The sequence below is a fragment of the Protopterus annectens genome, chromosome 7.part1, assembly GCF_019279795.1.
Source record: "Protopterus annectens isolate FY-2018-M chromosome 7.part1, PAN1.0, whole genome shotgun sequence".
Taxonomy (NCBI): Eukaryota; Metazoa; Chordata; order Ceratodontiformes; family Protopteridae; genus Protopterus; species Protopterus annectens.
In genome coordinates this window covers 520,800,864-520,872,952 of record NC_056740.1, presented here as the reverse complement: position 1 = coordinate 520,872,952, position 72,089 = coordinate 520,800,864, and positions in this window count along the sequence as shown.

The following is a 72,089-nucleotide window of genomic DNA, read 5'->3' as shown; positions in this document are numbered from 1 at the left end:
TACTCCATCTACTAGTGAGGTTTGAAAGCATGGTGAGGGTGCCTGTGGAGTCATGAGGTATGTGGCAGGTAGGTACAGGTCATGGAGAGGTGGTCACAATACTGTGGTTCACAATCACTGCTGTTCACTGCAAATGGGTGTTGTGGAAATACCATACCACTAAAGCAATACAACCATGACTGGGAACATTCACAGTCTGCATCCTTCCCACTTGAATCTCCACAACCTATGTCATACACTCATGCACACAGTGCAGCCACATCTGCAGGAACTCTGTCCCCTGGTACACATTTTGAACACATACACAGTGCTGTGTATACCAACCACTCTCAGGAAGTACCATAACTTCCCTTCTTTGTATACTCAGCTCCCCAATCCCCTGGCCATATCACACATGCACATCCTTTCACATTTTTAACAACCCCCACACCTCACCTCTATGCCAAGCTGTTGATTCCTGTTAACATGCCCCTCCCCATGCTGATTCCTGTCTCAGTGTCTCTACCCATGCTGATTCTTGTCATAGCACCCCTCCCCACCTATGCATATGTTGACTACTGTGTCTTGCCCCCATGGCTGTGTTATATGAATAGGTAATGTATGATGCTCAGCAATGCCAATTAATTCACTGCAGAGTATAGTCTGGGTGATCCACTGCAGAATCATTACTTATAATCTTTGTTGCATCTAACCTAGCACATATTTGTAGATAAAATGTTACCTTTGTACCTCTGTCACAGTGTATTGCACTCACCTCTGACTTCCATGGTCTTCCCTCCAATGACTCCACAACTGGCATCACCTTTGGTCTGTCTGGCTCCCTGAAGGTAATCCCCTTCTTCAGCTGTCACGTTGCAATCATGTTGTACAGAGCTGCACATACAGCAAATATCTTGCTTCAGGTCTTGGGAGTATACTGCAGTGTGCCTCCCAGGGGAATTTAGGCAGAAGAAACAGGCCTTCATTAGTTAAAGACATGCTTGATAATTTTGAGGTCAGTGACAATGCAGAATTATATGTTGTCTTAGCTATGCTCTGTGTGTTTCATATGGATGTCATGAACCATTGCTTCAGGGTATGTCTGACATTACCAAAAATAAGTCACCCTACACAAATCACTAGTGTAGGTTAGACGGTTCCCCTTGACTTGATCGACACGCCAAAACACCGATGCTCAGAAGACCGACTCCAGAAGACCGATGAGACAGATGATCGACAAGGTGAAATCCCGACAGCTGAAACACCAACATGGGAAACGTGTGAGCGCGACTTGGTAAGTGTGCAATAGTGAGGGATTTAGCGTTAGGGAGTGGACAGGTAAGTGTGAAATAGTGAGGGATTTAGGGTTAGGGTGTGGGAAAGGTGAGTGTGCGGTAGTGTCAGACTTAGGCTGCGGGTAAGGTAAGTGTGCAATAGTGACGGAGTTTAGGTTTAAGGGCAGGTTAAGTGAGTTAGGGTTAGGGTGCGGGTAGGGTAAGTGTGCGATAGTGACGGACTTTAGGTTTAGTGGCGGGTTAAGTGAGTTAGGGTTAGGGTGCGGGTAGGGTAAGTGTGCGATAGTGACGGACTTTAGGTTTAGTGGCAGGTTAAGTGAGTTAGGGTTAGGGTGTGGGTAGGGTAAGTGTGCGATAATGACAGACTGTAGGTTTAGTGGCAGGTTAAGTGAGTTAGGGTTAGGGTGCGGGTAGGGTAAGTGTGCGGTAGTGTCGGACCTTAGGGTTAGGGTTTGGGTTACGGTTAGTGCATGTATAGTTGTGTGTAATGTGTAGTTTACGTTTTGTGTGTTGGTGTTTTGGGTGTCGGTGTTATGGTGTTCAGTTTTGTGAGTTGTAGGTTTTGTGCGTTTTCGGTCTTTTGGTGTCGGTGTTTTGGGTGTCGGCATTGTGGCGTGTCGGTGTTGTGATAGGGATCCAGGTTAGACATATGCCAGATGTGGGAGTTGTGGGAACTGCCCGGATGGTGCTCCATGTTGTATGTGATACCCTGTGGATTGTACATGGAGTGACAGTTGATGGAATGGACCGTCTTGAGGTTGATATAATGTTGCTCATGTGGAACAAAAAAATCACAGCAGTGTGTAAATCCCAAGACACAAACTTTAATAAAAATAAGCGCTTTATTCAGGTACAAGAACCAAACTTCTTCAAGAAGATTTTATTTTCATTAAAGTTTGTATCTTGGGATTCTACACACTGCTGTGCTTTTTTTGTTTTACTAGTTTTGGCTGTTAATTTTTGTTGTCCATATAGACCTTGTTGCAGGACTTTGATAGTGATGTGGGTGCTGTCAATGGCCCCTAGAAAGCTATTTTATAGAGCATCACATATTGGCGTTTCTCTACTCTGAGTACATTGGGAACCATACATGCTCCCCCACATGCTGCAGCATCACATTCAGGAACTGGTATCATATTGTCACTGCAGATACCTGGGATACAGCCACCATGTACCCTAGTGGTCACTGAAATATCCCCGTGGTAAGAATAGTCAAAGCTACCTATACCTTAGTGTCCACAGGGATAATATGCTAAGGCAACTACAACACCTGACACTGTAGGGCAGTCTCTCTCCCTGATCATGAAGAAACCTTAGTGTACAAACTCACTGTAGCCATGGCTGCACGTGCAGTTTTTATGTTTCTTACTCACACTGCCATATTGTTTACCCTTATATGCATTCCCATTGTGGCTTATTAGCATAATGTTTCTCATTTATCTATACAGTCATGAGCATATGATAGCTGTGCAGTTTGATCTGCTTGCATGGCGGTGCTCCTTGTTTTTCTGAATTGGCCTCAACATCTGCACTGCCACTCACTGTGCAATTTTTCCTAAAGCAATGCACTGTTTGTTTCTGAATCCTGGTCCAAGTGTATTATATGGTGGAAACTGATTTTGATAAAAAGTTGACCTGTTGATGCAGTATGGTGCATTACTATGCTGTATTGCCTACTGCATATCGTATTACAAACCACACACAGCACTGTATGCAGGTTTGTTACTGTACATGTAAGTTTTTCATGTACTCATACTTAAAAGTGTTGCATTTTGCAGCAGTCAGTGACAACTCTTACAGGCACACCTGAGCACTTTAATACCATAGTAGTATTGTTATTGAGTGACAACTCACGCAGGTACATCTGAGTACTTTAATATAGTGCCAGTATTATTACCGAGTGACTTTGTAGCTAGTACACTGCACAGGTTGTAGCATAGTGCAATAACTGCCCTGTAAGTGTAGCTGCAGGTCTGTGCATAATGCTGAGTTTGTATGTTAGCTCAGTGGTTCTGTCTGCATATACAGCTACCAGTGCTGTGAATATTGTGGTTTTGTTAGTGCAAATACAGTTCTATGTAAAGGGAGTATGTAGTATGGGATGATGGGCATAATTATGTGTTGCACTGGCATTCATGAAATATTATAAATGGTCCAAATTTTGCTGTGTCAAGTCTTTTTGTTGTATTTTTTTTCTTCCATGCAGATGAAAACTCATATAAGGTGGGAACATCGAAGTTTGCCCAATGCACACTTTGTGCTTTTATTAAGAGATCATAATGAGAGGGCAGTAGAGTGGACAGAAGGCCTATAAGATTATGCAGTCATGGAAGAGTGGGAGGTGCAGTATGAGTTTCACCCTGGTACAGAGGCAGTTGCAACAGTAGTGCAAGAACTGTCCACAATGATATGAAGGCCATTTCTGTGGTTTGTCATCAAGAGTGACCTGCAGAGTTGGTGGTTCACATGGCCTATAGAGCCATCAGAGGTGGCTGCTAGCAAGTACCACTGTGGCAACTTCATTCTCTGTGGCTAGCTCTGTGGAGACTGAGTCTGTGTACCTTCACCTCATCCATACCTCATCCACCATATTCTCTTCCTGTCCAGCATTGAACCTCTTTCTGTGGTGGACACTTTTGTATCATCATTTGCTAATGCTCTGGACATATTTATTTACTTTACATTTGTTAACTGGGTAGAGATACACTGATTTGAGAGCCATTTTCAGGAATGTCCCGGTTCTTGAGGCAACAAAAAACAGCAAATACAAATAAATGGCAACATAAAGAATTAACTACAAATAAGCAAGAGAGACAGACATCTTACAGCTGCATTTACTAACAAGAAATAATGAGCAATGGCAGTTGGTGCAGATCAAGGCTATGAGATATTGACTAGCTACTTCCTGTGGTGCAGGGTTTGATTCCCTCAGCTTTTATTTGCCTACTGCATGACCTTGAGCACATCACTTAACCAGATGGTGCTTTGGAGCAATTGGAAATTGCAAATTCAGCTCTGGTCTGACCCCTGTGCCTCTGATGGACAGAGGTCAACAGTAAGTAAATTAATCTCCAACTAACATACCCCTACCACATAACACTTAGCTGCCTTCTTACTAACATACCCCACCATATAGGTGTCCAGTAAACTCTGGGAAAAAACTGGGTTGGTTTGCATGGCTAGGCTTATAAAGATCCTGGTGGTCATTACCTAGTATAAATCTATGAACCTATGAACCTATAATGGCCACCTGAACTGCATGCCTAGGGACTGTCTATGACCCTATAGGCAAAATATGTAAATATCAACAGTATTAATATGTAGGATCATAGGATCCTAGGAGGTTACTAGGTTAATGGCTTTGGGGCCCTTACAAGCCTAGCCAAGAGTTTATCCACAAAAAGAAACCTCAGTCAGCACCTGTCGCCTCTGTCAGTGAGGGTCACAGGTGGAATCCCTGGGACAAACTTGTGGTTTCCCATCCACTCATCAAATTTGCGCTTGAAGAGGGTCAGCGAGTTGCTCTGTTTGACATGTATGGGAAGTCTATTCTAGAGACAGGGCAGCCTCTGGAAGACAAACCTGTCTCTTCAGCAGGTTTTGTTGATGTCGCATATTAGACTCAGGCCTTTTGAATGGGTAGTGCATGAGGAGTTAGACTTATGGATATGGAACATTTCTAGTAGGGCAGGGTCTTAGATTTCCTTATAGGTGAGACACAGATCACCTCTGAGCAATCTGTATGATACCGAGCAGAGTGATAGTGATTTGAGCCTGTCTGCATAGGACAGGTGTTGGAGGCCATGGATTCTCTTTGTGAGGTATTTCAGTGGCCTTTCCAGTTGGTGCAGATGTTTGGAGAGGTACACCCCCAATGGAGCATTATACTCAATTATTGGTCTAATGAGGGAGGGGTATAGAGAGGTAATAGCCCCCTTTTGTTTGGTGAGAATCAAACCTTTACTTTTTGTCTGTGAGGTAAACACATTTAACATTATGCCATCCCCATCCCCTTTGCATTTTCTGGATGCAATCCCTTTACTTATGAAATGAACCAAGTAAAAGGCTTTTCTGACCACTGCCACTATGTGATGGTTGAATGTGAGGTTGTTATCAACCTGAGTGCCCAGGTTTCTCACCACAGGTTGTGTTTTTAGGGGGTTACCATTGATGTGGTAATAAGTAAGGGTCGTGTTTTTGCTGAATAATATGATGATGCACATTTTTAAATTTAGCTTGAGGCATTGAGAGAGACATTGTGTTGGAATACAATTAATACATTTTTACAAGTGATATACGGTGAGCTGAAGGGAGAATTTACAAGCAGCAGTAGTGGAAGTAATAAAAGTGACAATAGGAATGATATGTAATATTACTATCATCTAACATTACATACTATGTCACCTGACCTATTCTGTTTTTGCTATCATATAATTATGCTACTATGATGATTTTTTTTGTACCTTCGCTTTCATCCATTCATATACTATTGCTTATAAGATACTCCCAGTACCTCTGTTTGCCATTATAAATAGAAAAAATGTCCTTTAGAAGACAACATGTTCCGCGCCATGCACTGCAAAATGTCTGCATTCTTTCCTTATATATAGAACCCTGTGGGTATGCTTGTGTGTGTGTGTGTGTGTGTGTGTGTGTGTGTGTGTGTGTGTGTGTGTGTGTGTGTGTGTGTGTGCATGCTTGCATGTGTGTGTGTGTGTGTGTGTGTGTGTGTGTGTGTGTGTGTGTGTGTGTGCACGTGTGTGCATATACATCTCACCTGTATGCTTTATGTTCATCCTTAACACACTGTCATATCTATTTCCTCTTTCACTTCTGATTATTCAGCATGCTTATGTTTCTCTCAAAACATTATTAAACTCATTTAGATTAGTGTGGGATGTTGATGTTGTGGCATTTGCATTTGGCCATATTTTATTTAGCAGTCCTATCATACACTTTTATGCACTCATTATTTATGCACCTTGCATCCTGTGCTACAACATCACATTGGTTATACAGTACAGCACCATATAGTTATGGATGTGACATGGTACTTGGCTTATGGACCTTGTATCCTGTGCTGCAGAATCACATTCATAACTCATCTGCAGGAGACATGTAGGTGTTCACATGACGTGGTACTTGGCTTATTCACCTTGAATCCTGTGATACAGTATCACATTGGTAGCACAGCACAGTACTCTGTAGAAGACATGTAATTGCCCACATGACATGATACTTGGCTTATGCACCTTGCATATTGAACTATAGTATCACATTGGTAACACATCACAGTATTCTGCAGGAGACATGTTGTTGTGCATGTAACATTGTACTTTGGCTGCACAACCATTATTCTGTGCTGCTGTATCACATTGATAATGGTGCACTTGGTTTCAAATCATCCATTAGTGGCAGTCCCATGTGTGTTCACATATGTTATATTTACAATACTGTTGTTCTTGTACATGCATAGAATATGTTTGTCCATTGCAAATTTGCACATACATTGGGTACTTGGTGTCTGCAGCCTAGACCAAAATACACTCCTACAACATTTGCTCAGAAGAAAGATGATGAATTTTATAAAGGCCTGTTGTGTACATTATAATGTTTATGTTTGCATTACTTTGTTATCTACATTGCTGCATGTTTGGGAGTATGTCTTCAACCTGACAGATGTCTTGTCATGGTGTCTATACTGTGACTGTGCAGTTATGCAATGTGTGTTTATCTGTACATCTATTACTAAATATTTTATCATGCATCAGGGGTACAGGCATGGTAGCATTGTTACTGGGTGTCTTTACATCTATACATTGATGACAGCATTGCTTGGGCATATTATAGCTATCATATACAGATATGTTGTGTCATGTACCACAGTCCACAGTTCTTCATTATGAGAGATACTTTTCCACATTTTGGAGATGGAAGGCTGAGAGGTGTGGTTTGATATATGTGTATTACCATGTTGAATTGCTGCACATTCAGTAGCTGGATATAATGCAACCATTATACTATGCAGATACTGTGACGACTGGGGAGAGATGGGCAAAGGCTGCCAGCCTAGGCAAATAGAATTTGATATATAATTCTATCATTTCTATAAATAAATGTACAATACAGGCTTGTGTTTTTAAAAGAAAAAAAACACTGTAAAATGTGAACTTCAAGATGGTTGCAACATTGCCATCTGCTGTAAGGAAAACCAAGCCAAGCATTTCAAATGTCTTTGAAAGTACAATTATCTAAAAAATGGTGCCAGAGCGGCTAGATGAACACATTCTTCCTATCGTCTTAACTTAAGGAATAATTGTTAGAGTGTACATGCGGAAGGTGCTTTATTGCTTTGGTTTCTGCTAGAGTGTATATGTGAAATGCCTTTTATTGTTGTATTCTCCTATGCGGGGTGTTAGCTGCCTAAATAATATAAATGGAGTTCCTATTAGCCTGGGTACTCAGAGCAGGTGTCAAGATGATGCAATATGAATACTGGGAAAACCTAACTGTCAAACATGATGCAATCTGGGGATGACCCAGAGACATGTTTGTTAGTGATGTTTTATAAACTGTGTCTCAGAGAGAGATAGCATTTTGATCTTGATATCCGACTTACCAGCACTCTGCTTATGCTCACATGTAAGTATCTAGCACTGTGAGTTCTTGTAGGAATAGTTAAAGCTAGTAAAGATTAATTAGCTATTTTTCTTTTAAATCAGACCTGTCCTACTGTATTATTTTAAGTTTCTGTGTGATCTCAGAACACTTAGATATCTTTTTTGTGTAGTAGTTTTGTCTTATGTTTTAATTATTTATTATTAGATATTTTTAAACCTTCTACCTGTGGCTGCTTTGTGTAGAGATAAGCTCTAGAATACATTGCATATTTATATAGAGTTTATTGTAATAGGCCACTCTGATAAGCCTTAGACTGTATAGTCACATTACCATTGGATAATAATATTGGACAGTAATAATTGGACTCCCTTTTAAGGGCCTTTTAGTAGCTGATATTATTAACTGGGTGGTGGCAGTAATTACTACCGTGCAGTCTGGGTAAAGGGGCACAGCTGGAGAATCTGTGTCAGCCTTTCCCAGGAGAGTCTGTGAAGTTGTATAAATACTTATCTCAAAGTGTGTGTGTGTTGTGTTCGCTACTGTGGCAGAGACACGAAGCACTGATTGGACAGAGAGGGCACTGGAGGTTCTAGCTTGCCCAGTTAGGCTGAGATCTAGACCCTATAGCTGTGCCAGTGGGAAGTCTTATTGGGGACCTGGTGAGCAAGGGAGCAGCCAGCCCCAGAATGACTGTGATCTCTGTGTGCACTTAAGGGACATTGTACTTTACTGTGTGTATTAGTTATCCTTTCCTCTTCTCAGAGACAACCTCCGTGGTGTTAGTGGTGAGGATTGAGGCTCCTTGATTGCTGGGCCAGGGTACGGTTGTCACAAGTGTTTGGCAGTGGTGGGATCTACTTCACATACTAATTGGCTTGTATTAGTGTGGGTAGAGCGAATTCCTGTAGCTTATGTACAGTGATCTCTAAAAGTGTTTTGTCCTCTAAAACAGTCACACAGTGTATACTCAGAGTTCAGATCAGAATTTTTTTTTCTTTTGTTAGCTTAGTGTTAGTCAGGGAGAGCATGCAGCATGTTAGCAGAAGAGTATGGAAAGCTGACAAGGAGCTAGCTGGCGGAGATGTGCCAGGCTAGGGGACTGGTGCATGGAAACCTGACTAACGGAGACCTGATTGCAGCCTTGGTTACAGCTGCATCAGAAAACAGCAGCCTGGAGGACAATCAGACTGACAGTGGAGATACAATATCCTCGGAGAATGGACAGCTCAACCTTTCTGCAGTGGACTTAAAAATCCAGCTGGGAGACTTGAGTTGGAGGCCAGGCATATGGAACTAGAAGCAGCCAAGAAAATGAGGAGACTACAAGCTGAAGAACAGGAACAGCAGAGAAAGCATGAGAGGGAAATGCTGACTCTTCGCCAGAGTCATTGAGGTAATGGGGAAGGGAGTAACTGGACCCCAGAAGCACAAAAGGTCAGTAAATTTCTTCCACAGTTTCAAGAGGGGGATAATTTTGATAGCTTCATTCATATGTTTGAGCGGGTATGTGAACAGTATGACATTGACCAAGGGCTTTGGGTACGGTTCCTGACCCCTTTACTTCATGGTAAAGCTATAACTTCTTTAGCAAAAATGCATGACACTGACTGTTTTGATTATACTGCTGTAAAAAGACATTTATTAGAATGTTTTAAGCTAACACCTGAAATGTATAGGAAAAAGTGTTGTGAGCATAGACGCAAGGCAGATGAAAATGTATGTGAATATGTTGTTGAACTGAGCACTTATTTTCATAGCTGGGTGAGTGGATGTCAGGTCACCACTTTTGAAGGGCTGGTAGACCTTTTGGTAGATAGACAATAGACAATGTGCTACTTCAGAGGAGTTGGGGAAGAAGGGAGACCTATACCTAGCAAGCAGGGCAGCCCTGCACAGGAAAGGGACCCCCCAGTACTGCTCATGTGTCTAAAGGAACTCATGGTGGGCAGCACAGACTGCCCCAACAGAATCTGCCATTAGCATGGGGAAGCCACTAGTCCAGGTACACGTCCAGGAGCTAGGGTTAAATGTTTTGAATGCAACCAGTGGGGCCATGGGGCATATAGATGTCCATGGAGGCAAGGTGGGGAACCAAAGTTTAGAGAGCCAGTAAGTGGGAAAGACAAAATGCCAACAGTGTGTTGTCTTGAGACAACAGGGGTATGGAATTACCATCCTGTAGATGTCCTGAGAGGGAATGATTTGGATGAGGCAGTACTATGTACTTATACAGTTACATGCAGTGAGGCCAGGAGACAAGCATGTCAGTCTGGTAGCCTGGGGAGACCCAGACAGACTGCATACTTGCTGCCAAGACTGCTGATGTGGTTACTTCAGGGAGTGAGCTACGCTGTAGCAGTAAGACTGAATGTGAGCCACAGCTACTTGTGGGTACCGATGTTCCCTTGGACAGGGTAACTGCAAAGGAAGAGGTGTGTAGTAATACCCAGGCTGACAGTGAGACACCGCTGTCAGAGGATGCCAGACTTCCTGTGGAAGGGAGCTGGGAAGGGTTGCAAGGAAAGACTTGAGACAGGCTCAGCTCTCAGACCCTACATTGTAAAGCCTGAGGCAGGTAGCTAGGGAGGCACCTGATCCTCAAGGGAAGGGGAAATCTGTATACTGGAACAAAGGGTTACTGTACAGAGAGTGGACTCCTGAGGGAGGGCTAGAAGGTGAGAGAGTACAGCAGTTGGTAGTGCCTAGAGCTTACCATCCGGTGCTTCTAGCCATAGCCCATGATATTCCCTTTGCAGGTCATATGGGCATAAATTGTACAAAGAGGCGTGTTATGCAAAACGTCTACTGGCCTGGAATTTCCAGAGATGTAACAGGGTACTGCAGGACCTGTGAGCAGTGCCAAAAGGTAGGCAAGGCAGGAGACAAGGTGAGAGCTCCTTTGATGCCTTAGCCTGTGATTGAGGAGCCATTTCAGAGGGTAGCTATGGATATTGTTGGTCCTCTGAGTACCCCAAGTTCCACAGGGAAAAGGTATATCCTAGTGATTGTAGATTATGCTACATGATACTCTGAGGCAGTGGCTTTGTCCTCCATTGAGGCAGAGAAGGTGGCAAATGCTTTGCTAGAGATTTTCAGCAGGGTAGGTTTCCCAAGGAAATGCTTTCTGACAGAGGTGCCAGTTTTATGTCGGACCTGCTGGCTTGTCTGTGGAAGTCCTGTGGCGTGAATCACATGAAGACCACCCCTGCCATCCCCAGACTAATGGTCTTGTTGAGAGTCCATGTTACAGGCATTTGCAGATCAGTTTAAGAGGGAGTGGGACAAATATTTGCCCCATCTGTTGTTTGCTTACAGACAGGTTTCCCAAGAATCCACAGTTTTTTCACCTATTGAGTTGCTGTATGGGCATAGGGTGAGGGGACCTCTAGATTTAATTCAAGATGAGTGGGAAGGTGAGTGTGAGACTCACAAGGAGTCTGTTGTGGCATATGTCCTGAACCTCAGCTTGGCCCAGGAGAACCTGGCAGAAGCCCAACAACAGAAAAAGTTGTGGTATGACAGGAATGCTCGAGCTAGAGAGTATGCTGTAGGGCAACAGGTGATGGTTCTCATTCCTGTCAGACACAACAAGTTGCAAGCAGCTTGGGAGGGACCTTACATGGTGGTATGTGATGTCAACTACATGGTGGAAGTGCTAGGCAGACAGCAGGGGCACAAATTGTACCATGTTATCATGATGAAACCTTACCATGATAGGGAGGCCCTTGTGCTGAGCATTTTCAGTGGATTGCAGGAGGAGTCTGAGAGAGATCTTGCGACTGATCTCTTCAGTAAGGCTCGGGCTGACAGCTCCATGGAAGGGGTAGCAATTTCCCAGCAGCTATCCCCTACCCAGTTTTGAGAAGTCCGAGCAGTGTTTCAGGAGTGTTGGGGCATGTTCATCGGGAAACCAGGTAGCACCCACCTTGTGCAGCACCAGATGGATACAGGACCCCAAAGGCCTATCACGCAGGTCCCTTATAGGGTGCCTGAGAGAGTCAAACAGACTCTGAGGGAAGAGGTAGAGGAGATGTTGGAACTAGGGGTGATTCAAGAGTCCAACAGTCCCTGGGCCTCACCAGTGGTGTTGGTGCCAAAGAAGGATGGCAGCACCAGGTTCTGTGTGGATTACAAGAAAATTAAATAGTCACACAGAGGCAGATGCTTACCCCATGCCTAGGACAAATGAGGCCCTAGAACAGCTGGCTTAGGCTAAGTATCTTACAACCACTGATCTTACCAAGGGTTACTGGCAGGTGCCCTTGACTCCCAGTGCTAGAGAGAAGTCAGCCTTTGTGACTCCTTTTGGCTTGTATGAGTTCACAAAGATGCCCTTTGGGATGAAGAATGCCCCAGCAAATTTCCAGAGGCTGGCAGATCATATCTTAGCAGGAGCAGGAGGGCTTGCCCTTGCTTACATGGATGATATTGCTATCTAGAGCCCTTCCTGGCAAGAGCACCTTCAGCATGTCAGGGAGGGGCTGGGCAGACTACAGAGGGCAGGGTTTACCATTAAGCTGAGCAAATGTCAGGTGGGTATGCCAGAGGTCTCATACCTAGGACATAGACTGGGGAGTGGTAAGATAAGGCCAGAACCTGTCTAAGTGGAAGCTATTCAAGCATGGCCTGCACCTGTCACCAAAATGCAGGTTAGGGCATTCTTAGGGACAGCAGGGTACTACAGAAGGTTTGCTCCCAATTATAGTACCATAGCTGCTCCCCCCACAGACCTGACAAGGAGAATAGGCCAGATAAGGTAGTGTGGACCCCAGCATGTGAGCAGACCACAACCCTCTAACATGGTTAAATAGAGACAGTCAGCAAAATGCCAAGTTACTAAGATGGAGTCTGGGGTTGCAAGCATATGACATGTCAGTGCAGCACTGCAGTGGGTGTAGCAATGCCAATGCAGATGGGCTCTCAAGACAGGAAATGGGGTGAGGTACACCCAGATAGACCTGACACTCTCAAGCAATGTTTCTCAAAGGGCACTTGAAAAACTTGCTTGAGTTCTCCGGGGGGGGGGGGGGGTGACGACTGGGGAGAGATAGGTGAAGGCTGCCAGCCTAGGCAAATATAATTTGATATATAATTCTATCATTTGTATAAATAAATGTAAAATCCAGGCTTGTGTTTTTAAATGAAAGAACACACTGTAAAATGTGAACTTCAAGATGGTTGCAACATTGCCATCTGCTGTAAGGAAAACCAAGCCAAGCATTTCAAATGTCTTTGAAAGTACAATTATCTAAAAAATGGTGCCTGAGCGGCTAGCTGAACACATTCTTCCTATTGTCTTAACTTAAGGAATAATTGTTAGAGTGTACATTTGGAATGTGCTTTATTGCTTTGGTTTCTGCTAAAGTGTATATGTGAAATGCCTTTTATTTTTTTATTCTCATGTGCAGGTGTTAGCTTGCTAAATAATGTAAATGGAGTTTCTATTAGCCTGGGAACTCAGAGCAGGTGTCAAGATGATGCAATATGAATAGTAGGAAAACTTGTGTCAAAAATGATGTAATCTGGGGATGACCCAGAGACATGTTTGTTAGTGATGTTTTATAAACTGCATCTCAGAGAGAGAGATAGCATTTTGATCTTGATATCTGACTTACCAGCACTCTGCTTATGCTCACATGTAAGTTTCTAGCACTGTGATTTCTTGTAGGAATAGTTAAAGCTAGTATAGATTCATTTGGTATTTTTCTTTGAAATCAGACCTGTCCTACTGTATTATTTTAAGTTTCTGTGTGCTCTCTGAACTCTTAGATATCTCTGTGGTGTAGTAGTTTTGTCTTGTGTTTTAATTATTTATTATTAAATATTTTAAAACCTTCTACCTGTGGCTGCTTTGTGTTGAGATAAGCTCTAGAATACATTGCATATTTATATAGAGTTTATTGTAATATGCCACTCTTATAAGCCTTAGACTGTATAGTCACATTACCATTGGATAATAATATTCCACAGTAATAATTGGACACCCTTTTAAGGGCCTTTTAGTAGCTGATATTATTAACTGGGTGGTGGCAGTAATTACTACCATGTAGTCTGGGTAAAGGGGCACAGCTGGATAATTTGTGTCAGCCTTTCCCAGGAGAGTCTGTGAAGTTGTATAAATACTTATCTCAAAGTGTGTGTGTGTGTGTGTGTGTGTGTGTGTGTGTGTGTGTGTGTGTGTGTGTGTGTGTTGTGTCAGCTACTTGGCAGGGACACGAAGCACTGGTTGGACAGAGAGGGTACTGGTGGTTCTAGCTTGCCCAGTTAGGCTGAGACCTGGACCCTATAGCTGTGCCAGTGGGAAGTCTTATTGGGGACCTGGTGAGCAAGGGAGCAGCCAGCCCCAGACTGACTGTGATCTCTGTGTGCACTTAAGGGCAATTGTACTTTACTGTATGTATTAGTTATCCTTTCCTCTTCTTGGAGATGACCTCCCTGGTGTTAGTGGTGAGGATTGAGGCTCCTTGATTGCTGGGCTAGGGCATGGTTGTCACAGATACTATCACCTGTCAGCAATGAGCTCTTGTGCTGCACATGACAGTAATGAGCTCTTGTGCTGCACATGACAGCAATGGTTTTTGCTCTGCTGTCCATTTTCTAGAGTAGCTCTGATATACCTCAAGTGAGGGGTTTGACATCAATGGCCTAGCGGTGTATTTAGAGGATGTGTCTCTTTGTATGTAGTGATTTATTTTATTCTAATAATGAGAAGTCTAATTGTTTTTCCTAATGGACCTCTGTCCTCACAGCCATCTGCAACAACACTGGGCATGCCTATCAATAGTAACCTGTCTAGCACAGCATGACCAGCAGGAGTCTCACCATTATACTGATGGTCACTGGACACTGTACTAATCTCCATTGTTTAAGGTGGGTGATAATGTCGTCAGTAGTCCTTGCAGCAGGCCATTGGGCATGTATCATTCTATAGGTGCACATTATTCTTTATAAAAGTATGTCGTATGGCAGATGTGATTCCCTTGCAATACATACTGCAGTTCTGCATTATGCTCTGTGGCTGTGTGATGTTTATGGCTGTTTCACAGCTTGGATTATGGTTCTGTAATGTGCACTATATTGTTGAGAGATGTGTTTTGCATTTCAGATATTTTCACTATGCACATGCTGGCATTGTACTCCATTAGTACAAGATGTACTCAATAAAATAGGAGATGCTCTTTGTATCTGTCCTGAAAACTTCTTGAAACTTGCATGCTGCTTTTTGCATTATTTAATATTCCACTGTTTCTTTCAACAACATGTGATGTCATTTATGCATTTTGACTTCACTCAGAGATCCATACATGGCGACATCTTTGACCCTGACTGCTATTTTCTGCCACACATATCTTTTTCATTGTATTCTACTATGAATATTGCATAACCATTCCCTTTTTCCTTAGAGCCTCTTAAATATCTCTACCCAGTGCAGCGCTCTGGTGGATACCTCAAATTATCCATCTGTATGTTACTGGATGTTAATCGGTGGGAGCCTGCTCTTCCTTGTGTAAGTATTGATGCTTTCTCAAATTCCACTGTAAATAGCACCCTCTTTCACTGTGATTTCCAAGTTCCTATTCTATGCAGACTACCCTCAGATACTACTTTGTATTTATTTAAAGTAAGTACACTGCACTCAACTATCCTTTTCAACTAGACCTCATTAACAGTAAAGCATAACATAAAATACAAAGTTTCAATGCCAAGTATACATGAAGTGTAAAAAGATGAAGCTGATTTTCAGCAGGGAAGATAAACCCATACAAGGTCAGCTGTCATAACAGTAACACATATATGTCACCTATATTAAGCTTAACAGCAGGTAGGTTATTCCTAAAATAATTCACAGCTACATACATTATTCATACTATGGTGTTTGGTAAGACTGTATTTGAAGTGTTGGAAAGTATTTTACTTCCAGTTAAGAGCAGTAGTGGTGTTTCTGTACTTATGGACTCCAGAAAGAAAGATAAAAAAGAAAAAAAAAACATTCCAGATATGTATGATGACTGTATTACTGTAAATATATTAAGTGAGGAGATGCAAAATCTCATGTAGAATGTTTTTGTTCTGATTAATGATTCAAGTGGCACTGCACACTCGAAAGCAAAAACACGGCTTCAGTGGGGCCTGATGATATACAGCTTGCCTCTTAAACAGCTTAAATCAGGACTTATCAGGCCCATTAAGATCTCTCTTTAATCACAACCTCCAGACTGGCTTTATCCTGATAGAGTGGCGCACAGCAACAGACATCCCTCTGCATAAAGGGGGACCATCTACCGATCCGGGAATTTACAAACCGAAAGTTTGATTAGTCTTGTATTTAAGGCCATGGAAAGAATAATCATGGACCTGATAAATAATAACATAGGAAATCTCCAAACACTGGACCTGACCAAATTTGGCTTTGTCAAGGGCAGGTCATGCCTATTGTATCTGATTGATTTCTTTGAGAAAGTCACTAGCGCTATGGATGAGGGTAAAACAGTATATACTGACTACCTTGACCTGTCAAAGACATTTGACCCACTTTCCCACTCAGGTATTATAAATAAACTCACAAACTGGGCATAAATTCCTATGTCACCAGATGAATAACCAGTTGATTCATGGGCAGCATACGTGGTTAAAGTGGGTGGATCCAGATCCAGCAAGAAGCTAGTTGCTTGTGGTGTTCCACAGGGCTCAGTACCAGAACCACACCTGTTGGGCATATACTTCTTTGAAGTCAAGGCTAATGTGTAAGGCCTCTGGATGACAAAGTTTGCTGATGACTGCAAGCTGGGGCAATCACCAAATCCCTCAACAATGTAGATATCTTTCAGGAGGGTGTAGATTAGAAAATGATTGGTGCTAGAACCATGACCTAAAACCAAATGTGAAAAAATGCATTACTGTACCCTTTGGGAAATCAAATACCCTTCAAATTACAACATCAATAGCATGCCCCTAAGAGTAGATGAGAGATATAGGTGCACAAATAGATAGTAGCCTGAACTTTGTCTGCAATGTGTCCACAGTGGTGAGGAAGTCCTTCTATGAGGCACAACTTATAAGTAAGGTATGGCATCCAGGTGCAAGAAAATTGTAGTCCCGCTGTTCTCAGCCCTCATTAGACCAATAATTGAATATAATGAGCCATTTGGCATATACTTGACTAGGCAATTACTGCAGCTGGAGTGACCTCAGAGGTTCCTCACAAAGAAAATACAGGGTGTAAGCATTTCCTATGCAAATGGACTAAAAGCTCTATCCCTTTTCTCTTTCTCCTACAGACTATTAAAGGGTGACCTATGCCTGATCTACAAGATACTCACATGTCCAGCCCTGATGGAGATGCTACACATCCACAAGTTAAATTACATGAGGGTCACCCTGTCTGGGGATCTACACTTAGTCAGTTACTCAAACAAAATGTGCTGGAAAGACAGATATGTATCTCAGAGATTGCCCCTTCATTGGAACAGGTTTCCTAGTCACATTATTTCATTACAGCCGAGTGCGCCTCCAGGCATTTCTGTAGTTACCTTCAGGTGTCAAATACTGCTTGTGCATTATTTGGATTAATAATTTCAAAATCATGTTACATGCAAGGTATCAAAAGATTTTATCTTGAAGCATACATGATGGCAAACACAGCTGTATTGATATTTGACCTCTGTCAAAAAGCATTTATTAGAACTGTAAGGTGATAACTTCATTTTTTTAAAGGTGCAAGTCACATCCATTGGGAGTTAAAGGTACACACTCCAAAGAGCTATACTGGAGGGAATGATTTAAAGTCACCCTAATCAACAAATGATTCCCAGAATGTTGAACAGTCTTCAATTTCAAAGTTTTCCTTACATGGTCTGTCGAAAGTAGCAGAAATCAAAGTTCCTTTCTGTGTGTTAATTGTAACAATCCCTGTTGCCCTTGCCTATTTGTCCAATTATTGAGCACTTTCCAGCCAGGATCCTCGTTCACAGGTTCATAGGTAGGTACTAGGCTATTGGCCCAAGGGCCTAAGTAAGCCTAGCCAACAAGGTTCCCTGGCTTACTCCACCCAAGAAAGTTATTTTCCTGTGCCCCTGTCAAGCATAGCCACAGAAGTGATCCCCGGGGTGTATTTCCCATTTCCTATCCACTTATCAAGATTTTTCTTGAAGAGTGCTAATGAGGAACTTTGGTTGACATAGATGGGTAGCTTGTTCCAGAGTATGGGAAGTCTCTGGGACAGGAATCTATCCCTACAGCATGTCCTGTTTATTGTGGTGACAAGGTTTAGGTCACTAGAGCATGTAGCTTGGAGGGACTGGGATTTCTTTAAGTGGAGCATGTCCATCAGTTCTGGGTTTGACATATCTTTATATGTTAGGCAGAGATCACCCCGGAGTAGGCAATATGCGATGGAGTAAAGCTGGAGTTTTTTGAGACGGTCAGTGTAGGGCATCTGTTTGAGGCCAGTAATCCTCTTTGTGAGGTACTTCTGTGGCCTTTCCAGCTGCTGCAGATGTCTTGTGAGGTACATTCCAAAAGGGGCATAGTACTCTATAATGGGTCTAATAAGTGCCAAGTAGAGGGGAACAATGAACTCTTTTTTCCTAGATGAGAACCCTTTTCTGATGAGGTGTGCCACATAGAAGGATTTCCTGACTACTGTGGCAATGTGATTATCAAAGGAGAGACTACTGTCCACCTGGGTCCCCAGGTCTTTTATCCCACATTCAGCATTAAGTAGACTGCCGCCTATGTGGTAGTTCATGGGCACAAAGTTTTTACCAAAGGGGATGACAATGCACTTTTTGGCATTGAGCTTGAGGCCATGGCTCTGACACCAGGCATCTGTCTCAGTGAGGCCCTTCTGTAGGATGTCCACATCATTTGAGGACTCAACTATGGCTCCTAGTTTGCAGTCATCTGCGAACTTCATTAACCAAAGGCCTTCAGTGTTAACTTGTACTTCAGAGAAGTAGATACCAAACAGGAGTGGTCCCAGGACTGAACCCTGTGGTACTCCACTTGTCAATGGTTTGAAGTCAGATTTGGAGTCTGCAACTTTTACAGTGTGGGTTCTGTCAGTGAGCCAATTGGCAACCCATCTTGTGATGTAGGGATTTATACCTAGTTTAGTGAGTTTAGCTATAATTCCAGAATGGGGGATGGTGTCAAAAACCTTGGCAAGGTCAACATAGGCTGTGTGAACCACCTTACCCTCATCTACAGCTTTGGTGACTGCCTCAAAGAAGTCCCCACTCCCCTTCTGGCTGAGTTAACACCAGATAATAACTTATATCCTTTCCACTGGAACAGGGCATTATGAGCATTTCTGTTAATCTCTGCTGTACTAGTGCTACTACATGTGCCTTTACTTTATCTAAAGCATTAAAGATTGGTTTTGATTTAACTGGAGTGACGACACTCATTTTACTGCTAGACCTATTCTTGATCCAGCTCCATCAGACTCTGCCTGAATTTAAAAATAAAACTTATACTTAGGTCATGCCCTCTTCAAAAGATAGCCTCCTCCATACTGAAACTGTTACAGATACCAAAGCTACTGGCTCTACCTACAGCTTAACTTCTGAATACAGCTCCCTACTAAAATGTTGTCACCCGAAACACAGAGTGCCGCCACGCCAAACGAAAAACACCAATAATACAGAACAGAGGAAATACTGAACATCACTCTTCTCATTTTAACTTTTATTTACAGGGGGACAAGCCCCCTTTTCACCCCCAAATGTGGAGAGCAAGTCCACCACACCCACTGAATATATATATATATATATATATATATATATATTATATCCGAAATCACCAAATCTTTGGGAAAAGAGAATGTTCTGAGAAATGGCAATCTCAGAATAGATATTTGTAAGTCCATTTTTTCAGGCATTCAGTCTCAGCATTACAGGACTCACTAAACAGGGACCTGCCATTTCAAAGGGTTACCTCAGAATACATCTAAACAATCTATCTTGGACTCTTGGCTACCTGTTATAAAATCTGATATTTTTTACTACTGAAACCTGGAAAAATTCAGCAAAATGCACCAGTTTTGGAATGTAGTTTGTTCCAAAGCACTACCTGGTTAAGTGACTTGCTCTGGGTCACACAGTAGGCAAATAAAGGCTGACGGAATGAAACCCTGCACCACAGAAAATAGCTAGTTGATTGCTCAAAGCCTTGATCCTCATCTTTTTTATACGTCGTGTATATTTTTCACTGGGACTTTGTATTTTACTTTATGCTTTATTGTAAAAGAGATCTAGATGAAAAGGATCCTTGATCACAGCTGACTCATTCATCAACAACGTCATGTTAATGTGGTAATTGGCACAACTATTGATTATATTCCTAGTGGAACACAAAGACCAACCAGGAGTGCTCAAGCACTGGAGCATCTTATAAGGGAGTTCACCTTGGTAGATGTATGGCGGGTTTTGCAACCCAAGGATTGTGAATATACGTATTTTGCTCAGGAGTAGTCAGTAGTCTAGACTACTGGTTGGTGTATGCGGCAAGCTTGCTGGAGATGCAACAATACACATTCGGCCTAATGTTCTTTTGGAACCATGCTATGGTTCTACTTGCATATACTCATATCATGGTAACCCAGGATGTAAACAATGATGGTTTGATCCTCTTTTGCTGCAAAGAAGGGATACAGCAACTAGTCTTGGAGACTAATGGGAACTTTTGGTCATATTATAATCCTTGTAGCTGTAATATTTATGCCTACTGGGAACTATTCAAACAAAAACTTAGAAATGCATCTAGAGACCTAGAGAGGAAGAGAAGAGACAGTCAGAGAGACACTTTAGAGAAGTTAAAAAAAATATATTATATATTGGAGGATGAGTTTAAACAAACAGGGTATATAAGGAGTTATTATGGCACATGAGGAAGTTAAAACAAAGAACAAAAGAGGTTCAATATGCTCACATTCAGGAGAAATGGAAAAAATATAAATTATTTCATTGGGCTTATGGTATCACATTAAATAAGTTGATTGCATGAAAATGTAAAACACACCAAGAAAAATGTATAATTTCTTCATCAATAGATAAATAAGGGGAAGTTCAGACAGATTGGGTTAAAATAAATCACATTTATATAGAGGAATATGTGGAGACAGCCAGGACTCCAGCCGCCAACTCATAGCACCTTTGTGAGTGAGCTTCCAGTGGGGGGAGAGGAAATGGTGCAGGATACTCACTCAGAGTTCATTGGTTTAGAGACATCTGAGCATATTAGTTGACAAAAAACCCATTTGCTAGGAGAAATGGTTTGATGCAGGCTAGCTATGGGTCTGAGAGTTTTTGGATATGAAGTATGATGGGATTAGCTGGGAAGCCAGTTCCCCTCAATCTCCATAAGCTGGTGTAAATTTCTTCAGGTAAGGAAATACTTACTACCACTGGCTCATAAGGACTTGTGTGTCTTCAATATGGAGGTGATGACAATCAATGGAAGGAGAGACAGAGAAGGGGAGAGTAAGACATTGCTGTCCTTGAGCAAGTTATATGATTTACATCTGGGAAGTGGAAAAGAGATACTGGTAGACAACTTCAGTAGATGGAATGTTCAGTGAGAAGGGAAGATTTTGCCAGAGGCGTATGAAGTCTGTCTACTTACCACCCGAGATATGGCCAATGGTAGCCAGGTTTACATATCTTAAAGTACCCCATCACTGGCATAAGACCCCAACAACTTTATATCAAACGCTAGTCCTGAATGATCAGTGTTGGCATTGCCAAGCCCTGAAGGCAAATTATATACATTTACTTTGGTGATTCCTAAATGTGCAAGCTTTTTGGAAGAAGATGATTAATTCCATAGAGTGGGCAATTCAAATCCCTCTCCCTTCTTTCAAGAGAGTTTTGGTTAAATGGGATAAAATAGGGCTATGGAGTTGGAGGATAGAAATTTTCTTGGGATTAGGACAATGGTCTTCACACTTCTTACATGTAGGTTTTCACACTGGAAATGATTAAACAATAGGTGTGACTACTCTACATTGTAAATTAACATCCTGGCAAAGCAAGAATATTGTTATGAAAAATGCACTCCCTATTGGAGTATTTTTGTTCATCTGTTCTAAAAGACACTTTGTAAAGTGTTAGTGTGTGCTTTGGACTTCAGTTGTGATTTCCAATTGTCTTAAAACAATTTCATGTAACACTAATAAGGCAGCCACCATGGCCAAGAGGAAATCTTAGTGATCAAATATACAGGTAAATACCAAGTTAAAAGCTTCAAATTTTAATTTAAAAATTAGTTAAAACTGAGACCAACAATTAGTAAAGTCCTTTTTCGGCCATAAATATGATGAGCACTTTCATCCTGGAACATTCAAGACTTCTTCAGACAAAAGTACCAAAGATATTGAAGGTTTAAATATCACTACAAAAATATCCAATGGCCTCTAATTTGGAAGTATACTTAATTTATGTTGTTGTAGTTTTTCAGTATTAATGTTGATAGTACTACAATATGAAGCACTTTGTCTTGTTTGCTTCATATTTGTCGGATGACTCAAATAAAATATTATACATAAAAAAAACTGATCTACACTAAAAAATAAAGTTGCATGTAGTGATGCTAGTGAAGGACTTGTCAGAAGTTTAGAAGAAAATGTTGTAGGCATAAAAGACAGCTGGAGTGCTAGTCTATAAGATATGGAAGGAGTTTATGAAAAGGGAGAATGGAGAAGGTCCAGGACTGACCCTTAAGGACCACAGATAAATGTTTAGTCAGCATGAGAAAAGCAGTCTCTGGGATTGACCCTTAAGGACCACAGATAAATGTTTAGTCAGCATGAGAAAAGCAGTCTCTGGGTCTGACCCTTAAGGAACACAGATAAATGTTTAGTCAGCATGAGAAAAGCAGTCTCTGGGACTGACCCTTAAGGACCACAGATAAATGTTTAGTCAGCATGAGAAAAGCAGTCTCTGGGACTGACTCTTAAGGACCACAGATAAATGTTTAGTCAGCATGAGAAAAGCAGTCTCTGGGACTGACCCTTAAGGACCACAGATAAATGTTTAGTCAGCATGAGAAAAGCAGTCTCTGGGACTGACTCTTAAGGACCACAGATAAATGTTTAGTCAGCATGAGAAAAGCAGTCTCTGGAACTGACCCTTAAGGACCACAGATAAATGTTTATTCAGCATGAGAAAAGCAGTCTCTGGTTCATGGCAGTTCTTCAACCAGATGTGTGAGATTGCACAGAAGCCATAATGTGATAGTTCAGATAAAGTTTATGGTCATGGACTGAGCCAAACTCCTTTGTGACATTGATGACAGTGGTTCCAGTTAGTTTCTCATTATGCCTATTTTGGAAGTTATTCTCCATAAGACAAGCCTTAGCAATAAAGATACTGTGCACCTTTCTGAAACCGTGTTATTACTTTCTAATAAGAGCAAAGATATTTATTCATGAAGTCAGTGGGGAAGAAATTACCTTCTCAGAAACTTTTGGCTGTAGATAAGGAGTGAGATGGAGTGGAATGACATGTTTTCTTAGTGGGATTACTGGTCAATATTTCCATATTTCTAGTAAGGAATATACGGGCAGAGATAAGTTGGGGATGTGTCTTTGGTGTACAGTGAGGAAGGAATCCTAAACTCTGTGGAATTTTGGGATGAGACCATATGACCTGACATTTCCATAATGTGACTTTTTTAATCAAGCTTTTACTTCCTGAATAGTTACTTTTTAAGACTGAATGTGGTGGTCAAATCTTTATCCTTATCATTTTATGCATTCAAAAGCCTTGTGTATGGCACTGTGGCCCTGTGGCTGGTGCTATGCCTGCCTTCCTCGACATTCTTTGCTTCTACCATGCAAACGTATGCCATGTTGGAATGGTACAGTCAGATCCTGCTGGCACTGTATGTCCAGATATTAGATCATTGAACGTCTGCATTTTATCTGTATGTGGATGTCCTTGACCTCATGCAGCATGCTCACATGTCCACCTCCTGTCTTGTTTTACTTGTTTTATCTTGTCAACATTAGCACACAGTTCCACTAAGGTTCATAATTAAATACTAGGCTAGATGCTCTTGCAGGCCATTTTAAGCCTAGCCAGTTTCCCTTTTCCTGCTTGAAATAACTATCCCATTTGGTTATAGCTTGGCTTACCGATCCCATGATTGATAATTATACATTACCTCTAATAAGAATAACTGAGATCATATGATAGATAATTTGGGAGATCCCATGCATGGGATAAAGCATTTAAGAGCTGTCATTTGTTCATTACTGTTCCACTACCTACATGCTCACTGCTGCCACTGTCTTTACCTGATGCTACGTTTTGCCATAAGGGATGCTAACCAATGTATGTGTTGTGGTAGAACAGTACAGTTCCATTACAGTACTGCTATCATAAGAAGTGTTGCTGATGGAATTACTGGATTTTGCATGATCAAAGCATGTAATGATTGAAAACTGCATTTGAAGGATGCTATTTTCAGTCATTAAAAATAAGTTTGCCATCATGAGGGTAGTTGCTGAAGTGGGGCAACACCCATTTTCCCAAGATGCAGCAAGCATGGTAATGATCAAAGTTAGTATGGAGGCATGTGTTTGTGTATATACGTGTGTGTGTGTGTGTGTGGGGGGGGGCAGATTCCACTGCTCTGACCTCAGTGTTTAACATCGTTTTTGTTTTTCAGGTAGCTGACCTTATTCTACTTTAATGTGCGTGTTTATTGAATATCTATCCTGCAACAACAGACTCAGTGAAGTGTGTAGTAATTAGATGTATTTTCAGTCATACAATATTAAGGGTCTATACTGAATGTAAGAACATTCAAAATTCCGAATCTCATATGGTCGACACTATATGATCGGATTTTTGAATGTTCGAACATTGTGATGGAGATCTCCGTACAGCGTGGAATGGGAATTTTCCCTTTTCTGCACTGTAGTGCGATCTCAGAGTTGGCATATTTAAAGAGCAGGGAGTGCGGGGGGTGCATGGGAGCTTGTCCCCCTATATTAGAGTGTTCAGGTAGGTGTTTTGTGTAGTTTATTTTTTTTATTAGATATTCGAACTTTTGAAAGTTCGATCATATGGTGTCGACCATATGGTAGTTGAACTTTCAAATGTTCAATTATCTAATATAGACCCAATATTACTAGCTTTGCTTTAAGAGCTACACATTTCAAGGTATTGTCATATACCTGTTGAATGTCAGATTTCTCAGGCTGGTTGTGTTGACATGCCATCTGTTGCCATCTGTTGCTTTGCACTAAATCATTATCAGGATATGATTACATGCATCGTGACTGTCTGCTGCTGACTCCACACTATGGCATTGCTCAGATTCCTGTATAGTACATATGCACATATCTTTCTGGATGCACACATTCTGTGTATTTTGCCATTGATTATGGTCTAAATGACCTGTGTTTGAAAAGTAGCCCAGGGTGGTGGAGGATCTGAATGCCTAATGCTGCCTCATCCTTCCAAAGAAAGCCATCATGGTGAAAGTGGTTTGCTGCAGGTTCTGATGCATGAACATCAGCTGACATTTTGCCTCAAATGCGTTTCCCATGCATCAAAGAAACAGCATGCAGTTGTGAGCCCAGCCAGGGAATGGACAGTAGTTCAGCATTGCAGATGTAAAGAAGAGTTCACCTGCCCCAGGCTTGGTATAGTGAGCACTGCACTATGGTTTACCCATCATTAAGGGAGCAGTGTAAGGATTGTATAAAATAACTTGTCTTTCTCCCTTCCCTCCAAGTGTTATTGAGCACTAACAGAAGAGAAGAATGAATTGAGCAGTAAAGGATAAGGTTAGATGATCACAAGGAGCATGGGACCAAAAACAAAGCTATACTCCATTCTGCATGCTGCATTATTTTTATATATTGGATAACGTATGTTTATATGGCTTTGCTTTAATGGTATGCTACTTGACTGTGATGGACATTATCTTGTTTATACACATTCTGTGACACTTGATTTCTCTCTTCTTACATGCATCAGTTCTGTGCCTCATGGCTGCATGTCTTACTATGTAAGGGCAGCCAATCCCCAGAACTGGAAAACAAAGCCATAACTAGAATGGGGTGAAGTGGGATCCGGCCCAGGTACAAGCTGTTGGGGCATGATCAACAGATATTGATGATACAGGAATGCGTTACCTGCTTTGCTTTATGTAGTCATGAGGGTGCCATTATTTTATAAATGAATGCTGATACTGCACTTATGGTCATGGCTGAAGTGCTGAAGTGCTCAACTTGAGGTGGTTTAACTGTAGCAAAATGCTTGTTACATTTTAGCATTTTTTTTTTATCTTCAGCTTTGAGAAGACCCTTTTTTTTTTGTTCCTCAACTTTGAGTTGGGGGAGGGAGGGGCAGTAGTTTGAGGAATTGCACAGAGTGCCAGATGACACAGCTATTATTCTGATGGGGAATATTGGCTTGGTACTTGTCAGAGCATATGGTGGTGTTTATGTGATAGTATAGGTTTAGTTTTCTAGAGACAGCATTTGCTTTACTACTGGATCCATTTTGGTGAAGAAGTTGATAGTGCTAGGTCATTCATGGAATGTAAGGCTAAGCAGAGATCACCCCTCATGATTTTGTATAACACACTAAGTAGTGGGACAAGAAGTTTACTCTAACTGGAGTAACTGAAGGCACCAAAACCTGAAATCTTTTTTACTTTCCTCCCCAGGACCTTGCTCAAATGCTCCTGTACTTTCATCCATTTGTCCCTTTAGTCCTTTGGTGAATGGGAGCTGAGAATTCTTGGCTAGGCAAGAGCCCTGCAGTCCATTCATTCCTGCCTGTGAATTTCCATCAGCCCACTAATCCCTGGCAACATCTGGGTGGTAGGGAGCAGGCCAGACTGTTATTGCTAGGGGAAGACTACTGTCTCTGGTGCAGACAACTCATCCTCATTGGCTTCTCCTCTAAGCCAGTAGTTTCTACCTCATGAAGGAAAGAATGCCTCCATATTCCAATTTCCTCTCAGCTAATATTTCAAATGTATTATGGTAATGTGAGTTTTGTCATCTTTAAATCCCAGCCTGTAAACACCTAGTGGTCTCAGTAAGTGTCATCTATGTGGTGAACCACAGCCACCTCCCTCTCCTTAGGAGAGCAGCGATTACTCACTCCCATCTTCTCCAGCCAGCTCCTACAGGCACACAACGATAATCAACTCAGTTCACCCGCACTGTAGTCAGGGCTTTATTCATCTACACCACAGAGCAGGATAGATCTGAGATTTTTCTGATAAGGAAATGTTGATCTCTTTGGAGTTGGTTTAGGTGCTTATCAAGATACATGGGAAAGGGAGCATTGTATTTAATGATGAGCCTAATAAGGGAAGAACAAATGTGAAATTTAACTTTTTTAGACCTTGAGAAGGATAAGTTGTGAAAAATGTAAGGATTTTCTAACAGCCACAGAAACGTGGCGGTCAAAGGGGAGTCTTTTATCAGCAAAAGTAACCAAGTACCTGCTGATTGTGTCAGAGTTAAGTGAAACATTATTTATGATAACCAGAAATAATGCTAGTTTTACCAAGGGAAACAAAGCTGCATTTCTTGGCATTGAGGTTAAGACCATGATTAACACTGCAAGCATTTGTTTGGTCTAACCCTTGCTGGAGAATTTGAGTATCAGAATAGGATTTGATAACTGCTCCCAGTTTGCCATCATCAACGATCTTGGTTAGACACAATCCACTTTTGTCAGCTTTTATGCCAGAGAAGTTCATACCAAATAGTTGGAGGACCCAAGACAGTAGGCGTCAGAGGATAGTGCTGGTGATGCTATTCTATTTAGAGCAACCACCCCTGACTTAAACAGTATGGATTCAGTTAGATAACCAGTTATCTCTCCAGCAAAGTATATATGGGTTAATGGTGGTTTGATGGAGTTTGTCAATAAATTCAGCTTGGGGGGATAGCATCAAAAGCCTTATCAAGGTCTAGGTAGGTAATGTGGACTGCATTTAAAAAAAAAACAACAAATAAAAAAAACAAACAAAAAAAATGGGTAGCCACACTGGTCTACCCTCAATAACAAGCTTAACTAAGGTTACTATTGTTTTCTAAAGTCTTTCTGCTTAAACTGTTTAATTCAGCCATACTGGGTCAACAGCACCACACTTCCCAGCCCTTAATTAATGGTTCTAATACTAAAAAGTTCCACCAAATTGTACTGTTAAAGGTGCTGTCTGTGTTAAAAACAGAACATAGATTAGAACTTAAAGCAAGTAAAAAGGCAAGAAAAATGCCTCTTACTTTAATCATAGGCTCTGAGGATTCCTCTAGTGTGGTTAAGCCCCTTGCATGTTCTCCTGCCCCTGCCTTGCTAACAATCGGAGGTTACTTAGCTACCTCAATTAACCTCCATTTTTCAAACACCCCAGTGCTCCCGACCCAGACAGCTGTCCTGCTGTAAACTTGGTATGTAATTTTCTGTGTTACTGACTCGTTGATTAAATACAACTGTTGATGTAATAATATGTGAAATCTTATGTTGACTCTGAATGTTTAAAAGTGCATTAATACATGAGGCTGACAAATGCATTGGGTAACTGATTTTATGCTTTCTTGTTGTTGCTAAACTGAAGTGATTGTTTGTGGATCAGAATAACTTTGTTGAAGTATTTAGTCTAATTCTTAAATCCTACACTCTGTACAAACAGCCTAATTCCCAAATGCTAATACTATTCAACTTTATTTTCAGGCTAAAGATACAAGATGTTGTATGCAAAATAGTGTGACCCTGGTTAGCGTTTTCTTCTTCTTATAGGTTCATAGGTTCATAGGTTGATAGGTAAGTACTAGGCTATCTGCCCAAGGGCATTTATAAGCCTAGCCAGAATGTGTTGGCTTTTGCCACCCCCTTAGGTTAGTTCCCTGTGCCTCTGTCCAGCAGAGCCATTAGTTCCCTGCACCACTATCCAGCAGAGCCACTGCAGTGATCCCTGGGGTAAATTTTCTGTTTCCCATCCACCCGTCAAGCTTTCTCTTGAAGAGTGTTAGTGAGGGGCTCTGCCTGATGTATATTGGAATCCTGTTCCAAAGCATGGGGAGTCTCTGGAACAGGAATTTATCCCTCCAGCATGTCCTATTTATCGTTGTGGTGAGGTTTATATCTCTAGAGCATGTGGATCTCTGGGATTTGTTTTTTTTTTTTTTAGGTGGAGCATATCCATCAATTCTGGGTTGGACTTGGCCTTGTATGTCAGGCAGAGATCACCTCTGAGTAAGCGGTATGCAACTGAGTACAGCTGGAGTTTCTTGAGTTTGGCTGCATAGGGCATCTGTTTGAAGCCAGTAATCTTCTTGGTGAGGTACTTTTGTGGTCTTTCCAGCTGTTGCAGGTGTCTTGCAAGGTACATCCCAAATGGGGCGTTGTATTCTATGATGGGTCTAATGAGTGATGAGTAGAGAGGCACAATAACCTCCTTTGTTCTAGATTCGAACCCTTTTGTGATTAGGTGGGCCACATAGAAGGGTTTTCTAACCACCTTGGCAATATGATTATCAAAAGAGAGATTACTATCTACTTGGGTCCTCAGATCCCGTATTACATTTTCTGTATTTAGGGGACTACCACCTATGTGGTAGTTCATGGGTACTTTATTTTTTCCAAAGGTGATGACTATGCACTTTTTGGCATTTAGCTTGAGGTCATGATTTTGACACAAGGTATCCGTCTCAGTGAGACCCTTCTGGAGGGTGTCTGTGTCAGCTGGAGAATCAATTATGGCCCCTAGTTTGCAGTCATCTGCTAACTTGGTCAGCCATAGTCCTCCTATGCTTGTACCTCTGAGAAGTATACACCAAACAGGAGGGGTCCTAGGACTGAGCCCTGGGGGATGCCACTTGTAACCGGTTTAGAGTCGGATATAGCGCCTGCAACTCTCACCATGTGGCTTCTATCCATGAGCCAGTTGGCAACCCATCTCGTGACGTAGGGGTTTATGTTCAAGCTGGTGACCTTGTCTATAATACTAAAATGGGGAATGGTGTCAAAAGCCTTTGCGAGGTCTAGGTAGGCTGTGTGGACCTCTTTTCCCTCATCTAATGCCTTGGTAACTGTCTCAAAGAAGTCCACCAGGGTTAGGAGGCATGATCTTCCCTTAACAAAGCCAAACTGGGTAGGGTCCAAGGTTTGGAGGTTCCCAATATCTCTGTTAATGAGTTCCATGATGATGCGCTCCATAGCCTTGCAGACTAAGCTAGACTTATACATGCTATATCTTGCTTACTTGTTCTATTTAGCTACCAAATACTTGAAACTGATTCTTAGGGCAGTACAGTGTACCATTAATGTAAGGATTATGCTTTTTCTCTCAGTTGCTGTGTTATATATGGCATGAAACACTGTTCAATTATTCTTTTGCTATAGCTTTATTTCTGGTGATGAGCTAACACTAATTATCTATTATTAGGTATTATCTATTTTCACGGCTTCCACCCTGAAAGGCTCGCACAATTAGAAGGACTGCATCCAGTTGGGCATTTAAAAAAAACAGATAGCCACACTAGTCTACCCTCAATAACAAACTTAACTAAGGTTACTATTTTTTCTAAGGTCTTTCTGCTTAAACTGTTTAATTCAGCCATACTGGATCAACAGCACCAAACTTCCCAGCCCTTAAATAAGGCTCCTAATGCTAAAAAGTTCCACCAAATTGTACTGTTAAAGGTGCTGTCTGTGTTTAAAAACAGAAAATAGATTAGAATTTAAAGCAAGTAAAAAGGCAAGAAAAAAGCCTCTTACTTTAATCACAGGCTCTGAGGATTCCTCTGGTGTGGTTAAGCCCCGCTCCACTCACCCTCTGGGCTCACTTCGTGCCCCTCCCTGCCCCCATTTCCACTCGCCCCATACCTTTGAATTTATAACCCCTCAGCCACACCCCTTCCCCCTCCTTCACCAGCCATTAACAGGAATTAATTTATAACCCACCCCTTCCACTATCTCCCCACCTAGTATTACACCTAATGAACACAAATACCTGTAGTAAAAACACCAGCAACAACACCACGAAGACGTCAACAACACACATTTAAAAGTTAATGTAATATCCAATAGGTGGTTGTAAAAATCAGTAAAAAAAGTCCCCTCAAACAAATGAACGATAAGCGCTTTTGGATATTTCCTTCATCAGATCATATATCAGGAAGGAGTAAGCACTGATTGAAAAAGATGAACAAACCAATCCAATGTTTAAACCAGAACAGCGCCTATACTTATGACCAGTCAGCTACTAACCAACTGAAGAACCACAAGGGAGACAACACCTTGATGTTAGCCAGTCACTGGTCTTCTATTCTTCAGAAGTGGTCTTAATGGGACTATTGCATTTAGTCCTGGCGGTCTATCCGCCTTCAGATTGACTATCCATTTTATTTCATTCCTTTCTGTCTGATTCATGATGTCACCTTGTTTCATACTAGTAAATGTTAATTCAATAGCTCTAAATTTAAAATAATGTAAAGGAAAATTGGTCACATGCATTGAGAGGGCATTTTTATTGTCCTTCTTCCGTATATCACGGAGATGCCTTAAAATTCTATTTTTCAATACCTGATCTGTTTTCCCCACATAATAAGCAGGGTAATACTGACAAGTCGCAAGGTAAACTAGATGTTGGCTATTACAATTCGCATAGCATGAAAAGTGATAGTCCTTGCCATTACTAGGATGTACAAAACAATTGTTGGTATCAATACTGTTACATGCTGCACATCTTCCACATTGGAATGTGCCCTTTTTATTACTAACAACAGTTAGTAAGCGTTCAAATTAAACTGCAATGTCTCCAATTTGCGAATGGAAGTTTCAGATAAGTCCATCTTTTCTAGTTCCATTTGTTTGGATTTGATTTGTTTAGATATTTCATCTTCTGGCTTGAAAAAATCAACTAATAATTGCATATATTTGAAGCTTGTTTCCAGATTCAGAGCTTGCCACTTAGCAAGTAAATCTGGAAATTTATTTCCATAGCTCGGCATGCATTTAATTCTCATACCTCTAGGGATTACCTTGTAATGCATGCTAGCCTCCAAGTGGAAATGCAGCCATTGCAAATGCTTCAAACGATATGCAGCCATTTCCACTTCATGAATTATACGGTCAAAATTCATGTTACATACAGTTTCATTATCGAAATTAGTCCCTTCTTCATCTAGATTCAAGCTTAGCAATGGATTCACATTCCCCAAATTAGGTTCTGATAACACATTAAAGGTTGTGAAATTAGGAATGTTAGTTCCTTTGTCGCTAGCAGGATATAATGTCAGTAGCCATGTGCAGTTACCACAGGTAAAAACAGCAACAAATTAACACAAGTACTTGTAACTGCTAAAGGTGTGCCAGAGAAAGAGGACAAATTTAGTAAAAACACCAGCAACACCACCACGAAGACATCAACAACACACAGTTAAAAGTTCCTTTAATATCCAATAGGTGATTGTAAAATCAGTAAAAAAAGTCCCCTAAAATGAATGCACAATAAGCGCTTTTAGATATTTCTTTCATCAGATCGTATATCAGGAAGGGGTAAGCACTAATTAAAAAAAATGAACAAACCAATCCAATGTTTTACACCTAGGTTGCATACCTACCAGGAGTATATTCTTCCCATTATGTCTCTAATACTTTCTAAGTCTTCTAAAATACCATCTCTACTCTATACCCTACCTTTACTAATCACCCTTTATTCTCTTACCATCTATGAAAACCTGTCCCATATAGGATTCAACCATCCCAGATGCCTTACTACCACCCCAGTTCTCTCAAACCTTTCTGTCCACTCATTCATGTCCATCAACGCCAACTCCTTTACCCTTGCTAACACCCACTCTGTTATACCCAGATATGTTAACACCAAAACTAAATACTACCAAAAATGCATAAATACATTTTTAAAGCATATAGCTAGTTTGCCCCACACCCTTACTATTGATGGGGATATCCACCCCAACCCTGGGCCACCATTCCTAGACAGCACTAACTGTAATCATAACAGCCCAAACATAAGACAAAGCCTAAATAGACCCCCCCCAACTCACTGTTGACCTGCCACTGAAACATTAGAAGCATCAACAATAAGGTCCACAACCTCCATGCCCTCCTGACAACCTACTCCCCCAACATACTTTGTCTCACCAAAACATGGTTAATACCAACTATGCCAGATAATGAAATTCTACCTCCAAGGTATAATATACTCAGGCTAGATCTTACTGCCAGGAAAGGGGGAGGTGTTGCTTTTCTCTATAAAACCACCCTAAATGTTACGCTAGACAACCTTCAACCACCTATATTTAACAAAGCAGAAATTATGATTTCCAAACTACAAATAAATAAAACCAAATGTATAACCATAGTATGTGTCTATATTCCCCCAGGTAATAACCCTAGAAAACATCCTCTACTGGCTATCCAATGCCTACCCCCAAGAGACCATTGTTCTAGGGGACCTCAATATAGATTGGAACACCTGCACTGCAGAGACCCCAACCACCCACGTAAACCTACATGGTTTTACACAAACTATAACCTCCCCTACTAGGATCAGCAATCCTAACAATAAAGAAAGTATCCTAGACTGTATATTAATTAATAGCCCCCACCACATGTACAAATCATGTACTCTCCATGAAGATCTAAGTGATCATTTCTTAACGTATACTATTAGGCATAAAGTTGAATGTCCGCATCCACCCACCTATAAAACAATATGACATAACAAAAATTTCAACCTTAATAAATTCTTAGAAGAACTTAAATTATGCAATTGGTCAATTCTAAAACAACTACCACTAGATGAGGCAGTAACACACTTTAATAACACATTCCTGGCCATCCTTGACAACCATGCACCTGCACACTGTATTAGAATGAAAACAAAAGTTGCCCCCTGACTCACTAAAGATACCAAACTAAAGATAATCCAAAGAAATAATGCCTGGAACACCTGGCACTCCTCTAAAGCCCCATAAGATCAACTCACACTTTGACAATATAGGAATGATACAAAAAATCCATATTATTAGACAAAAAAAAACTTTTTCTGCCATCTACAGCAGAAAACCCACAACAAGCCACAGAAGTTCTGGGCAGGTATTAACAAAGTCCTTCCCCCAGGGCAATCCACAACTCCAACCCCCTCAGCCCCAACCCAAATATTACCAGAGTCCATTGCCAATACCTTCAACAGTTTGTTTACAGAAACCATCCAGGCCCTTGCTAGCAAACTTAAACCCACTTGTCCTAACATTGAAACCCTTAAACCCAGTGACATTCTCTCCTTCAGCTTCCAAAAAGTTCTGACATCACTCATTAGAGCCCTAATTAAAAAACTCAAACCAACCACCCTTTCAGCTGACCTCCTCCCTGCAGACTACCTGCAAAAAGCTGATGATGTTATAGCATACCCTGTCTCTATTTTGATAAACAGAACCATAACTGAAGCCTCTATCCCCTCTATCTGAAAAATATCCCATGTCATACCACTCCATAAAGGTGGCAGTTCCACTGAACTGTCAAACTATAGACCAATAGCTATCCTTTCCCCTCTGGCTAAAATTATGGAAAAGTGTATCCATAAACAACTCTTACACTACCTTATTCAACATAATCTCCTGGCCAACTCCTAGCATGGATTTAGACCACAGCAGGGTACAACCTCAGCCCTCCTCTCCTTTTCTAATGGCATAAATTCCAACTGTAACAACAACAAACTATCCTCTGCCCTGTTTCTCGATCTTTCCAAGGCCTTTGAAATGTTAACTACCAGCTACTCTTACTTACCCTAAATAAAATATCCCTAAACAACCATGCCATACAGTAGTTTCAATCTTATCTTAGTGGAAGACAGCAGGCTGTCCTTTGGCAGGGCAAACTCTCCACCTTTCTCCCCGTTACCCTTGGTGTCCATCAAGGCTCCATATTAGGTCCCCTTCTTTTCTCCCTCTTTACCAGTGACCTCCACACTGTAATCCCAGATGCAGTCCTTATACAATATGCAGATGACTCCACCCTGATCTGCTCAGCCTCTACCCCTACATATCTCCTTAGTTTAACCCAGAAAACCTTTAATACAGTGGAAAACGGGTTCTCTAATCAACAGCTGATATTAAACCCTAATAAAACAAAGCTATTGCTCTTCTCCCCTACTCGTAAATCCTTTCAACCTTTGTTTACTATAACATCTAACAATGGGACCATAATCTCACCAGATATATATACCAAACTCCTGCGTGTTATAATAGACAACAACCTCTAACATGATATGCATGTAAACCAAATGATTAAAACCGTTAATAAGAAACTTGGCTCCCTATACAAAAACAAACCTTTTCTCACTCCTCTACCTAGGATGCCATTGCCCGTACCCATCTGCTTTCAACTCTACTCGATGCCTCACCAATACTCACTAACTTGAACAAAACTGATCTCAGCAAACTCTCTAGCTGCTACAATCAAATTGCCAGGTTTGCCACAGGAACTTCCTACAGGACACACCATTGTCAGAACCTAAACCTCTTAGGATGGCTAGAACTCCCTAGGCTAATTCAATATAATCAACTTACTGTAGCATTCAAGGTTATTAACCATCCAGAAAAAACACCCCCCCTTAAAAACGTTATCCATCCCTACAAAAACGCTAGGCCACTTCGTTCCACTACAAAACTTTTGGTTCAGTCTGTTAAAGCTAACAATCTATCTGGAGAATCTTTGTTTGCAAATTCAGTAGGCAAAACCTGGAATTTGCTCCCATCTGACCTTACTCTGAACCCCTCCCTTAATCAGTTCAAAAAAAATCTAACCCAGTATTTTAAAACTCACTGGTTATTTCCTTACTCTAAACCTGACTAAAGCCTCATCTACTTCCATATCCCTGCAAATTTTTATTCACAGCGACTTACCTGTTAGGGTGGGAGGATGGCATAATGGTTAAGGTGTTTGCCTTGCAAACAGAAAATGCAGGGTTTGATTCTCACATGGGGTAAGTGGCTAGGCTTAAAATGGCCTGCAAAGACAGTTAGCCTAGTACCAGCCTATGAACCTATATTACACTAAAAGGTTTGAAAAGAGAAACTGTAACATCTTTGCAGATACTCTGTATATAGCTGCACCTATAGGTTTGATAAGAGGAACTGTAACATATTTGTATATATTTCTGAATATAAACTGTATTCTTCATAGGCTTGAAATGTGAGACTGTAATTTGTACGTTAATACAATATGTTTGTGCATCTACTGTAACTTGCTTGTCTTTATCTGTTTGTAAGTTTGGAGCTTTTCACCCCAGGCCTCCGCTGAAAATGGACATGTATTCAGTCGGACTATCCCGGTCAACAAATGTAAAATAAAATAAAAAATAAAATGATCTTTATCACTGACGTCAGTAAGAATTTCAAAGAACTCAACCAGGTTGAGTAGGTACTTTTTGCCTTTTACAAAGTCAGAATGGTGCAGATCCAGAGATATAAGGTAATCTCCATCATCAGCTGTAGTATGCTTCAGCCATGCATGCTAGTGAAACTAACAGACCTGTTATTCTCAGGGTTAGTAGAGGGGTCACCTTTATGCAAGGGCACTATGAAAAATTATTCACCACATCTCAGGGATGTGACAAGTGTAGAGACTCATGTTGAATTGTTGATGGAAGGGGTTTGCTGAATGGGACTTACTGCTTCTTAGGATACTGTCAGGACCTGTGGAATTGATATTTTTCATTTTGAAATGCACCAAAAGGGCTTGGTCCATACTGATTTCAGCACTGGAGGTATGAGGGAGAATGGAGGGAGACATATGTGAGGGTGGGGAGGGAAATTTGGAAGAGAATTTGTCCACAAGAATGTTAGCAATGTGCTCTGGATCAGAGAAGGAGTTACCATTAATGATAAGTTCAGTACAGAATTGTTAGTTACTTCTAAGCTTCCTAATACAGCTGAAGAAATCTTTCAGGTTGTCTTGATTAGTTACGCCCCTAAGTTCATAGTTAGCCTTGCATTTTCTAATGGCAAATTTGGGGAATTGCTTAACAGATTTAAATATTTTTTTATGATGAAATTGGCATATTTTAGATACAGCCAAGAGTATTTTCTTTTTCTTATACAGTTAGTTGATATGGTAGTTCCACCATATGGCTTGAACTTAAAACTCACCATTATGCATACATTGTAATGGTACAGATGTCTCAATATACCTACCCAGGAGCAAAATTCAGAGGAGTAGGCAGGAGCCTCAGGTACAAGGTTTGCTGGGAAGCTTTTCCATTTATAATATTCAATAAGATCAGTAAATAGTAAATATCTGGTTTTAGAATAACCCTTGAATGTGAAGGAGTTATTAAGGGTTACAAACCAGGTTTTCAGGGGGAAGGTCATAGTAAGATGATCAGATCTGACTTGAACAGGGGTAATAAATGGGGTGGTACAAAAGGGGAAATACTTGGGATGGCAAGATTGAGAAGATTAACAAGTCTGGTAGGTAGAGGGACAATTTAGTCAAGTGTGTTGGCGTTTATAAAGTCCAGAAATCTCTGGGCAGTTTTGGTAGTACATTTTTGACACTTTATTTGTGGATAGTTGTAAGCACCCACAAGAAAAATATTTGGTTTGATGGTTAACTTTTCTAACTAGTTAATGTATTCTACTTGCTCTAAAACAGTCATAGATAGGGGTCTATAATTGGCTCTAATGCAATAATTAATTTTGAGTACAACTAGGACTTCAAACATTTCCAGATTTATGTCATCCCAAAATCTGGTTAGAGGCAATAAGGTTACAAAAGAATGTAGATTCTCCTCAGTTTTCAATGGATCTGAATGTGTGATGGGCATTGCACTTTGGCATAAAAGGAGTGTTACCACTATACGGGAAACTGATTCTGTAATTACACAAATGCTGAAGGGCACAGGAGGCCTCAAGTTCACATAATTTATTTTCTAGGCTCTGGGTATTCAGTAGTGCTATCCTGATATTATCCAAATTGGATTTTGCTATGCTGTGATATCCATCATGTGAATACTGTCTGCAAAGGGACTATGGGGTAGTAAAATAATTTAGCCAGTATGGGAAAAAAACAAAGGCATGAAATGTGTAGGCCTTCCTTCTCAAAGCAGATGGGTTCAGCCAGCTAGGATGACTAGTTCCCTTGGTAATGCCTGCAACTTAGCACCCTCCCACCTACTTTGAAGTTGAGGACAAAAAAAACATGTATAAAATGTCTGTTGCATTACTAGTATGGAAATATGTGGCAAAGTGCTGTTTTATACACACACACACACACACACACACACACACACACACACACATATATATATATATATATATATATATATATATATATATGTATATATATATATAAAATATATGTGTGTGTGTATGTATGTATGTACAGGAGTTTGAAGACATATCTTCCAGAAAAAAAGTTTGAAACTCTGAAATAAAATTGTGTATTTTGATAAGTTTTATCATACTAGATGTGATATTAAGATAGTTTGTCCTATGTTTTCAGGCACTGGAATTCTTCTATCCTATTTACTCTTTTGTGTGACTGTCTAATCTGTTTATTATGACACTAGGGTGTTCTGGGGCATGCTCCACAGAACAATAATATGAAAGTTTGAAGTGAAACTGTACTGTGTAGGGTATACTTGCATTCTAGACTCTGCATGTGAGTCAATTGCTGTGGGACCTCAGAACACTAATTTCAGCTACGCTGCCAAGTAACAGAAAACTAGTTCAGTATAAGTATCATCTTTAAAAATGCAGCTATAGTGTAACTCAGAGTTTTTATGCAGACACTTTATTTATTTGTACTTGTTTTCTGGGGTAGAGCACTGATCTCTATGGACCTTTCTCAAACTTAGCCTGGGAGCGGTGTCTGGTTAAGTGACTTGCTCAGAATTACACAGTTAGGCAATGGAAGCTTGGGGAATCAAACCTTGACCACTGGACCACACTTTTTATATAATCTACCTCTACTACAACTTCTGGTCTTGTATCAATATTTTCATTTATTGTGTACTCTTAAGTCTAACCCAGCCACTGGGGATGCACAAGTCAGTGCATTTCTTTGTGCCGGTCCCAAGCCCGGATAAATGGGGAGGGTTGCATCAGGAAGGGCATCCAGCGTAAAATTTTGCCAAATCATACATGCAGACAACAATACAGAAATACATACTGGATCGGTCGAGACCCGGGTTAACAACGACTGTCACCAGTACTGTTGGCCAACAGGGTGCTGGTGGAAATTGGGCTACTGTTGGCCGAAGGAGGAGAAGAGGGGGAAGGCATGCCCAAAGGCAGGTAAATGCTAGGACTGTAATATTGAGGGTCGGAACTTTGAATGTTGGCAGCATGACTGGTATAGGGAAAGAGCTAGCTGATATGATGGACCGAAGGAAGATTGGTATATTGTGTGTGCAAGAGACCAGATGGAAGGGGAGCAAGTCTAGGTGTATCGGAGGTGGTTTCAAATTGTTTTATCATGGTATAGATGGGAGGAGAAATGGCATAGGCATTGTCCTGAAGGAAGAGTATGCTAAGAGTGTTTTGGAGGTGAAAAGAGTGTCGGATAGAGTGATGTTTATGAAACTGGAAATTGATGGTGTAATGATGAATGTTGTTAGTGCATATGCTCCACAAGTTGGGTGTGTGATGGATGAGAAAGAAAAATTTTGGAGTGAGTTGGATGAAGTGGTGATGACTTTACCCAAGAGTGAGAGACTGGTGATTGGAGCAGATTTCAATGGGCATGTTGGTGAAGGGAACAGAGGGGATGAGGAAGTGATGGGTAGGTATGGTGTTAAGCAAAGGAATACAGAAGGTCAGATGGTAGTGGATTTTGCAAAAAGGATGGACATGGCTGTGATGAATACGTATTTTAACAAGAGGGAGGAGCATAGGGTGACTTACAAAAGTGGAGGAAGATGCACACAGGTGGATTATATCTTATGTAGAAGGTCCAGTCTGAAGGAGATTGGAGACTGTAAAGTGGTGGCAGGGGAAAGTGTAGTTAGGCAGCATAGGATGGTGGTTTGTAGGATGACACTGGTGATCAAGAAGAGGAAGATGAGTGTGAGGGCAGCACAAAGGATCAAATGGTAGAAATTGAAAAACGGTAATTGTGAGGTGATATTCAGGGAAGAGTTAAGACAGGCACTGGGTGGCAGTGAAGAGTTACTGAATAGCTGGGTAACTACAGCAGAGCTAGTAAGGGAGATGGCTAGAATGGTACTTGGTGTGACATCTGGAAAGAGGAAGGAGGACAAGGAGACCTGGTGGTGGAATGAAGAAGTACAGGAGAGTATACAGAGAAAGAGGTTGGTGAAGAAGAAGTGGGATTGTCAAAGAGATGAAGAAAGTAGACAAGAGTATAAGGAGATGAGGTGGATGGCAAAGAAAGAGGTGGCAAAGGCTAAGGATAAGGCGTATGAAGGGTTGTATAAAAGGCTGGACACTAAGGAGGGAGAAAAGGACCTGTACCAATTGGCTAGACAGAAGGACCAAGCTAGTAAAGATGTGCAGCAGGTAAGGGTGATAAAGGATAATGAGGGAAATGTACTCACAAGCAAGGGGAGTGTGTTGAGCAGATGGAAAGAGTACTTTGAGGGGTTGATGAATGAAGAGAATGAGAGGGAGAGAAGGTTGGATGATGTGCGGATAGTGAATCATGAAGTGCAGTGGATTAGCAAGGAGGAAGTAAGGATAGCTATGAAGAGGATGAAGAAAGGAAAGGCTGTTGGTCCAGATGACATACCTGTGGAAGCATGGAGGTGTTTAGGTGAAGTGGCAGTGGAGTTTTTAACTAGATTGTTTAATGTAATCTTGGAAAGTGAGAGTATGCCTGAGGACAGTACTGGGAGGGTGGCCTAATGGTTAAGGTGTTTGCCTTACAAACACAAGGTGGAGGGTTTGAGTCTCACAAGGGATAATTGGCTAGGCTTAAAATGGCTCGCAAGGGCAGTTAGCCTAGTACTAACATATGAACCATATATATATAATGGAGAAAATGTGTTTTGGTACCGATTTGTAAGAATAAGGGTGATGTGCAGAGCTGTAGTAACTACAGAGGGATTAAACTGATCAGTCACAGCATGAAGTTATGAGAAAGAGTAGTAGAAGCTAGGTTAAGAAGGGAGGTGATGATTAGTAATCAGCAGTATGGTTTCATGCCAGGAAAGAGCACTACAGATGCAATGTTTGCTCTGAGAGTGTTTATGGAGAAGTACAGAGAAGGTCAGAAGGAGTTGCATTGTGTCTTTGTGGATTTAGAGAAAGCATATGACAGGGTGCCTAGAGAGGAGTTGTGGTACTGTATGAGGAAGTCGGGAGTGTCAGAGAAGTATGTAAGAGTGGCACAGGATATGTACGAGGGTAGTGTGACAGCGGTGAGGTCTGTGGTGGGAGTGACAGATGCGTTTAAGGTGGAGGTGGGATTACATCAAGTATCAGCTCTGAGCCCTTTCTTATTTGCAATGGTGATGGACAGGTTGACAGACGAGATCAGACAGGAGTCCCCATGGACTATGATGTTTGCAGATGACGTTGTGATCTGTAGTGAGAGTAGGGAACAGGTGGAGGAGACCCTGGAGAGGTGGAGATATGCTCTAGAGAGAAGAAGAATGAAGGTCAGCAGGACTAAGACAGAATATATGTGTGTGAATGAGAGGGAGGATAGAGGAATGTTGAGGATGCATGGAGTAGAGGTGGTGAAGGTGGATGAGTTTAAATACTTGGGATCAATAGTTCAGAGTAATGGTGAGTATGGAAGAGAGGTGAAGAAGAGAGTACAGGCAGGATGGAGTGGGTGGAGAAGAGTGTCAGGAGAGATTTGTGACAGATGAGTACCAGTAAGAGTGAAAGGGAAGGTCTACAAGAGGGTAGTGAGACCAGCTATGTTATATGGGTTGGAGGCAGTGGCATTGACAAAAAGGCAGGAGTCAGAGCTTGATGTGGCTGAGCTGAAGATGTTAAGATTTGCACTGGGTGTGACGAGGATGGACAGGATTAAGAATAAGTATATTAGAGGGTCAGCCCAGTTTGGAAGGTTTGGAGACAAAGCCAGAGAGGCAAGATTACGTTGGTTTGGACATGTGCTGAGAAGGTATGCAGAGTATATTGGGATAAAGATGCTAAGGATGAAGCTGCCAGGTAACAGGAAAAGAGGAAGGCCTAAGATAAGGTTTATGGATGTGGTGAGAGAGGACATGCAGGTGGATGGTGTGACAGAGCAAGATGCAGAGGACAGGAAGAAATGGAAACAGTTGATCTGCTGTGGCGACCCCTAATGGGAGCAGCCAAAAGAAGAAGAAGTGTACTCTTAAGTCTATACTCATTTGTCACTGTTTTTTATTCTCTTTCTTATCTGAATTGGACCTGTTTTCTAACTGGTTCTAGTTGTCTTTTTTAATCTCCATCCTGTGGCTTGTAATTTTGATAATTATGTTTGTCATACCGCTCAACCTTTTAGTACACAAAATCTGGACAAAGCCAAAAATAATGGGGGGACAAAGCCCCAAAAATAGGGACAAATTTTAAGTATTGCTCTCATAAGCTTAAAAAAGTTGCTAGAATAAAAGGTATTGTGTTATAATGCATTTTTTGAAAGATATGAAGACTGAAATTCAGATGCCTGTTATTATTTAGTTTATTCCATCCTCACTGATTTGCCACAAACCCCCCCCCCCCCCCCAAAAAAAAACACAACTTTTATGAGGACCAGACCAAAAATATGAGGCAAAAATCTGGACATTCTGTGAAAAATCTGGACAGTTGAGATGTATGAATTGTTTGTTAACCCAACAAAAGTGGTTCTGTTGCTTATAATTAGCATGTTGTATTCTTTGCAGGAAAACCTATGCATGTACTGTTCACCATAATGTCTGTTTATTGCTTTTTTATTATCTGCTGCTACATACACACACACACGTGCACACACTGACATACACAGGGACACACATGCACAAACACACGTTCCTTTCTTTTTCTTTTCATTCTTCATGTTTTCATTCTCATATACCTCTTTATACTGCATACCTTATTAATGCCTTTGGTCTTACATGATTCATTCTTCTCAGATGACATCTTGGAAATTTTTAAGGACCTTGCAAACTCAAAGAATGTATTTCTAAGGACATTATAAATTCTAGAATGTTGTCAAATTTCATATGTAGTTATGATACAGAGAATTATGACCAGGTCTCCAGTCACAGCCAGCTTATTATGTATTTTGGTTCTTAGGCAGGTACTAGGCTATTGGCCCTGGGGCCTATATAAGCCTAGCCAAAAAGGTACCCTGGCTTTCGCCACCCAAAAAAATTATTTTCCTGTGTCCCTGTCATGTAGAGCCACAGAGGTGATCCCTGGGGTGAATTTCCTATTTCCCATCCATTCATCAAGATTTTTCTTGAAGAGTGCTAATGAGGAGCTTTGTTTGATATAGATAGGTAGTTTGTTCCAGAGTATGGGAAGTCTTTGGGACAGGAATCTATCCCTCCAGCATGTTCTGTTTATTGTGGTGAGAAGGTTTAGGTCCCTAGAGCATGCAGCTCGGAGGGATTGGGATTTCTTTAAGTGGAGCATGTTCAACAGCTCTGGGTTTGACATAGCTTTGTATCTTAGGCAGAGATCACCTCTGAGTAGGCGATATGCGATGGAGTAAAGCTGGAATTTTTTGAGACGGTCTGCATAGGGCATCTGTTTGAGGCTGGTAATCCTTTTTGTGAGGTATTTATGTGGCCTTTCCAGTTGTTGTACATGTCTTGTGAGGTACATACCAAAAGGGGCATTGTACTCTAATGAGTGACGAGTAGAGGGGAACAATGACCTCTTTTTTCCTGGATGAGAAACCTTGATGAGGTGTGCCACATAGAAGGATTTCCTTACTACTGTGGCGATGTGATTATCAAAGGAGAGACTACTGTTCACCTGTGTCCCAAGGTCTCTTATCACACTTTCAGTGTTAAGTAGACTACCACCTATGTGGTAGCTCATGGGTACAGAGTTTTTACCAAAGGGGATGTCAATGCACTTTTTGGCATTGGGCTTGAGGCCATGGCTTTGACACCAGGCATCTGTCTCAGTGAGGCCCTGTTGTAGAATGTCCACATCATTAGGAGTTTCGATTATGGCTCCTAGTTTGCAGTCATCTGCGAACTTCATTAACCAAAGACCTTCTGTGTTAGCCTGTACTTCAGAAAAGTAGATACCAAACAAGAGCGGATCCAGGACTGAACCTTGTGGTACAACACTTGTCATTGGTCTGAAGTCGGATTTGGAGTCTGCTACTTTCACAGTGTGGGTTCTGTCAGTGAGCCACTTGGCAACCCATCTTGTGACATAGGGATTTATACCTAGTTTAATGAGTTTATCTATAATTCCAAAGTGGGGGATGGTGTCAAAAGCCTTGGCGAGATCTAGATGGTCTGTGTGAACCACCTTGCCCTTGTCTACGGCTTTGGTGACTGCTTCAAAGAAGTCTGTCAGGTTTAGGAGACATGATCTGCCTTTTACAAACCTGAACTGAGTGGGATCCAGAGTTTGGAGATTACCATTGTCTTTGTTTACAAGTTCCATGATGATACGTTCCACGGCCTTGCAGACCAGTCTCATTAGGTTAATGGGGCAGTAGTTCCTGGGGTCTGTGGTGGCTCCCCCTTTGTGGAGTGGGATAACTTTCACTGTGCGCCATTCAGTGGGCACAAAGCCTGAGGTGAGGCTATGACTGAACATGGTGCTTAGGTGGGGTGCCAGTTAATTCTGTAGTTCATGTAGAATGCAGCCTGGGATGTTGTCAGGTCCCATGGATGCTGTGTTCTTGGCTTTGGAGAGTGTGGTTTTTACCTGTGCAGCCAGAATTACAGGAACTTTGCATTCTTCCGGAATAGAGATGGGGGGTACAGTTAGCACTGAACCTGTTTGCCAGGATGTTGGCAATATCAGTTGGTTCTGTATATTTAGTGCCATTGTGCTGTAACTCAGAGCAGATCTGAGTGTTGCCATTGAGATTCTTGACATAGCTATAGAATGCTTTGTAGCTGTCTTTAGAATCAGTGACAATTTTGTTTTCACAACTAGCTTTGGAGGATTTTATGAGGGATCTCAGCTTCTTACTGAGGCTGACCAGGGAATTCCGCCAGTCATGGGATTTTACTCTTTTTTGCAAGAGTTTCTTTCTTCTGTTGTAGAGTTTGTTTATGGCAGGGGACCACAAGATTGGCTTCCTTTTTTTGGAGGATAGCATCTTGGTTCTGTTAGGGATAGCACGAGCCATGCACTCATGTAAGTGTAGGATTCAGCAGTCGTACCTCTATTGTCCGACTGCATGAGACTTGGATGTCAATAAATCCTGCAGATGAGGCATTAAACTGAAGACCCAGCTGCCTGAGCTGGTGGTAGCTCATGGATGTAAAAGATCCCTTGGAACTATTGAAAAATGTTAGGGATGTTCTACTGCGTCCTGGTCAGATTTCCCCTAGTCAGTATGAATACTACCACGTGTCTCCCTTGAAAAGAGGCCATTGGCTTTGTGAGTCTAACCTGATCAACAAAGTATAAATAAACAAATGAATAGATGAAATCTGCTCAAAAAACTAAATATTTGTGCGTAGCTGGAAGTGTCTAACTTTCTATGTTTAATGTGTCTCCAGTTATTGTCATAGTCATGTCTTGAGAAACATTGCCCCTTGCCTGCAGTGTGTAAAAGTATTGCTTTCCTTCTTCCATCCGTGTTTATGTCAAGGACATAACTGTTGAACATAGTTGTTCATTTTCCTCTGTAGAGCTACATTGTGTGCATCAGTCAGCATCAGATATCATCGCGCGTTGTATATCCACTGACTTTTTTATTTTATATGCATTTATAATTCTTGGTTTTATTTATACTCAATGTACTTCCTTATCTATAGCTTAAATTATTTGAAAAAGTTATTTCATTTTATTTTTCTCATGTTTTTCAGTTTGTTGCTTATACCTTGAATAAAATACTTATTTCCACCTTTAAAAATAAAATACGAAATGGGTGTTTTTCATTTCTTTTAACTTTTTTCAGATTAATAACATATTTTCCTTATTACTGTCATCACTGCTGTTGCACACTAGGCTCTTACTCTTTATTACTCAGCTGTAACAAGTGACATGGTGATGTATTCCTTTGCCCCATAGATGTAGCAACACTAAAATCAGTGCTAAATGCACACATGGGGGAGGGTTATGGAGCTACACAACCAAGTGGCTTGTCATATCACAAGAAAAATCCAGACTGACAAAAATCACAATCATTTCTTTCAAATGCAGTTTTAGATTCTACTGTTGAACATAGGAACAGGAATCAACCAGTGGGTATAAGGTGCAACACCACAGCCATGTAATATTCATTAACATTTCTTAGACTTTATTTCCTGTCTCCAGCAGGTTATGTCATATGATCTTGACTATTTAGAGCAAATCAGTAAAATCCAATACAGGAAATTGACTATCAATAGTACTAGTAAGCCACCCTTCACTTGCCATCCATGTTAGAGTGCCAGGCCTTTGGATCAATGGCAAATCAATTCATATCATATTGTTGCCAGTTCAATGACATTAGATATATGGGATACTTTCATAATGGACACCATGCCTTTTAGGCCACAGTAGCTGCAGGTCAGAGATTTCAGAGACCAGGTCCCACACATAAAACCCATTGAAGGTCAGCATGCTTATTGAAGACTCACTTGATTGTGCCTTTCCCTGAACCTGCATTCCTCTATGAAAACTACAGGTCAGAGATTTCAATGACCAGCCTTCAGACACACAACCCAGTGGAGAGAAACCTGCTTTCTGAGGGTCACTCGATAGATCTTTTCTCTGAGCAGTGCCACATTAAGTAAACTTTAGGACCTTAGCTGTTTTCAAACCATGGGCCCCCTGTACACATTTTAGGGCTATGTATAAATGCATGTGATCTTTGAACTGACTTTCCTGACTGTTTTAAATTATATTTCTTGTTCATTAGAGCAACACATGTTAGAGTGTGTTTTAAATTTGTAATTTTTAATTTTTTTCCAGTAAGCAGCAAATCAGAATGTATTAATCAATAATGACAAAAGTAGTATTTCAGAATATTTCAATCATAAAAACAACTCCACTGCCAATCGCTGAATGGACCGTTGTTCCACTGTGGTGACCCCGAACCGGGATAAGCCGAAAGGAGATGATGAGTATCTATACTCGTGTACAAATGCAGTGCTTGCTGCCCTTGAAGAAGAAATGGCCTACATTGCATTAAAAAAGTGATGTGCTGATGATATCGCCATGCCATTTCCTGAACTAGACCATGTATGCAATAGGGAATGGTTGGCAAAAAACAACCACAGATTCATACGTAGTTGCTAGATATGCAGTCCGGGAGACTACTGAGAAGCTTAGCCCAAATTCTCAATTGCTCCAAAGCACTGACTCATTAAGTGACTTGCTCAAGGTCACCCAGTAGGTAAAAGAAAGTGGAAGGATTCAAACCCTGCACCCTTGGCACAGTAAGCAGCTTGATAATAAGTTGGAGCTGTAGTCCACTGCACTAACTACTGGACAAAATGGATTTAGAAGGAGCCGAGTACAGAGCAGTGCATCTGACTTCACTGATAGGCAAAACAGTGGAAGCAATCCTCAGATGAACATTTCCAAGTTTCATGGAAAAAATATGTTGCTTACATTCTAGCATTAATTCACCTGCTGTGATCTGATGCTGGAATCTGAGCAGATCAGTTGGGTAGTTCTTCTAACTAACCTGATCTAGTTTTACATGTGACCAGGGAGGCTAGCAGTGGTAACTCTGTCTATATGATCAACTTGCATTCCAGCAAAGACTTTAATTCATTTCCATACTGCTGAGTCTTTGTAAATACAATAAGGGAAGGTGTGGATGATACTAAGGATTAGAGTATAGTGATAGAAAATGAGGGAGACGCCTGAAGGGAGAAGACAAGCCATTTTCTAAACGTGGGAGCTTCACCTCATTCCACCCAGCTATATGACACTGTACCTGGAGAATGACATCCAAGGACAGAATATGTAATTGGATACAGACAAGAAAAAACAAAACAAGGAAAAGTTGATGGGTATTATAACACAAATTCTAAACCATCTAACTCAGTGCAAAGTGGTGGCAGGAAAAGCAAACCAAATGCTGGTGTGTGTGTGTGTGTGTGTGTGTGTGTGTGTGTGTGTGTGTGTGTGTGTGTCTGTATGTGTATATGTATATTGTGTGTGTGTGTGTGTGTGTGTGTGTGTGTGTGTGTGTGTATATGTATATATGTGTGTGTGTGTGTGTGTGTGTGTGTGTGTGTGTGTGTGTGTGTGTGTGTGTGTGTGTGTGTGTGTGTGTGTGTGTGTATATGTATATTGTGTGTGTATGTGTTTGTGAGCAAGTGTGTGTGTGTGTGTGTGTGTGTGTGTGTGTGTGTGTGTGTGTGTGTATGTGTGTATATGTATATTGTGTGTGTATGTGTTTGTGAGCAAGTGTGTGTGTGTGTGTGTGGGTGTGTGTGCACGCACGCACGCGTGTGCACATTGTACATGTGTTTTTTCCTTTTGCTGTTACCCTTTCATACTAAAGGTGATGGCTTAAGGTCCTTTTCCTGTTTTGAACATTTCTTTTGCTTGAATAGAGACTGCTTCATTATTATTCATTTCTAAACTGCATGTCTGTGGTGATGTTTGCTGTTTTCTGAAGTTTAGAAGGGTAGCTCAGGCTTTACTAGCCATAGCAACATTCTGTAGCTCCATCTGTGTGATCCTCAGGTATTCCCAATGATAGGAGATAACAATTCTCCTTATATGTTATGGATCTGCTCCAGGGTATCTTATTAATAGCTTGTGCGTTGTACACCTCCTGTGAGAGGTGTCCAGGGGGCATCTACACAATGTAGCCACACCATTTCAGATGATTCCTGTCAACTCAGATGAACAGTGATTGTACTCCAGTGTCCCCCCAGGCTGCGATCTCCCTACTCTGTTATGGACAGTGACCCAGCTCTTCTGTGAGGAAACTTATTTCAGCTATTTATATTAATGATCTCATTCTTTCTGTCACCACCTAAAGTTCATGACCATAGCTGAAAAGAGGTACGTACTGTGAGCTCCTTCCTAAGACTCATTTCTTGCTTTAGCACCATGCAGCAATCTGCTGGTCATTTTCCTGGTTTCTTTTTCCATTACTCATGATTAAGATCCCATTATATTTACACTCCTGGACCTGATGTGGCCACTTCTCACTTACCCACAGACAGCAATCCACTCTTTTCAGGAGGACAACTATGACTTTGGATTTAGTGGTGCTGATTTCCCTTCTAGTGGCTTCACAATCAGCAGTGAATCACCTTCATGCTTACCAGAAATGAAAGCCGTTTGAAAGTAGGAGGGCAACATCATCTACAAATATCAAGACTATAACTCCCACATGGAATATATATATATATATATATATATATATATATATATATATATATATATACTTGCACACACACACACACACACACACACACACACACACACACACACACACACACACACACACACACACACACACACACACACACACACCTACATTGCATGTTTACATGTACCATGTTCACACATGTAAACATACATGCATAGTATGCCTTGACATGCACATCACACACATGCACACACACATGCACACACTTATATAATTTATATAGTTACAATGGTGTATGCTGCTATGTGTAATCTGATATTACCATTACTGGTACACCTAGGACAGGTATGTCAATTGAATATCACAGTTTGACTTTTTTCTTTAACATGCTGGTGAGATTCACACATTTCCTGGATATGCAAATATGGCATCAAAGGCGACAGTCCATTGGAGCTATGTAGCAGAAAATCTGACTGCAATCAGAATTAGCCACAGATGTGGACATATACATGGCAGCTCACCTTGTGATTCTTGAGGTTAGTGAGAATTGCTATTATAATGTGTTAATACTTGCAATAATAGACAGGTGAGGTTAGGTGTGTATGTCCTTGTGACACCTCTCCATTGTAAGTGTAATATGTGTGAATTATGTATACCACGTGTTGTTCATATTGAGCAACAGTGTACAGTCCATTCAAAAAGAATAGTGTTGAACAGCTACTGCTATGAGCCCACCAGCTATGCAGTTTGTCTGTGATCCACTAGTACAGTGAAGGGATGTTCCCAATCTACTAGTCTGCATTTCGTAGTAGATAGTGGCATTCAGAGCAGAAATCTAGAGTGTGTATCATCTGTGTGGCACTGATCCACCTATATGGTTCTTATCAGCTCAGCAAACGAAAAAAAATATTACCACCACAGGGATCATAGTCCATCTACTGCATTTTGGCTCACTGGGTAGACTTGATCACAAATATCTGATTGATTCCAAAACTAGACACTAAACTATGGTGGTATCCTAGCATTGGACATCTTCCTGGTGCAATACCACATGGGCTTTCCATAATAATTATTTCCAAAGAAACCCTACAACCCTTTGGCCTCTTGTGGCATATCCTCTTGCATATTAGCATTGTGTGTCATTGTGTGTTTGATGTTGGGCAGTTCCACAAAGACCAACGTGTGAATCTGTTTAACCAGCAGGACAAATGTGCTATTTTTCAAACATGCTTGCCAACCTCCATTTTTACACCTGCTACTATATAATTTAGAATGGGTGGAACTAACAATGTTTTCTTTTGGGGAGGTTATCCACAATGCTGTTAATGATTTATTTTTGAAGTCTGACAATACCATACTGGAGTGTGATGTTTGCTGCTGCTAGTGATATAATTTAATTTCCTCATTCCAAAATATATCATAGTGCATTTCTGTCTTTGCTGACATGATGACATATACCAGTGGTTAGATACTAGTGTCCCCAGCAAAGGCAACTGCAGCATGTATACTACATATTTGTCAGCAGTTCTCACTTTACAGAGGAGAATGTGTTATCCATAAGTTTGTGGAGAGGTGCACACATTCCATGAATGTTATCAAGGTGGTGAAGAGTTAGGGGTTGACATAATGGTGAAGGTGCTTACCTCACAGACACATGATACAGGGTTTTATTCTCGCCTTCGGTCATTGTCTGATCATTGGCTAGACATTTAATAGTGTTCAGACTGATTGCCTAGAATTTATCTCTGAGCAATTTTATCAGGGTGTTGAGCAAAGCCATGTGGATATTACTGCTATTATCATGGAGGAGTTTCACAGTAAATAGCCTTGACTTTAATGGCAGCATATCAAGGGTTAATACTGTTATGTCACTGAATACAGTGTCAGCAGCCAGGCATTCCTTTCTACAGTAGAGAGTTGATTATCTGAACGTCGATTATCCAGTCAATTATCAGAACTGGCCTTCCATAGCTTTTGGGTAGGAAAAATCATAAAGTCTGAATATGTAAACATTATACATATTCACTTAAGCACATTTTTTGAGCTTGTAGCCATCTCATGTGTGACAAATATTCTTTATTGTCCACTGGAATCGCTGAATAATTGAAAAGTGTATTCCTTCATGCCAAAAAACAAGATTTTAGACATTTTATATCCTGTTCATTTATATGTTTTATTATCCGAATTACCCTAGGTCCAATTATTTCGGATAATTGACTCTCTATTGTACATTCATACTGCACACTCTGCTTTAAAGCCTCGTTGGAAGGAAGCTGTGAACTGTCTCTGAAAATGTAATCTCAAGTACTTCAGTTACTATTTTACATGGTTCTTCCACGGACATTGCTGATAGCTTTCTAATTTATTCCTGGCCTCACAAATTTCTGATACAACTATCTCAGGGTCATGATGATGTATGCTGGACAGTTTCAGCAGCTCACTGTCATCACAACATAATGTGACACACGTCCTTGTACTTCTCAAAGAGCTTTTGAGTACAAGACCAGTACTTTTGTTACCTACTGCCCACTTGGTCTGATACATAAACCCAAAAATATGCACAAGTTATTTATCTTTTTGTGGAGAAACAGTGCAGCAATATTCTTCAGCAACACCTGGAGCTATAGTAGCAGGAACATTGTATGTGAGAGATTCCTTTATGCACTCAGTGCTCTACAAAGCTGGCATAAACTACAGCAGGCAATGTAGTATGTACTATAGATGTGCACTTCCACCACATTACAGAGGTCATTGTGATGTCATGGTGGACTGTGGCTATGATTGTGGAGGTGTTTTGTCAGAGTGCCTAGATTTCAGACACTTTTGTGAAGAATCTAGGCACTCTTGTTGATAATTCCTTATCGTTTGACTACCATGTCTCCACAGAACTTTGGAAATCCTTCTGTATGTCTCATCCAATTTCCAAAGGCATCTCCACTGCATTCATAGACGTGTTAATTTTCCTTTACTGGTATCTAATCAGACCTATTATTGAATGCAATGCAACTTTTGACATATATTTGTCTAAATGTATCACTCAACCTGAGAGACCACAGAGATTCTTAAATAAAAAGATCAGAGGCCTCAACAATCGTAGTTACCAATAGAAACTGGCAGCCCCCACTCTGTACTCAGTCTCTTACAGACTTCCTCATCGAGATGTGTGTCAGATCTTTTGAGTTGTGAAAGACCCAACCCCCTTTGACCTTCTATTCCTTCACAGAACAAATGGTACCCCAAATACCTGGTTAAAGGAACTAACCTTCAACAGAAATTAAATAAAATGCATTGGCATGATAGATTCATATCTCAATATACCCCTCACTTCTGAATCAAACTTCTACTCCTTGTCAAGCAGAGTAGAACCCTTGCCACCTTCAAAGTAAACCTAGGTAATTTGATGTGGAGCCTCAAATTATCCCCCAATCAGTCTTGTCTTGCCCTCCTTGAAGCTAGAGGGGAAATTTTGAATAGGGGGTTTTAGCTAGGCTTATAATGGTCTCTAGACTGATTGTCTAGTAGTTACCTATTAACATATTAACCCTAAGAGGCACATTGGTAAGTGTCTGGACTACCTGTGCATACTTTGCTAAACCAGAGTATGTAAATCATCTATATAACCTCACATGCTGTCATGTCACTAATCTGACAATGCTGAGTGCTAGGTTGCTACTCTGTTAATACACATTTAGGAGCATATAAATTATCATCCATCTGCTGTGTACATGCCTACACTGGGTATACAGTCAATGCACAGATATGTGAAGTGATGCGAGTAGGCAGCATTTACCATATATACCTAAAGAAATGTGGTAGAATACATGTCAGGGAAGAGAGAACAATGAAACATGTTTACAAGAAAGATGTGAGAAGAAATGAGAACTCAATGAATGCAACAGATGTACTAGAAATCCCAAGATGGGAGTTGAATGAGGGGTGATGACATCAGAAGTAAGTGCTCAGCATACTGATGCAAATCAGATATAGTGAGTGATAGCATCCCATGTGTAACAGGTCTTAATATGCATGACTTAAGTATTTAGTGGCTGTGACATCACTTATACAGTGATGTGCAAGCTCCACAGTGTTCCTAAAATTCCTCTTGGTATTGTCTTCATCAATGGCTTCTGTCTGCATGAGAACATGATATATGGCATATCTAACATACATCTATACCCTCTCCCCTGAAAGGCAAGAAGGCATAAGCCTCATAATTTCTCATAACACTCTGCAAATACTCCATTTATCCATGTTGCTAATCAAACCAGGATCATCTAGGTCAAACTCAGAAGTTTATCTCTTTATGCTACAGACCATTAAAGCAGCACCAGGTTTTTGGATGGCTTAAATGTGAGATAGAAACACTACCTTAGCCTTACTACAACATTTGGACAGAGCAGACAGACTAACAGTGTCCTTTTCTTGGCTAATTTATGTAAGAAAATATGTTTGTTTTATCATGTACATCTGAGATTTCTGTAGCGCTACCTGTTCCATTGCTACATCCTAGAACCATCATGCCTGCACACGTGGAGATACCTGATGTAGGTAGTAATGCATGCAGATGGAGTCAGGACATGTCTGTACAAACACATATGTCTGGTGAGCTGTAGGATCTGCACTACAGTTTGCAGTGTGCATGTGTATATGTTACAGATGCAGTCTGACGTGCACTTCTGCTTCTTCTTTTAGGTAGGAGGCACATTGATGTGGCTGGTGGAGTCATCATCATGCTGACAGATGTGCAACCAGTGACTGGAAGCCTGCCATAGCTGTGTATAGAGGTAGACATCTCAGCTGTAGAACATGGTGCAGCATCTGGTGATAGGTTTGTGCAAATATAACAGGGCATACATCTTACATCTGATAGCCATAAGGATGAGAGTGACACAGTCTGAAATGGGTGGCAGGGATCAATGAAATGTGCATGTGTCAGCACCTGACCATGATGGGCATCAGAGCAGGGAAGGAGAGACACCAAATGCATGCTTGCACATCTGAAGTCAGTCATTTCACCCATAGTGCCTGCTTCACCAGATTGCCTTCTGCTTTTCTGTACATGTGCCCGAACCACCATAATCTGTTCTCTTTGTCCTTTTCTGCAACTGGAGCTATTTTGGCTTCTGCTCTTATGTCCTTATTTCTTCATCTGTTCCCCAGTGTACATCCTACCACCCATCTAAAGCATTTCATCTCCATCACCTCTAACTTGCTCAACTGCCATAGCTCTTAGCCTCTTAGAATAAGAAATCTGGACAAAGTCAAAACTGATGGGGGGGCAAAGGCCCACAATTAGGGACATTTTTTTTTTAAATATTGTTCTTATAAACATAGAAAGTTGCTAGAATAACATGTTTTGTGTTTCCATTCATTTTCTGAAAGATATGAGGTCTGAAACTGAAATGTCTGTCATTATTTAATGATTTCAATTTTCACTGGTTTGCCAGAAAAACACATTTTTTTCATGAGGAGCAGACGACAAATATGATGCAACAATCTGGACATTCTGCAAAAATCTGGACAGTTGACAGATATGTAACTGGTCTGCCTTTACTGCCCAGGTTTTGTACCATATAGTAGTACTGGTCACACCACTGGTTTGTGCACCTTATTTTTCAGCTTCTTTGGCATATATACCACCCCTGACACTCTGTGTCAGTTGGCTGCAGCTCCTCAGATTCTAGTTTTTACCGCCTCATTCAGACTTCCCTTCTCCTCAGATACTTGAAGCTGTTAACCTGTTCCACTATTTTCCATTCTATCTCATTTCTCAATTTCTGATTTCCCCAGTTTGCTGCCATTACCGCTGTCTTATCTGTGCTTAGTTTCATCCCATGTGCCTTAAGTTTTCCATTCCATTGTTCTATACTTTGCTGGAGTTCTTGTTCAGAGTCGGCCTGTAATGCCACATCATCTGCATACAGCAACTTTGTTTATCTGTCCCCTCTGACCTGTTTGCTAATGCAGTCTATCACCAGTATGAATAGCAGTGGGATCACAGCTGAACCCTGCTGCCCACTAGAAACCGCTCTCTGAGATCAAACACTGTTTGTATTTCAGTCACTGGGCCCTTCTATTTAGCTTGAACTAATTCTGTCAATGTTTCTGAGACTTCAAACCACTGCAGGTCTGTCCAGTGTGGGGACACTAGTGTGACACATACTTTATATACATTTACCACATAATACATGACTGCCAACTATTGGAAAAATAAACAGAATGCATGTGTGATGCTTGTTGTGAATTGTGTAGCAGTGATGGTGGTGCTTCCTCTGCATTGTTTTCTTCTTCATCTTATTGTGTATCATGGTCAGCCTGTAGCCCACCATGTGCTGTCCATCTGCCAACCTCCAATGAAGTGAAATATTGAGTATTATAAGACAGACCAACATCACTGATTCTAAATTACCAGAAGAGTACCGTGTCACACCCCCTGAGGTGTTCCTGCAAGTGAACCATTCTATCAAGATACCAAGCACATGCTTACTGTGTCACACCCCCCTTTGTTGTTCCTGCACCTGAACCATCATATCACAATACCAAACACATGCTTTGCAACAGTTCCTGCTGGGCACTTTGTGCATTTGTACTTCTATTCACCAAATCATCAGGGCTTTGCATAAGATCTCAGTATGCAGGGTTACCGTGGATATGAATAATCAATTATGAAATAAAAAGAAAACTGATTAGTCATTTGTGTAGTCCCTATTGTCCCTTCCTTATAACATTGCTCCCCTAGTATTATCAATGTGCTTTGTGATACTCATACTTATGTACACGATAGTCTCATAGTACATATTAGTACATATCTTGGGTGAATGTCCAACTTGGGCTACTCATTTCCCACACATGAGTAACAGAGGCACTCCCTGCATGCTTACAGGTCAAATTGGTGATGATACCATCCATAGTGTACATGGCATGGCAGTTGATGGAGTAGGACCTATTTGTTTCACATTTGTAATATCTTCTTCAGCCAGTAGAGCATGTATAATTGAAGGGGTTCATTATATTGCAGCAAACAAGACTGGCTGATTTTCTACCTTGATGAATGCATGCATGGTGGTTGGCCATTTTTTGGGGAGAGGAAAAAGAAAGAATGTGATGCCTCCCCCCATGGGATGCAGCATGCAGGTGAGGATTGCATATATTATCACTTATAAAAACATTAGCCTAGTGCATTACCTGTTGATATGCTGGAATATCCATCTTAAGAATGGAGTGTAGCACCGGCCCTGGTGACCAGCAGAATAGGCCAAACTCACAGTTCAGTTAGTATGAGGTCAACACATATCACAAATGGTGCCTGACATTATCCTTTGCTGATTGTACCAGTAAAGGGTTCTCATTCCTTCAGCTTAGTGAGGCTGCATCTTATAGGGAATTGCTGGTCTCAGTGAGGCCTGTAATGATGTGTAATTTTAAGACCCATAATTGTTAGTCCTGTAATTATAAAAAGAAAACAATAGCATGACAAGGAAGATAGTGAATGTTGATAATTACTGTTATCTCTTAATGTTGGTTTTTGCAAGGTGCCAAGCCCCCCCACACCTCCCAAGGTTGTTTGTACCACCCACACCCCCATTACTTATATATACCAAGCCCAAGATTGCCATACCTTGCAAAAAAGGGAATAATCTTGAGACACAACAATCTCTATCTTAGTATATATAAGTTCCCATTTTTGCACATTCAGTCTCTTGCTGTCAAACGTACAAGTCTCAGAATTTAAAACTGTTATCTATACCATATCTCCTCTGTTCACTGTTGCCAGAATATCAACGACTGTCACATCATCTATTTTTTGTCTACTTTCATAGATGCACACTAAAATCTTCTGGAATGCAACACTTTCTGTGTGCTGATTGATATAAGAATCTATACTGTTAAAAAAATGACATGTAGCCTGACAAAGCACCAATTCACATTCCTCATTTCTGCATTATTGTACTACCTTCCTTTGACTGGCTTCTTGGTGCAAAGCTCACTTCTGTAAACATAAATCTGTCTAACTCTTTGTAAAAGCCATATTTGTATGTAGTTTCTTCCTTTGTTTCCATTATGCAAGAATGTTTTATGCAGTTATATCATTAAGCAATAACCAATGACGTCAGTGTGGTATATTGAAGATTTACCCATGGTTGGTGTAGTTTAATCATGAGGCAACGCCTCAGTGATTAACTAAAGTCAACCATGGGTAAATTTCAATATACCACACCATGGAGTTGGTTATTGCTATTATACAATGACATTATTTAAGAAAAAAAATACTTATTTTTCTTAAATAACATCTTTGTATAACAGCACAGTGGTGCTCTTCCACTTTTGCCTTGGTATCCTAGAACATTGTTGATGTACTGCGCATGCATGGGGGACAAGCATTCCCATGCTTTCGCAGTACACCAGTACTATGTGAAGGAAGCAACGGAGAAAGGAATATCTCTGTTGCTTTTTTTTTTTAACTAAAAAAATAATAGAAACTGGGATGCTATTAAAGTACAGGAGAGATGAGAAAAATAAAAGGACAATCAGTTATGTTTGTTTAATTTTGTATATCGTACATGATTATTTTTCTCTGTGCCATCTCTCTTGTTCATTTAGGACTCCATTTTTGTGAAGTTGTTGAAAAAAATGAAATAAAATGATTTTTTTTTGCATATATTAATGGAAAAATGTTTGGGCGACTAGACCTTTTTTCACTGGTATACTGTATGCTCGGATTTACAACAGGCACGCTGGTTGGACTGACCAATCAGCGTGCTCATTTTTGAATATTAATGGCCAGTCATTGAATAATTCTTAATAACCTCTTCCTCTACTATATGTATATATAATCCAGCACACCTCCCAAGTGTGTTAATCAGACTGCCATATCTGCCAGCAGCCATACCCCCCCCTTCTACTACCAATGTACTCCACTGCCTGTCTTTAGGATACTGCAGCCTCTACTACTAAAGTACTCCACTGCCTGTCTCCAATATACTGCAGCTCCCTACCTCTATTCTAGCACCCCTCCATCCTCTCCCTACTTCATTACTCCTCTTTCTTATTCTATATCCCACAGCTACGAACTCTCCACAGGACAGTTACAAACTTTGCCCACGTGAGGGCAGCCTTGTCTCACCTGTACCTTCATGGCATTCTTCTTCCTACCTCTTACTTTATATCTTCCTCGCTTAAAGCATTTTCTCTTTCACTCTCCTCTTCCTCAGACCACACAAACCTTTGAACGTGTCTCCTTCCCTGGTCCTTATTAACTCTTCACCTGGCCATCCTCTCCACCTCCACTACTCCCAGACTACTTCCTTACGCATCCTCGTGTCCCCTCTTCTCCTCTCTCCCCCTTCCACTTACTCACACTATCTCCCGCTCTTACCCTCTTCCTCACTGATTGTTTTTCTCACTGATTTTACCCTTCTTAGGTTTGCACCTCTCCGTTCGCCCTGCGGGCTCACTCCGCTCCCCTACCCTACCCCCAATTCCCACCCACCCCCACTACATCTAAACTTATACCCTCATAACCCCACCCACTTCCTCTCCAACTACTTAACCCCACCCTTTCCTCTTCCTTGTTCCCTCCCCCTCAAACCCTTCCCTTCACTACTACTCAAACGTCATCCACTTTGAACCCTCCACACACCACTCACCTCACTCTTTACTAAATACTAGAACTCCCTACAAACCAAAACATGTCCCCAAAAATATACTCTTCTCCACTCACCTAATTCTCCTTATAAACCTAACCTTCATCTACAACCTCACTCAGCCTAACCCTCTATCTCACACCCCACTCTTCCACACAACCCTCTCTCTCAACATACCTCACTCATACATATATCTCCTACACTTTATTCCATCTATAACAATCTATGCTTTCACTACAAAATGATCTTATCTTACAAACTTTCTAACCACTCCCTCCCAAACAATTACCCAACAGCTAACAATATCCATCAAAAAACCCTGAAAAGCCCCTACCAAATAAAGCAAACTCTAACATCTCTTCTATTATCTGGAGATGTTCACCCTAACCCAGGCCCAAACACCTCCTCCTCTACCTCTAAATCTATTACATTTGCATCCCTTAATGCACAAAGTATAGCTAACAAAATTCATAACCTTCAAGCCTGGCTACACCATAACAATCCTGATATCTTAAGCATATCCGAAACCTGGCTAAAACCTCATATCAAAGACAAGGAGATAGTCCCACCTAACTACTCTATTATCAGGGCAGACAGAACCAGCAAAAAAGGTGGTGGTGTAGCCCTGCTCTACTCCTCCTCTCTATGCATTACTCCCTACAATAAAGCTGTTCCCAAATTTAACAATGCAGAATTAATAATTGCCCAGCTTCAATTAAACAAGCGCAAAAATATATGTATTGCCTCTCTCTACATTCCCCCTGGAGACAATATCTCTACTCTTGAAGATATCCTCTCCTGGTTCTCAACCAATATATCTAACGAAACCATCATAATGGGAGACACCAACATCAATTGGTCCTCCACTCAATCCCATACCCCCTCCATTAACATCAACCTTTATAACTTCTCCCAACTCATTCACCACTGGCAGTATTATTGACTGGATCTTAGTCTCTCACCCCCACTACTACCCTGATAGTGGAACTCTCCCTGACTCATTAAGCGACCACCTTCCCATCTTTGCTACACGCCTCCCTTCTCCAGTTCAAACTACCCATAATTACATTTCTTTCAGACACCTAAAAAACTTCAACCCAGAAGCCTTCTCCAACTCCTTAAAATCAGTCAACTGGTGCCCCCTAAAAACTCTCCCCCTCGAAAGTGCAATCACTCACTTTAATACTACCTTCCAAAGCCTTTTAGATATTCATGCTCCATTAAAAACCAAAAGAATAAAAAACAAAACTACCCCTTGGCTAACTAAAAGCACATTGAAAACCATGCGATTAAGAGATAAAGCCTGGTCACACTATCAGAAGCACAAATCTCCCACTACCCTTAATGAATACAAAACTCTTCACAATACAGTAAAAAAACTTAATTCGACAGACCGTCAAAACTATTACTCTTCCCTCCAAAGTAAATACAAATCTGACCTACAAAAATTCTGGAAAGGTATAACATCCCTCCTAAAACCCGGCACAACTGAAAACCCAAACCCCAACCCAAATGTACAAGACATTGAACTTGCCACCGAATTCAACTCCTTTTTCATTGACTGTATCTCCAAACTTATCTCTTCCTTCTCAAGCAACCTCCCACCCCCTTCTACCGCCTGCCCTCTTCCTACACCCCCCTCTTCTCCACTCAGTCACCCTACTACCTCACAAACCCCTATATTCTCACTGAAACCAATCCCTACCTCCACTGTAAAAAAACTACTAAAGAAGCTAAAACCATGCACTAATGCCCCCGATAACATCCCCTCACACTTCCTCAGCACATCTGCAGATGCCATCGCCCTCCCAGTTAGTATCCTAATAAACCGCTCCATCCAAGAAGGTCTTGTTCCTCAAGTCTGGAAAAAAGCTTTTATCATTCCCCTTCATAAAGGAGGGAATAATACAGCATTACCAACTTCCGGCCCATCGCCATCCTCTCTCCCATATCAAAAATTCTAGAAAAATGTATCCATTTACAACTCCTTCCCTATTTATTAGACAACAATCTACTAAGTCCTACCCAACATGGCTTTCGCCCTAATCATAGTACTATGACAGCCCTCCTTTCATTCCTTGAAACTATGAATAAAGCTAGAGACTCCGGTCTCACTGTATCTACCATCCTTCTTGATCTCTCCAAAGCATTCAACACTATCTCCCATAACCTACTACTCAGTAAATTGTCAAAGCTAAACCTATCACCTGCAACTCTTAACTGGTTCACCAGCTATCTCTCAAACAGGCAACAAGCTGTCAAATGGAAAAAAGCCATCTCCTCTTTCCTACACACCCCCACAGGGGTCCCACAAGGCTCCATATTAGGCCCCCACCTGTTCAACATCTTCATAAATGATTACTATCACTCTATCCCCCATGCTAGTATCATCCAATACGCTGATGATTCTACAATCATCTGTGCAGCCTCTTCCATTCCAACCCTTCTACAGTTCACCCAAGAAGCATTCTCCACCACAGAACTGTGGATGAAAGATAACCATCTTGCACTTAATGCAGCCAAATCAAAATTAATGATATTTACCCCCTCTAAAACAAACACATTTGATAAACAACTATTCTCCATCACCAGTCAGAATAATACTCCACTTGAACTGGTATCCGAAACCAAACTTCTAGGAGTTCAAATTGACAATAACCTTAAATTTGAGTCCCATCTACTAACAAACATAAAAAAGACCCACCAAAAACTCGGCCTGCTCTATCGACACAAGCGATTCCTCTCATCAACAACCAAACTCACTCTCTCTAGTACATTTCTCTTACCCTTTCTCCTTTATGGTGCCCCCCATTTTTACTAACCTACAATCATCTATTAGAACTAAACTATCTACCTGCTACAACAAAATAGCCAAATTTGCCACTAGTACCAAAGCTTCAACACACCACTGCACACCACTTCATAAACTAAATTGGCTCGAACTTCCCAACTACCTCTCCTACACTCAACTCACATTTGCACACAAACTCATCTTCCAACCATCCCTCTGTCCCACCCTTTCTTCTACCTTTAAAATTCACCAGACTCAAAGACCTCTCAGATCCACTAATCAGAACCTAATAGTAGTCCATAGACCCCTTCGCCCCCCAGGACAAAAGCTCCTCTCTTTTTCCATAGCTCGATTATGGAACTCCCTACCTCCCTCCATTCGCACCATCACTAGCCTTCCTACCTTTAAAAAAACACTTCACTCCTACCTAACATCCAGATGGGAATGCTCCTGCTCCCTCCCCACATAATCATTCTCCACTTCCTCTATCCTTATTACTTTCATCTCCTATATTTTGCTCATAATCCTATCCTAAATATCATCTATCAACCTAAAAAAAAAAAAAATGTATATAACTACACTCTATCATTATTTTCGTGGATAATTCTACTGTTTGTAAACTTTACCTTGCTATGACTTGTATACTATATAATGTATATCTCTGTAACATGTATTCTTGTTGGAGCATTTCTCCCCAGGACTCCATTGAAAATGGGTTCACTTGGCCCAATGGACCATCCTGGTTAACCAACAGTAAATAAATAAATAAAATAAATAAAAAACTTTATGACCCCCAATCATCGACAGAACAGATAAAGATGTTGTACGGCAAAATATCTTTATATCATAAGAAGAAGCTCTACAAATGTGTTCTAATCTACATTTGTGGCATTTTATGCTTTGTTATATAAGATGTAATTTTTATGAAAGGCATGCTTTGGAATGATGTTTTATGGTATTTAGCTGAACATACTTGTCTTGGTTGATATAACATGATACAGTAATTGTTCTGTTTAGCTACTAGTATAGCATATAATTATTATGTTTTCATGGGTAACGATTCATGCTGTTACATTTAGATTAAATGTCAGTAACCTGGTGAGTGCATGCATTTATTTTAGATCCTGTTTCATATGCCTTTGCACTGGCAATGGTGTATGTTGATAGGAAGAAGAAGGCAGATTCTACTATATACACCTGAATAAAAAGTTTTAACTGGCCTTATCTTACCATTAACCCAAGTTTTTATTGCTATGCTATAACCCAACAGTTGCAGGTTTTCACATAGTTTTGTTTGTGCTTTATTACGTAACAAAATTCAGATAGCACATTTGTACTACCTAATAAGCAAAATCTTCCAGAATGGACAAGGATTTTGCAGAAGAAGTGGAACAACCCTCATAGTTAATTAAAATGGTATCAAAATCAGTCCTTGATTAACACTCAGAAACAGACTGAGCTCAATCTAAATCCAAGGCAAACAATTCAACATCAGTTTCTTTTGAGAAAGAAATGGATGTAGTAACAGATATTATTTGGCTGGGCACAGATATCTCTGCAGATAGTGCTTGCAGCTATGAAATTGAAATACTTTCTTCTTGAAGGGAAAGCTATGGCAAACCTGGATAAGATTTTAAAGAGAAAAAAACAAGACATTGTGAAAAAAACTCCATTATGCTGAAGAAAACATTTGAGAAATTTGTCAACTCCAAGAAGACAGCATTCTCTAAATACACTACAAAGGAGCAGCAGAGGCTATGATGGATAGGCTACATTACTGAAGTAATGCTGATTAATTTGCAGGAACCTAAGCATTTGTTGAGAAACAAGCCTGGTGCGCTAAACATGAAATCAGCAAGAGTCAGACTCTACTAAAAGACTAAACAACAAGTCGTATGCTATTTAGAAATGCAACATAAATAGATTAGTATGAGTAAAAAATATACAATAATAACTGAGAGATCAGAGAAGGTAAGTGTCATTCATTATGCTGAAAATTACTGGAGGAAAAACAAGAGGGAATATTTTGAAGATATTAGTTTGGAGAACTTTATTCATGAGTTTTATCCAGTGTGACCAGCATATATACATTGTTATATTTTTGATTTCCATTGCAGGGTTTTTTGAGAGTTGTTCTTGGTATTGTTTATGAGAGATCTTTAACTAAGCAAGGTTCTCCCTGGGCATACACCAATTTTGTAAGTACCCAATGCTTGTCTTCTTATAAATTTATGAGCCATTCACTCTGCTCTTTAATATAAGACATCCCATGTATTAAATCAGTTACAATGTTATGTCTTTGTTTGTCCCATGCTGTGAACCTACTTATGGGGGATGTATGCTCAAGATATTTGTCCTGTAACTCTCTGGTAAACATTTGGCAGAAAAGCAACAGCACTACCGGTTCATATTTCAAGAGCAGCATGATTGAAAACATTCACTGTACTGTCATTCCTAATCGATAATTACTCCAGGATTATTGATAGTAGGATGTCATTCCTGGATATCTTTAGGAGTCTTATGGTCAGACTTTTACATGTACCATGGCTTTTGTCCTGGGAGTCAGAGGTTACTATCCTCCAGCCAGTTGGGCAGGTTTTGGAAACCCCTTTTTTGAAAATTTCTGTTTTTTTTTTTTTTTTATGCTGATGGCATATAAAATATGTAATGAATATTTGCATATTTGCATATTTAATAGGATTGAGTGACCTTTATTACTGACACTTTCATTTCACAAAGATAATAGAAAAGGAGAGGAACAAACTGCTGTTATAACTGTTCTAAGCTTGTTTTTTTGTATTCGTATTACCTGCACTTGCTAAGAAGTTTGTTTGTTGTATTTTTACTTTCGAGGCTGCCCACTCAAGTGCGCTAGCCTGTGCATAAAGTATACTGTGATTTATCTGCTGTTTTCCTGAAAAAAAAGAAAAAAAACAAAAAAAAAATCCTCGTTTCCCACCTTTCCTTGACTAGAATAGTCCCTATACAGACTTTGCTGTATTCGGGACTCTTGGATAGTTCCTGTGCTGGCCATTTCCTTACTTGGACAAAAGGAAGTTTCATTGCTCACCAGTGGGAGTAGGGAGCCTTGAGCAGCCTATCTGCCCCTGAAGGAGTGACCTCAGCACAAGAATCTGTAGTAATTGGCCGTTTTGCGCCATTTCTAGCTCTTTGAAGTTCCCTGCATAAAAAACCCGCCTAAGCGCAGCTTTGCGTGATTGTACGCATAGCGCAGCATCGGGCAGCGGCGGTAAATTGGGTTTAAACTATTCCCGGCTCCACAAAGTCTGCTCTTCACTTTTTCCCTTAGAACTGCTCTACTCTCTCAAATTGAACACCCTATACTCTATCTAAGGCCCAGCACTTGCACAAAAAAGCAATTTTACAATCTTAGCACTAATAAAGTAAAAGCACTACATCCTCACAGACTCGTTACGGTCATCTCGTCCCTCATTGGTCCTTTTTAATTCAGTAATAAGAGTTCCCTATATTACTCTAGCATGTCCAAAGGTCAGTTAATGGTTTCCCCTCCAGTCCAGCTGGTGAATCTGGGAATCTTTTTTTTTTTTTTTTTTTTTTTTTTTAATATTTTTATTCATTTCCAAAAACAAGAAAACATGAATGCAGGTTATTTATGACAATGAAGTATTTACAAATTATTTAAAAAGGTAGGCTAAAACTTCTAAACAGATATCAAACATTAAAACCAAAATAAAGTATTTACAAGGGTGTCTATTGTTGACATATAATTGACTTTCTATACAATTTTTTCCTGATAATAATCTGCTGCAGTCATTATTCTCCAGTATTTCAGTTACTTTTTGCAATGCTATGTATAATGATGTAGTTCTTTCAGTTCTTCCTTTAATAGTGTTCATTTCCAATTGCGATACTGCTGACACCATATTCATGAATTGCTTAAAAGTTGGAGAAGCTTTGGATTTCCAGTTTGATGTAATGTTCTTCCTTGCAATAGCTAGGAGAGTCCATAAGATTACATATTTTGTTCTTGGCACACAGTCGGGTACAGGTGCATTAAACAAAATAATAGATTTGGAAATCTAGAATTTATCATTGAATACCATTTGCAGAAAATAATTTATTTTATCCCAATATGGTTTAATCAAATGGCATTCGTAGAACATATGTTGCTAGTCTGCTTTTATTGATAAATCACATCTCCAGCAGCCAATATTTTTCTTAAACATAAGTTCCATTTTATGAGGGGTTACATAAGATCTGTGTATGAATTGCCATGTAAAAAGTCTCCAATGTAATGAAAGTGATGTCTGCTTTGGAGAGAGAAGAATTAGATTTTTATCTCTGTCATTTGGCACATGTCCATTAACTGATCTATAATAATTCCATATTTTGTCATTATTATGCATTTTTATTTTTTTGTTTGTTTTATAAATAGATGATAAGTATCCATTTCCAGTAATGGGTTGATTCGTTAGTAATATTATATGTTCTATAAGGTTAGGAACATTTTGTCTTATTGATGGTTGCATTGTTTCTTGTTTGTTTAATATATACTGTCTTAATTCTTGTACATGTAACCACAAACTATCTTCCATATTTAATTTCTGTTTAATCTGGTCTATTGTCAGAGGTTTTCCAGAGTTTAGCAATTGATGCCAATATATTAATCCCTTTTCTTTAAGCATGTTGACTACTTCCATATTAAATGTTATTATATTACCTTGTGTGTACGCTACTGGATATAAAAGAAATGACCATGCTTTAATATCAGGATTGCTATTAATAAGATTTTGGAAAATGTTTAATGTATAAGTAATGTATTTGGAACTTATATTTTTATTCTTATGTATCATCATATATTCCTTCATCAGCCATAGAAAATTGTTTGGTATGAAATCTGTATACTTATTTGCTACTACAAATCCTGATTTTAACCAGATTCTCTCATGAACTAGCTTCCATTTTGATGTATATTTTGTATTTAGCCATAATGATATTGTTTTAATAATGGATGAATGCAAATATATTTCTATATCTGGTAAACCTATGCCACCTATATTCCAATCATCTAGATGATACTTCATAGCTATCCTTGTTTTTTTTTGGATACCATAGGAATCTTACCATTAAATCATTTAATTGTTTTAGGTGTGATTTAGCTGGTGGCAAAGAACAAGCTTGTATGACATAAAGAATTTTTGGAAATATGATCATTTTAATTATATAAAGCCTTTCTTCCATTGAAAAGAATAATTTATTCCATCTTTGTATTAGATTTTTAATATTATTTAAGGTCTCTTTACAATTTGTTTCAATTGTAGTATCTAGGTTGTTAGTTATTATAATTCCCAAGTATTTAATTATATTATCGGTAGAGATATATTTATGGTATTTTTCATTTAGATCTTTTTATTAGTATTTATAAGCAATACATTTGTTTTGTTCTCATTAAATTTAAGACTTGAAAAGTTTTGAAAGTTTTGAATTGAGTCCCATAATGCTTTTAAACTGCTATTATTATTTTTTAAGGTAATTAAAATATCATCAGCAAAAAGTTGAATTTTAAGCTCTAGGTTGTTGTCTAGTTGTATTCCTTCAATATTTTTATCCATACGTATATTATTTGCTAAGGGTTCAATGACTAGCAAACAATAACGGAGAAAGAGGGCAGCCTTGTTTTGTGCCCTTAGTTATTTTAATAGATTTAGACAGACAAGATCCCAGTTTTATATAAGCCAATGATTTTTCATATAATGATTTTATTAACAAAGTGAAGTTGTTTGAGAAGCCATATTCTTCTAAAACTAACCACAGATAATCCCAGTTCACTGAATCAAATGCGCTATTTATGTCTAAGCTAATAACATTCATTTTGTTTTTTGTGACATTTATATAATCAATTAAGGAAAGAATTCTTTTAATGTTGTCATAAGTGTTCCTATCTTTTATAAAACCTGCTTGATCCTCCTCTATCAAAAGTGGTAGTAATTGTTTTATTCGAGCAGCATGTATTGCCTTAAAAATTTTATAATCTATATTAAGAAGTGAAATGGGTCTGTATGATGAACATTCACTGGGATCTTTATTTTGTTTCAGAATTGGTGATATTAATGTGTACTTCCAAGAAGGAGGAATGTCTTTACCATTTTTAACTGATGTAAAGACATTCAATAACAACAGCAAAGCCTCATTTGATAGTAATTTAAACATTTCTGGGGTGATATTATCTATACCTGGAGCTTTGTTTAATTTTAGCTTATTTACTTCAACTTTAAGTTCTGTCATTGTTATTTGTTTATCTATTAGTTGTACCTGGTCCTCTAATAACCTAACTTTAACATTGTTTTTGAGAAAAGCTTTCAATACTGAATGTGTTTCTGTTTTCTCATTTTGATTATTAAGTTTATGAAAAAATAGCCTAAAAGCATCTAGTATTCCTTCTAAATCAGATACTTTCTTTTTGGTTTCTATATTATGTATTTCCTTGATTTGATTTGTTTTAATAATCTTTTTACTCCTATTTGCTATTCTTCGTTGTTTTTTAGGGTTCATTGAATAGTAACATAGTTTAATTTTTTCTAAGTTGATCATTGTTTTGTGGTGTAGCGTCTCTGAGTATTTTTTATTAGTATCCTCTAGTTCTTTTATTAAGTTGGTGTTTCCATTTTAAATATCAAGCTTTAAATTATCTACTCTTGACTGTAATTCCATTAATTCCTTATTCCACTGTTTTTGTTTATTTTTATACCATCCCACCGCTCTTCCATATAGGTATGCTTTCAATGCATTCCATATATATATTTCAGATACATCTTTTGTAAGATTGATATCTAGGAATGTTTGTGTCTCTTTAATATAAAATTCCTTAAAATCTTTGAGATTTGTTATGTAAGATGGTATTCTTGTTACTGATATCCTTCTCTTGAAACATAAGTCTATCTCAAACATTATGGTGTTATGGTCCGAAAATGGACATGAAATTGTCTTGACTTTATTTAATTTAGAGGTTAAATCCTTTGTTATGTACACTCTATCTATTCTAGAGTATGTATTATGTCTATGGGAAAAATGTGTAAAGAATAGTGAATCTGGGATAGCATACTCATTTATGTCAACTATATTAAAAGTTTCAACAAACTCAGATAACAACTTTGTTAAAGGTGATCTCTTATGTGTAGTTTTAGTATTTGTGTCAGTTTCTTTTATAATGCAATTGAAATCTCCAGCTATGATTAAATTGCCTTTGGTATATTGTACAATGTCTTCTAAGTGTTGTTTGGCCACTCTAACACCTAGTCCTGGTATCCAATAAATATTCACTAATGCATATATCATTTCATTGATAGAAATTGTCACTAGACAAATCATTCCTGAGTTGTCATGGAACATGTTTATGATTTTAGGCATTAAAGTAGTGTTTTTCCACAAAATTGCTACTCCCCTTCGCTTCTGATTATAGGTGGAACTTACTAGTATTGTATATTTTTTATTGTTTATTTTATTTATGTCTTCCTGTGTAAGGTGTGTTTCCTGTAAAAATACTAGTTATGCTTCACATAGCTTTAAATATCTATAAAGACTTCCCCTTTTGCAGCTATTATTTAAACCATTTACATTAAGAGATATACATTTTGCAATTGGATTTATATTAGCTTTGCTTTTATCCATATTCATATACTCATAACAATGTGTAGATGTGTGTACATGAAGAGAATGACTTGTTCTTTCTTCTTCCAACAGTATTACAATAGATTATAGACACCCAATAAAAATAAATTACAAGATCATAACTGAGAACAATATAAGATAAACAACCACCAAACCCCTCCATGAGAAAAAACATCTCTGTCTTTATAGATTACTTAAATACAGTCTTTATCTATTTTTAATATTTTATAAAACACTAAGGCAACACAACTATACATAGATTTAATACTTAACTATTTGGTTTTGTTTAAATTCTAAAGGAAAATCTGGCAATGTTACAACTGCCTCATGTACACGGACAACCCTCTCCTCCTCCAAACAGGATCAAATATATGTGAGAGATGCAACTATATAGCCAAACTGGAGGCTGAACTCTCTCAACTCAGAACTGGTGTAACCAGTCAGGAGGAGAAGGTAACCTCACACAACACAAATCCAGTCTCACATAGCCCTACAACATCAGCAAACCAAATAGATAAACACACAAAAACATACTCGGAGGCTCTAAATAAAAATCTGCCTAAGCAGCAGAGACCTCCAAAGCAGACATCAAAGCAAACGCTACCACAGAACAAATCATGTGCAACACATAGTTCACAAAGTCAGTGTGCCAAGCAGTCACAGCCCTTAAGGCTGAACAACACACCTGATACACTCGTAATAGGTGATTCTATAGTCAGACACACTGATGTCCTGCTCACCAGGCTGAACAAAGAGAAGGTAACGTGAGCTGCCTGTCAGGCACTAGGATCCACCACATAACGCAAGCACTCAGGTCACTCCAAAGTAAGTACAAATATGACTCAGTCATAGTACATGCTAGTGTGAATGACCTGAGATGTACCTCCCTCGACTACATGAAAAGAGACATAGAGGAGCTCTATGATCATGTAGCCCAGGCCGGTATGACCCTGTCCTTTAGTAGCATATTACCCTCACCTAGAAAGATGCCGCAGTACAAAAACAAAATGATCGATTTTAACAATTGGCTAAAATTTTGGTGTCATTCAAAGGGGATCCAGTGTCTGTCAGCCTGGGATGACATGCTCAACAGGCCATGCTGCTTCGCTAGGGACAGCTTGCACCTGTCACCCCTGGGCTTTCGGATATTGGCAAAGGCTCTTGCCACCCCCAAAGTGCCTTTTTTAGGCAAGGCTCAAAAGACAAATCCACCTCCATAAACAACACAATGAACAAAAAACTAAGGTTAATGCTGCTAAACGCCAGAAGTCTTAACCTCAAGATGCATGCACTCAAAGCTCTCCTCAGTATGGAGAACATCGACATATGTGCAGTGACAGAAACCTGGTTCAAGGCTCCAGAGAGCACCCTAGCACTACCAGGTTATACCTCATACCATGCATTTCGGCCCCAAAACTCAGACCAAACCACAAAAGGAGGGGGAGTATCCATTTTTATCAAGGATACCCACACCTCCAGGTTAGTGGCATTGCACGAAGCATCAGAGACCATCCATGTGCAACTAACAGTGGGCAAAACTGCTTTTCAGTTTATAGCATGCTACAGACCACCCTCTCAAAATCAGGAATCCCACTCGGCTTTCCTGAAAACATTGGAGAACATGAAGATCTCTCCAAACACCATCATATTGGGTGATTTCAACTACTCAAACATAGACTGGGAGCATTACTCAAGCCCCAACACCCTAGCCCAAAGGTTCCTGGAATTTATTAACTCAAATGCCATGGAACAATTAGTCACCACCCCCACAAGAGGGGATAACATACTCAACCTGATCATTACCAACATGGGGACTCTGTGCTCCATACCAGATGTAAACCCCTCATTGGTAAGATCAGACCATAAATTAATCTCACTAGATATCCAAAACCGCTCCCCACCCCCAGCCCAGAAAACCACAGTGAAAAACTTCTCAAAAGCGAACTTCACACTTCTCAAAACAGAGGTGGAATCCTTCAAGGCCCGCTGGACAAGGGAAACTACGGCCCAAACAGCTGAATCCTATATAAACGCATTCTATGGACACCTCCAGGAATGCATGGATCATGCTATCCCTAACAAAACCAAGACCCAATCATCCAAAGGCAGGCATCCAGTCTGGTGGACCCCAGCCATAAACAAACTGTACAACAGAAGAAAGAAGCTACTACATGATAGAGCAAAATCCCTAAAAGGGAAGGCATCTCTGATCAGTACTAGCAAAAAATTACGATCCCTCATAAAATCCTCCAAGGCAAGCTTTGAGAAAAAAATTGCAAAGGACACTAAGGACAATCACAAGGCTTTTTTCAGCTATGTTAGGAACATGGGGTGCAACTCCCAGATATGCTCAGAGTTAATTCTAAATGACAAAAAATTCACGGAACCCATAGACATTGCCAATATCCTGGCAGGCAGGTTTAGTGCAAACTTCTCCCCCCCTCCCCCCCAAAAGAGTAAATATCTATCCCGGCAGAGTGTAGCTCCCCTAGCATCTCAGATGCTCAGGTGAAAGCCGCCCTCTCCAAAGCAAAAAACACTGCTTCAATGGGACCAGATGGTGTCCTGGGTTGCGTACTACATGAACTCCAAGAAGAACTAAACCCTCATGTAAAAATGTTGTACAGTCTCAGCCTTACTACAGGATATGTACCAAATGAATGGTGTACAGCAACAGTGGTCTCTCTCCACA